At 43.7% G+C, this 60948-nt stretch overlaps 5 protein-coding genes, 1 long non-coding RNA gene and 1 pseudogene across 7 annotated transcripts; 3 read left to right on the top strand and 4 right to left on the bottom strand.

The window, feature by feature from the left end:
* Window positions 1–6333: 6333 nt before the first annotated feature.
* On the top strand, window positions 6334–10895 carry LOC127922542 (protein lyl-1-like; the record flags this gene model as incomplete). Its single annotated transcript, XM_052506391.1, has 3 exons — window positions 6334–6560; window positions 9334–9428; window positions 9827–10895. Coding segments are annotated over 3 exons (846 nt in total), but the record flags the coding sequence as incomplete, so codon positions are not given.
* An 87-nt stretch (window positions 10896–10982) lies between these two features.
* Window positions 10983–12023, top strand: LOC127922550 (circumsporozoite protein-like). Its single transcript, XM_052506395.1, has 2 exons — window positions 10983–11365; window positions 11402–12023. The coding sequence occupies exons 1-2, from the start codon at window positions 11336–11338 to the stop codon at window positions 11789–11791; spliced, it is 420 nt and encodes a 139-aa protein (XP_052362355.1). The 5' UTR covers window positions 10983–11335; the 3' UTR covers window positions 11792–12023.
* A 2096-nt stretch (window positions 12024–14119) lies between these two features.
* LOC127922555 (uncharacterized) lies at window positions 14120–16658 on the bottom strand. The gene is made up of 7 exons (XR_008111652.1): window positions 16630–16658; window positions 16456–16483; window positions 16315–16356; window positions 15488–15599; window positions 15311–15422; window positions 14960–15113; window positions 14120–14198 (listed from the first exon to the last, which is right to left on the bottom strand). It is a non-coding gene; the product is annotated as an uncharacterized LOC127922555 (long non-coding RNA).
* Window positions 16659–22003: 5345 nt separating this feature from the next.
* LOC127922541 (GTPase IMAP family member 8-like) lies at window positions 22004–28912 on the bottom strand. The gene is made up of 9 exons (XM_052506389.1): window positions 28555–28912; window positions 28094–28440; window positions 27665–27898; window positions 27232–27384; window positions 25883–26228; window positions 25640–25705; window positions 24797–25011; window positions 23948–24468; window positions 22004–22442 (listed from the first exon to the last, which is right to left on the bottom strand). The coding sequence occupies exons 2-9, from the start codon at window positions 28436–28438 to the stop codon at window positions 22004–22006; spliced, it is 2319 nt and encodes a 772-aa protein (XP_052362349.1). The 5' UTR covers window positions 28439–28440; window positions 28555–28912.
* Window positions 28913–33627: 4715 nt separating this feature from the next.
* LOC118375207 (HMG domain-containing protein 4-like) lies at window positions 33628–36753 on the bottom strand. 2 transcript variants are annotated; one of them, XM_052506398.1, is made up of 6 exons: window positions 36523–36753; window positions 35758–35941; window positions 35426–35562; window positions 34823–35047; window positions 34228–34356; window positions 33628–33939 (listed from the first exon to the last, which is right to left on the bottom strand). In XM_052506398.1, exons 2-6 carry the CDS (start codon window positions 35930–35932, stop codon window positions 33895–33897), a joined length of 711 nt encoding a protein of 236 aa, XP_052362358.1. In that variant the 5' UTR covers window positions 35933–35941; window positions 36523–36753; the 3' UTR covers window positions 33628–33894. The 2 variants fall into 2 exon arrangements, with proteins under 2 accessions (XP_052362358.1, XP_052362357.1); XM_052506397.1 differs by lacking the exon at window positions 36523–36753 and adding an exon at window positions 36118–36353.
* A 4063-nt stretch (window positions 36754–40816) lies between these two features.
* On the top strand, window positions 40817–42897 carry LOC127922540 (heme oxygenase-like; annotated as a pseudogene).
* A 13522-nt stretch (window positions 42898–56419) lies between these two features.
* On the bottom strand, window positions 56420–60496 carry LOC127922549 (RING finger protein 11-like). The gene is made up of 3 exons (XM_052506394.1): window positions 59999–60496; window positions 59461–59630; window positions 56420–59203 (listed from the first exon to the last, which is right to left on the bottom strand). The coding sequence occupies exons 1-3, from the start codon at window positions 60095–60097 to the stop codon at window positions 59032–59034; spliced, it is 441 nt and encodes a 146-aa protein (XP_052362354.1). The 5' UTR covers window positions 60098–60496; the 3' UTR covers window positions 56420–59031.
* Between the last annotated feature and the right edge of the window lie 452 nt (window positions 60497–60948).

Genomic DNA, 60948 nt, shown 5'->3' with positions numbered 1-60948 from the left:
ATGCAGTCTTTGAAGGCCCAATCTGCCTGGGGATGTTTTGTGTTCAACTGGACTGGGCTGCCGTGTAATCGTTTGATGTCAGCTTTTAGAACGGATGAAGGCTTTGCAGACAGAGCAATATAAAGATCATATGTACATGTATTTGTGATGAAGTTTGTTAAACACCTGCCTCTGCTCTGAAGGGTCTACCTTCAGCTCACGCTCTCTTACATGTATATTGCACTGTAAGTGTAATGTACATTTTGTTTAATACTTTTTCGAAGTATATTACTACCAATTTAATGCAGAAGCACAAGGTTAAGTTATTGCCTGTGGACTCACGGGTCATGGAACAGAATATATATCTGGTAGCAGGCAAAAAGCCTGACTCAGGGGAATTGTCTTCAGACCGCATGTTGCTTTTTATACGTTACACGCAAATCCACCCAGATAGATACAGCCTTGCTACAATATTAGATGTAGTTATATTTATTTGAGTGCTTTCAACTGAAACTGCAGGTGCTTAACTCATAGTAGCTATACCCATAGTAGATAAACTCATAGTAGCTATACCCATAGTAGCTAAACTCATAGTAGCTATACCCATAGTAGCTAAACTCATAGTAGCTATACCCATAGTAGCTAAACTCATAGTAGCTATACCCATAGTAGCTAAACTCATAGTAGCTATACCCATAGTAGCTAAACTCATAGTAGCTATACCCATAGTAGCTAAACTCATAGTAGCTATACCCATAGTAGCTAAACTCATAGTAGCTATACCCATAGTAGCTATACCCATAGTAGCGAAACTCATAGTAGCTATACCCATAGTAGCTAAACTCATAGTAGCTATACCCATAGTAGCTAAACTCATAGGAGCTATACCCATAGTAGCTATACCCATAGTAGCTAAACTCATAGGAGCTATACCCATAGTAGCTAAACTCATAGTAGCTATACCCATAGTAGCTAAACTCATAGGAGCTATACCCATAGTAGCTAAACTCATAGTAGCTATACCCATAGTAGCTAAACTCATAGGAGCTATACCCATAGTAGCTAAACTCATAGTAGCTATACCCATAGTAGCTAAACTCATAGGAGCTATACCCATAGTAGCTATACCCATAGTAGCTAAACTCATAGGAGCTATACTCATAGTAGCTATACCCATAGTAGCTAAACTCATAGTAGCTATACTCATAGTAGCTAAACTCATAGGAGCTAAACTCATAGTAGCTATACTCATAGTAGCTATACCCATAGTAGCAATACCCATAGTAGCTAAACTCATAGTAGCTAAACTCATAGGAGCTAACTGATAGTAGCTAAACTCATAGGAGCTAAACTCATAGTAGCTAAACTCATAGGAGCTAAACTCATAGTAGCTATTCTCATAGGAGCTAAACTCATAGTAGCTAAACTCATAGCTAAACTCATAGTAGCTATTCTCATAGGAGCTAAACTCATAGTAGCTAAACTCATAGGAGCTAAACTCATAGGAGCTAAACTCATAGTAGCTAAACTCATAGGAGCTAACTGATAGTAGCTAAACTCATAGGAGCTAAACTCATAGGAGCTAAACTCATAGTAGCTAAACTCATAGGAGCTCAAATCATAGTAGCTAAACTCATAGGAGCTAAACTCATAGTAGCTAAACTCATAGTAGCTATTCTCATAGGAGCTAAACTCATAGGAGCTAAACTCATAGTAGCTATTCTCATAGGAGCTAAACTCATAGGAGCTAAACTCATAGGAGCTAAACTCATGATGATTGGTTTAATATGTACACGAACATGCCATCACAGGTCCCGAATGGTCATCATTCTCTGGGGCCTTTGCAATGTTTGTCTTTCAGACTGTCTGGGTAGGAAATGACGGAGACAATAAAAAAGAGGAATTGACCTTGAGAGAGAGAAAGAGAGAGAGAGGAAGCAGAGTCTTGAGGAAAGTTACTGAGATGACAGTATTGGCCACCATGCAGTGCAGTGCCACAGGTGTGATGATGTAATCACAGAAACAACCAGGACTGTCTCCATTTCTATCTTTTTTCGCTCTATCCTTTTCTTTCTCTCTATCTGTCTACCTTTTCCCACCTCTGTTGATCTTATGGTAAACACTTGTCAGAGCCATGGTGCTGCAAGTGCTGCAGACAGGGAAGTAGTTTAAATAGGACATGGATATATTAGGTTTTCCCCAATAAGATATATTATCTGTAGGTGTCTGCATGGCTTCCTTTGTGGTGTTATTCTATTGTGATGCAAACACATTCCTCCATTATGGTTACTGTCCAAGTCCCTTCATATTGGCTGATAGGATTGGCTGCCCTGGTGGAATGATGCGTGCCTGTGTGTGTGTGTGAACCCATGAGTGTATGTCTATACAGAGGAGATTGTATGCGCATGCGTACGTGTGCATGCGCATGTATGCGCGAGCGTGTGTTGGTATTGGGGTTGGGGTGAGGGGGAGAGGAGAGGAGGGGGTACATTTCCTTATCTGCGGGCCACAGGCGGCTTTGAGAGCGTTATCAGTAGCCACCACATTGTACTAGCACATCCTCTGACCAGTGGGGAGCGGAAAACTCTCCCTGCAACGAAGTTCTCTCTCTCTCTCTCTCTTTTTCTTCTGTGTCTCTGTCTATCCCTTCGCTCTCGCTCCCTCTCTCTCTCGCTCCCCTCTCGCTCCCTCTCTCTCTTGCTCCCTCTCTCTCTTGCCCTCTCTCTTTGCTCCCTCTCTCTCTTGCCCCCTCTCTCTCTCTCTCTTCTTGCTCCCTCTCTCTCTTGCCCCTCTCTCTCTCTCTCTCTCTCTCTCTCTCTCTCTCTCTCTCTCTCTCTCTCTCTCTCTCTCTCTCTTTACTCTCTCTCACCTCTCTCTCTCTCGCCATCCAACTAGAGCTCTGTCTCTTCCTGGCATGGAGGGAGAGAAGGAAGAAAGTAAAGAAAGAGAGATTGGGAACTAGAGAATGACATAAGAACACGAGTACGACATGGTCAGCATCACCTTGTCAGCTTGTGCTCCTTCGTTCAACAGAATCACCACAAAGGATTCAAAAGGGCATTTTGTTTATTTTGTTATTCCTTGACCAATTTTTGACTTAATCTCTTGGTCTTTTGGATTTTTGATATTACATCTTTTTTTAAACATTACTGGAGTTCCCAATTTATTTAAGGAGGACGGAAAGTAGATGTGCCATGTGCTACCTTACCTATGGTACTGTAGGGTCCTGTGGGTAAACAACTGTACTGACAGAGCACGCTGGTTTTCATGCTGCGTAGGTGAGTAGGTCTGCACTGGTCAATTTAAATATTACTGTATAGGGTAAATGCTATTGAGTTCAAAGCCATTTCTCAATTTATCGTAAGTTATTGTTGTTAATTTATTGCATGAAGTTATAGTTCATTTTTCTTTGTGCAAAATATTTTTATGGAGGAAAACCTGTTATATGTTTTTGCCTGTACTTTGATCAAATAAATAACATAGAAAACATTACAATAAAATACATGTTTGTGTATTTACCACAGCTATAATAAACATAACATCATATACATAAAAATATATATATCTTTGCAGCCATACAGATATAAGACCACCAAATTATATTCATAATTTATGACTTGAAATTAACAACAAATGAGTGCATTGAGTTTACACAGAAATACAATATGATTTTGTCTCATGTCAAAGGAAACAAGGAATAACAAAAACAATTCTGAATCATTACGAACATGAATTAAACATTATCATTTGATTGCAAATAATAAAATATATTTAAAAAAAAAAAAAAAACATGTAACAAAAAGAAAGACTCCAACACATCTTTGGGAGAATTTGTTCCATTGTTGTTTTTTTTTATTAAACTTTTCTATTAATCAAATGTTTATATTGAAAAGCTCACCTTGCCTGTTCTCTCTCTCTCTCAAAATGTGTAGATTCATATGTCATTTCTTACCAATGATCTACACAAAATACTCTGGAATGTCAGTGGAAGAAAAATTCAAACATTTTTGTTCGATGAATGAAAAGTAAACAGTAATATTTCTTGATTAGATAAGTATTCACCTCCCTGAGTCACTGCATGCTAGTAACACCTTTAGCAGCGATTACAGCTGTGAGGCTTGGTACGTTTCTAAGAGCTTTACACACCTGTATTGTGTAATATTCGCCCATTATCATTTTTTAAATTCTTCAATCTCTGTCGAGGTGTTGGGGATTAAGGCTAGACAGCCATTTTCATGCAGATAAAAGTCTAAACTGTAGTTTCACATGAGCTGTCCTCGCTTCACCACTCAGGGACATTCACCGTCTTCCTGGTAATCAACTCCCGTGTAGATTTGGCCTTGTGTTTTAGGTTACTGTCCTGCAGAAAGGTGAATTTGTCTCCTAGTGTCTGTTGGAAAGCAGACTGAACCAGGTTTTCCTCTAGGATTCTGCCTGTGCTTAGCTCTATTTCGTTTCTTTTTATCCTAAAAAACTCCCCCAGCCTTTGCTGATGTCGAGCGTACCGTTGCCATGATGCAGCCACCACCTTGCTTGGTAATACAGAGGCAGGTACTCAGTGATGTGTTGGATTGGCCCCGAACATAAGGCTTTGTATAAGGAGAAGAGACCGTTGAAGTCCAGCCATGAATTAATGAATCATCCAAGTCTTGCAGAAGCAGAACCTATAAGAAAACTGTGAACTTCCTTGAAATGAGGAAAACACACACGCAGTATGATACCAAACAATGGACACCCATGACAACCATGTTGAGCCTGTCATCAGCTCGTGAGAGGGCCAGGGATACTAGATTTAGCTTTGATGTAGATTTATATATGGAAAAATGTATTATTTTAATTTCCTAATTAATTCAAAATTCTTAATCTAGATTTATTTTATATTCACCACTTCCAGAAGAATTATCACTAAATTACCAAAGTGAATTATTGTAATGTTTGTTTATGTGCCAATGAATCCATTAAGGGATGGCTTGCCAACTTCATTCCAGTATTTGACCCACTAAATCATGTAAAGCAAATATGTCTTATCTCTTTGTTCTACAGGTTTGAAAACCGTCCAACCTTTATGCACCTGGGACAATGTGGATTGTATGGACAGTTTGATTCATATCCGAAAAGACAGACAGACAGACTGGGGGACTAATCAACAGTGTCGGCCGATGGTGACTCATTCAAAGACAACGTACTTGGCTATTCTTCAGGATGTACTATGGGAAAAAGACGTCTAGACTACTAAACTTAAAACCAGACCAACCAGTCTGCTGTGGAGCTCCAAGAAGATCCAGAGACGCCTCGGTCACACCACTAGTAAACACTGGCACATGATTATTGATGTGAGCATCGTCTGCCCAGCCACTGTAGATTGGACACAGCCTCTTGAGTGGGGCCATGAATGCAAGATCACACTCACACGCTCTCTCCTTTTTTTCCTTCTCTCTCTCACACACACACACAAACTCACACACACACACACTCGCTCTCACACACGCACTCGCTCTCACACACGCAACAGGCCTCAGAATGAGAGGTGACAATAAGACTGGACTGAGCCAAACCCGAGGGCATCAGCCTTAGCTTCAACACAACCCACAGACTCCTGACCCCTGAAAACCCAGGACCCACACAGCCCATCACAGACATCTCTGGACTGATTAATAACAGCAGTAGACAACCCGTTGTTCAGGAGGACCAGGGGACTAACAGCATAATAAGGGGATATTATCTGGAGTAGGTTGAGGGGCTGGAGAGGCTCGGGGCTGAGAGAGGTCTGTGGAGGTCTATAGGTGTCTAGCAGCAGCAGCTAGTGGCCGAGACACTATGCTGGGTGAGAGAGACAGAACAGCGGAAGGGGTGAGGGGTGCAGTGGTGGGGTGCCTTCCCACAGGTACCATGATGGAGAAACTGAACCCCCCTCTGCCTCCCCACCTCTGACCCCCTATCGGAGTCTGAACGACTGAGCCCTCAGCAGGCCCCCTCACCGGCTTCACTTGACACTAGTAGCCCACCGCCGGTTAATGAATCAGGGAGTCCGGGAGACAGGTTTGTCCCACCTAGCCCCCCTGCCTCCCCTCCTCCACCTCCAGAGTCCCCTACCAAGTTGCTTGACCACCCTGCCGCCACCAACATCGCACCTGAACCACCGGTCTCCATGGAAACAAACAACACCAAGGGAGGAGGTTTAATTTGCTCCTCTCCGAAAGCCCCCTCCTCCTCTCCGCCTCCCCTTCTCCCAGCCCCAGTGTCTACATCCACTACCCCTGCCATCCTCCCCCCCATCCTCCTCCTCTTCTTCCTCCTTTTCCTCTATTGCCCCCTCCCTCCCCACATCCCTGTTATTAGTCTGGGACACAGTAAACCCCCCACCCTCTCTCCCTCCCCAGTAACACCCCTCTAACCACCCTGCACCCCATCCCCAACCACCCCCATCACCATGACCCTTACCATCACACCCACCACCACGGGGGCATCCGCCTCACCCAGCTCACCTCCCTGTCAGGGATCAGACCAGGGGCCCCACCGATCCCCTCCCAGGGCCCCCTGCTGACCCACCAGTACCTGCCACCACACCACTTCTTCAGCAGGTGATAGGGAAATGTTTCATATTCACATTATATTCCATTATCCAGTGGAGGCTGCTGAGGGGAGGACAGCTCATAATAATGGCTGGAATGGAGTCAATGGAATGACATCAAACACGTGGTTTCCATGTGGTTGATGTCATTCCAATGACTCAATTCCAGCCATTTTTATGAGCTGTCCTCCCCTCAGCAGCCTCCACTTGCATTATCATATTTCATGTTATGACTGGCTTTCTGATACTGTATGGCAAACTGTTTCACTATAACTGACAGTTTCACTACAACAACTGACTGTTTATAACGTAGATTTCTCTTTCTGCTTTTCCTAACCCTTAATCCTAACCAATTATTCAACTAGAACGACTACTTCCCCATGTCCTAGAATCACTATGATGAAATGTCCTTCTTCCTCTTCATTTTCAGCAGGAACGTTGTTCTATTTTAGCAGCATGTCTCTGCCGGTGTCAGCCCTAACGAGAGAGAGCCTGCTGACAGCATGCACACTCCATCAACATCCCAAACATAATCACCATACAGATCGCTTTGCTCGCTTTCTCTCCCTCAGTCAATCTGAAATGGGTTTTTTTCCATTTCAAATCCATTTAACAATTTGAAAACCATTTAAAATATGATTTACTCCCCTGAATAGCATCGTTTGTACTTCTACAGTTTATATTATTTTATTGCTTGGATACTTTTGTTTGTTATCTTTCATTTCCAATGAAAACTCTCTCACGTTCCTCCCTCTTTGGACGCCACTATAATAATGTTTCATAATGTTTACATACCGTTTTACCCACTTTCATATGGTTATACTGAAGTCTAGTCAAGGCCATTATATTTAACTATTGCTATACATATTTTTTATTTAATTTATTTATTTATTTTACCTTTATTTAACCAGGCAAGTCAGTTCAGAACAAATTGTTATTTTCAATGACGGAACAGTGGGTTAACAGTGGGTTAACAGTGAACAGTGGGTTAACAGTGGTTAACAGTCTCTATCCTACGTATTCTTCAGATATACTACATGTTCTATCCACATACTGTCCACAATGTCTACACGTCCCACCACAAATAAACACAGTTGAAGTCGGAAGTTTACATACACCTTAGCCAAATACATTTAAACTCAGTTTTCACAATTCCTGACATTTAATCCTAGTGCCTTAGGTCAGTTAGGATCACCACTTTATTTTAAGAATGTGAAATGTCACAAGAGAGAATGATTTATTTCAGCTTTTATTTCTTTCATCACATTCCCAGTGGGTCAGAAGTTTACATACATTCAATTAGTATTTGGGAGCATTGCCTTTAAATTGTTTAACTTGGGTCAAACATTTCGGTAGCCTTCCACAAGCTTCCCACAATAAGTTGGGTGAATTTTGGCCCATTCCTCCTGACAGAGCTGGTGTAACTGAGTCAGGTTTGTAGGCCTCCTTCTGCACACAAATTTTTCTGTGGAATTGAGGTCAGGGCTTTGTGATGGCCACTCCAATACCTTGACTTTGTTGTCCTTAAGCCATTTTTTGCCACAACTTTGGAAGTATGCTTGAGTCATTGTCCATTTGGAAGACCCATTTGCGACCAAGCTTTAACTTCCTGACTGATGTCTTGAGATGTTGCTTCAATATCTCCACATAATTTCCCTGCTTCATGATGACATCTATTTTGTGAAGTGCACCAGTCCCTCCTGCAGCAAAGCACCCCAACAACATGATGCTGCCACCCCGTGCTTCACGGTTGGGATGGTGTTCTTCGTCTTGCAAGCATCCCCTTTTTCCTCCAAACATAATGATGGTCATTATGGCCAAACAGTTCCATTTGTGTTCATCAGACCAGAGGACATTTCTCCAAAAAGTACGATCTTTGTCCCCATGTGCTGTTGCAAACCGTAGTCAGTTTTTTATAGCGGTTTTGGAGTAGTGGCTTCTTCCTTGCTGAGCGGCCTTTCAGGTTATGTCGATATAGAACTCGTTTTACTGTGGATATAGATACTTTTGTACCTTTTTCCTCCAGCATCTTCACAAGGTTCTTTGCTGTTTGCTGTTCAGGGATTGATTTGCAGTTTTCGCACCAAATTACGTTCATCTCTAGGAGACAGAACGCATCTCCTTCCTGAGCGGTATAACGGCTGTGTGTTTCCATGGTGTTTATACTTGCGTACTATTGTTTGTACAGAACGTGGTACCTTCAGGTGTTTGGAAATTGCTCCCAAGGGTGATCCAGACTTGTGGAGGTCTACCATTTTTTTTGAGGTCTTGGCTGATTTCTTTTGATTTTCCCATGATGTCAAGCAAAGAGGCACTGAGTTTGAAGGTAGGCCTTTGAAATACATCCACAGGTACACCTCCAATTGACTCAGATGATGTCAATGAGCCTATCAGAAGCTTCTAAAGCCATGACCCACTGGAATTGTGTCATGCACAAAGTAGATGTCCTAATCGACTTGCCAAACTATAGTTTGTTAACAAGACATTTGTGGAGTGATTGAAAAACTAGTTTTAATAACTCCAACCTAAGTGTATGTAAACTTCTGACTTCAACTGTATATATACGTTTGTACTCCGGACTCCAACATTGCTTGTCTTAATGTTTCTATATTTCTTAATTCCAAGATTCATGTGTATTGTTGTGTATGTTAGATATTACTGCACTGTTGGAGCTAGGAACACAAGCATTTAACTACACCTGGAATAACATCTATTAAATATTTGTAAGCGACCGTTAAAATGAGATTTGATTTGATTTGATTCTCTCCTTCTCTCTCTCTCAGTTCTCATCTTGGTCCCTCTGGTAACTATGGAATCTTTTCCAGTAGAAGCATCAAGAGACGGTCCTCCTCACACTATGAGTTGGATCTCAGTGATGGTAAATAGAAGATAAACTGGTGTGACTGTCCATGGACTACTGACCAATACCAGCATATGATAAATGAATGAGAAACAGTTTATGTAGTGTATGTATATACTCATACACCACAGGAGGCTGCTGAGGGGAGGACAGCTCATGATAATGGTCGGAACGGAGTAAATGGAATGGCGTCCTGGAAACTATGTATGTGATGGATTTGATACCAGTCCTCTGATTCCGCTCCAGTCATTACCACAAGCCGTCCTCCCCAATTAAGCTGCCACCAACCTCCTGTGATATACACTGAGTATACCAAATATTAGGAACACCTTCCTTATATTCAGTTGCGTGTATGTAAATGTGCATACTAGTACGTATGTGTATTTAATGCACTGTGCCTGTGTATCCTCATCCAGCGGGCCCTCCTCAGAAGCTGGCGAGGCGTGTGTTCACCAACAGCCGGGAGCGGTGGCGCCAGCAGAACGTCAACGGGGCCTTCTCAGACCTCCGTAGGCTCATCCCCACCCACCCTCCGGACAAGAAGCTCTCCAAGAATGAGATCCTCCGACTGGCCATGAAGTACATCGACTTCCTTGTCACCCTGCTCAACGACCAGTCCCAAGACAAAGCCAGGGGCTCACCTGAGGAGGAGACCCAGGATGAGAGGGCCCAAGTGGGGCTGAACAACAAGGATATGCACCCACTTTTCCAGGGTGACACTCCCTCTTCAACTATGGTCTACCACGACAGAGGAGACTCCACAGACTCATCGATCATCGCCATGGCAACCTCCCCGACCTCCAGTTGCTATAGCAACACAGACAGTGAGGAGAACCTGGGGGGCGGGGCTAAGAGCTCAATGGTGGTGCCGCGGGGCATTCCGGGAAAGGTCAAAGGACAGATTCGGACTGCGGTGACACTTGCCAACGACCAGCGGTGACATGACATGTGACGTCACAAAGAGGACAAAATTGAATACCTGATGGCAAGTAATATCTGACAAACTGACAGAAAGGACAAAAATGTACAGTATACTTACTACTCTACCAGCAATCTATGAGACTTTTGGAATCAATGTAGTTCTTTCAATAACATGGTATATCTGCAAGGTCAGTTCTGAGTTCTTGTAGCAGTTTGTGGTAGTGTTTGACTGCCCCTCTGTCTGGATTTTGTGTCCTGCAGTGTGGGACTGAGGCTTTCTGGGTAACGTAAGCTGTTTCATCAGAACTGAGGCTTCTATAGGGCTACCTGGGAAATGTAGGATTGACTGTTTGTACATCCAGTCAGCACAGTGTCAGTTGCCCTAAAACCTCTGAAGGAGCCATGTTGACCTCATGGCTTTTTGCTTCCTGAAGTTTGAGACATCAAAAAACATCAATGACGGTAACCTTCAGCCAGTAGTTTATGTGGCAATTTTTGAAGTTTCCTATTTTCTTTCTTTAGTCAGATGAAGAAGATGGTCCCACCCTCCCTCCCTTAGAGGACAACATTTGTGACACAGTTGTCCCAAATGGCACCCTATTTCTGTTTAGTGCACTACTGGTCAAAAGTAGTGCACTATGTAGGAATAGGGTGCCATACGGGACATTGACCGTGCTAGCTGACCGAAATAAAGAGTGTTTTAGTTCTCTTCTTCTTATTCAACATCCTCTTATTGCACTCCAGAATACATGCAGCCCTGTTATCAGCACAATTTCTCAACCCATACAATTGTTTTAGCTGCTGTGTCCAGTTTGAGAAACAGACAGTCTAGTCGCTGGCAAAGTTGTTGTGTGAAGGGGTGAAGATGTGTTTTTGTGTTCAGAAAATCAACCGTGCTTATTTTATGGCTGTAAGTTGGTTTGTGATCCTATAAAAAGTGTGTTGTGAGAAAGTGCACATAAGAACATTTTGTATTTTTATTTATCTAATATGAATGAATTAATATGAACCCTAACTTCCTGTCCACACCCCAGGTCAACCCTAACCCTAACTTCCTGTCCACATCCCAGTTCAACCATAACCCTAACTTCCTGTCCACATCCCAGTTCAACCCTAACCCTAACTTCCTGTCCACATCACAGTTCAATCCTAACCCTAACTTCCTGTCCACATCCCAGCTCAACCCTAACACCAACTTCATGTCCACATCCCAGCTCAACCCTAACACCAACTTCCTGTCCACATCCCAGCTCAACCCTAACACCAACTTCCTGTCCACATTCCAGCTCAACCCTAACACCAACTTCCTGTCCACATCCCAGCTCAACCCTAACACCAACTTCCTGTCCACATCCCAGCTCAACCCTAACACCAACTTCATGTCCACATCCCAGCTCAACCCTAACACCAACTTCCTGTCCACATCCCAGCTCAACCATAACCCAAGCTATAGCCCCTAACCCTACCCACTGTGCACAGATTCAAAGTCTATTCCAAGTTGGTTCAACATTTCATTTTAATGACGTGGAACCAACGCTGATTCAACCAGTGTGTGCCCAGTGTGTGCCCAGCTCAACTCTAACACTACCCCTATAATACCACTCTGAGAGAATGCCTTGTCTGCACTCAATCAGTCATCCATTACATTTAGGAAATGAGCTTCATTCAATACATGGTTTCAATCCTTCTGTTTATGGTTGTTTGTTTGTGTTGGTTAGTTACACGGCAGATTTATAACCATGAGAGAGAGAGAGAGAGAGAGCGGGAGAGACAGAGAGACAGAGACAGAGACAGACAGAGACAGAGACAGACAGACAGACAGACAGACAGACAGACAGACAGACAGACAGACAGACAGACAGACAGACAGACAGACAGACAGACAGAGAGACAGAGAGAGAGACAGAGAGAGAGAGAGAGAGAGAGCGGAGAGAGAGACAGAGAGAGAGCGGGAGAGAGAGCGGGAGAGAGAGACAGAGAGAGAAAGACAGAGACAGAGAGAGAGAGGAGAGAGAGAGACAGAGAGAGAGAGAGAGAGAGTACCAGTTCGGAATAAGAAAGGTGGAAAATGCTCCCTGCTGATGTCCCCAAACCGGACATAGCTGAGTGATGACAGTACCGTGAGAATCCCGGACGTGGAAAAACAGTTAAAGCGACCGGGTGGCGGTCACTTTAACCTCCAGTCCACGATGGACAACGTGTCCATTCTGTGCCTTCAGTGCAGCTGCAAACGGGTGTGGAAATGGAGGCGTGGGTGGAGGGTAAGGGGGTGGTGGTGGTGGTGGGGAGGTGGGGGGTGTTGGTGAGGGGGTGGAGGGTAAGGGGTGGTGGTGGTGGTGAGGTGGGGGTGTTGGTGAGGGGGGTGGAGGGTAAGGGGTGGTGGTGGGGAGGTGGTGGTGGTGGGGGTGGAGGGTAAGGGGTGGTGGTGGTGGTGGTGGTGGGGGGTAAGGGGTGGTGGTGGTGGGAGGTGGGGGGTGTTGTGAGGGGGGTGGAGGGTAAGGGGTGGTGGTGGTGTTGGTGGGGGGGGGTGGAGGGTAAGGGTAAGGGGTGGTGGTGGTGGGGAGGTGGGGGTGTTGGTGAGGGGGGGGTGGAGGGTAAGGGGTGGTGGTGGTGGGGGTGTTGGTGGTGGTGGTGGTGGTGGGGAGGTGGGGGGGTGTTGGTGAGGGGGGTGGAGGGTAAGGGTGGTGGTGGGGAGGTGGTGGTGGAAGGTAAGGTGTGGTGGTGGTGGGGAGGTGGTGGTGGAAGGTAAGGGGTGGTGGTGGTGGTGGGGGAGGTGGGGGTGTTGGTGAGGGGGGGTGGAGGGTAAGGGGTGGTGGTGGTGGTGGGGAGGTGGGGGTGTTGGTGAGGGGGGTGGAGGGTAAGGGGTGGTGGTGGTGGTGGGGAGGTGGGGTGTTGGTGAGGGGTGGAGGGTAAGGGGTGGTGGTGGTGGTGGGGAGGTGGGGGTGTTGGTGAGGGGGGTGGAGGGTAAGGGGTGGTGGTGGGGGAGGTGGTGGTGGAGGGTAAGGGGTGGTGGTGTGGGGGGTAAGGGTGGTAATATCATGACAGCTATGAAACAGTACGTTTAGGTACAATTTTGTAAATGCTGACAGATCATTTGTTATTTTGAAATGGTGGCATCTATTTGTGTCAGTAAAATGTATTATGCGTGAAATGGCGGTGGAAATGCCTTTATGCGCAAATAATAACCATCATATCGACATAAACTTGGAGTCACACGATGATATGATGTGTGGTCCTCTTGATACACCTTTCCAAAAATGTCTTATTCTGGTGACATGATGATTGATGCTTGACTGCTGTTGGACAAAATATTCTCTCTCTCTCCATAATAATCTCACCATGTAGACGAGCCTACCTGCACAGCCTGCATTACCTGCACTGTATAGCTGTTGTTGGCTGGCGCGCACGACCAGAGTCGGCACATATGCTATTTAATGCAACAGGTTTTGTGTCACAACTATCGGTAAAAAAGTGATGGAAACACGTTGAACTATCCATTTTTATTCAGTAAATGAAACCTTCACCGAAAAAGACATGTTTTTGTGCACTACGTCATCAACCACTGAACATATTGATTTTATCATCAACCAGTTATGGAAACAGTTTGGTGTTATAGAAACACACCACTGGTGGGAAAATGTGCATATTGGATGGAAACCTAGTTATAGAAACCTAGTTATGGAACCCCTAGTTATGGAAACCTAGTTATGGAAACCTAGTTATAGAAACCTAGTTATGGAACCTAGTTATGGAAACCTAATTATGGAAACCTAGTTATAGAACCTAGTTATGGAAACCTAGTTATAGAAACCTAGTTATGGAAACCTAGTTATGGAAACCTAGTTATGGAAACCTAGTTATAGAAACCTGAGTTATGGAAACCTAGTTATGGAAACCTAGTTATAGAAACCCACTATGGAAACCTAGTTATAGAACCCTAGTTATGGAAACCTGGTTATGGAAACCTATAGAAACCTAGTTATAGAACCCTTTATGGAAACCTAGTTATAGAAACCTAGTTATTATGGAAACCTAGTTATAGAAACCTAGTTAGTTTATGGAAACCTAGTTATGAAAAATAGAAACCTAGTTATAGAAACCTAGTTATAGAAAACCTAGTTATAGAAACCTAGTTATAGAAACCTAGTTATGGAAACCTAGTTATAGAAACCTAGTTATGAAAAAACCTAGTTATAGAAACCTAGTTATGGAAACCTAGTTATGGAAACCTAGTTATGGAAACCTAGTTATGGAAAAAAACCTAGTTATGGAAAACCTAGTTAAACCTAGTTATGGAAACCTAGTTATAGAAACCTGGTTATAGAAACCTAGTTATGGAAACCTAGTTATGGAAACCTAGTTATGGAAACCTAGTTATGGAAACCTAGTTATGGAAACCTAGTTATGGAAACCTGGTTATGGAAACCTAGTTATGGAAACCTAGTTATGGAAACCTAGTTATGGAAACCTAGTTATGGAAACCTAGTTATGGAAACCTAGTTATAGTTATAGAAACCTGGTTATAGAAACCTAGTTATGGAAACCTAGTTATAGAAACCTAGTTATGGAAACCTAGTTATGGAAACCTAGTTATGGAAACCTAGTTATAGAAACCTGGTTATAGAAACCTAGTTATGGAAACCTAGTTATGGAAACCTAGTTATGGAAACCTAGTTATGGAAACCTAGTTATAGAAACCTAGTTATGGAAACCTAGTTATGGAAACCTAGTTATGGAAACCTAGTTATGGAAACCTAGTTATGGAAACCTAGTTATGGAAACCTAATTATGGAAACCTAGTTATGGAAACCTAGTTATAGAAACCTAGTTATGGAAACCTAGTTATGGAAACCTATTATGGAAACCTAGTTATGGAAACCTAGTTATGGAAACCTAGTTATGGAAACCTAGTTTATAGAAACCTAGTTATGGAAAACCTAGTTATGGGAAACCTAGTTATGGAAACCTAGTTATGAAACCTAGTTATGGAAACCTAGTTATGGAAACCTAGTTATGGAAACCTAGTTATGGAAACCTAGTTATGGAAACCTAGTTATGGAAACCTAGTTATGGAACCCTAGTTATGGAAACCTAGTTATAGAAACCTAGTTATGGAAACCTAGTTATAGAAACCTGGTTATGGAAACCTAGAAAACCTAGTTATGGAAACCTAGTTATGGAAACCTAGTTATGGAAACCTAGTTATAGAAACCTAGTTATGGAAACCTAGTTATGGAAACCTAGTTATGGAAACCTAGTTATGGAAACCTAGTTATGGAAACCTAGTTATGGAAAACCTAGTTATGGAAACCCTAGTTATGGAACCCTAGTTATAGAAACCTAGTTATGGAAACCTAGTTATAGAAACCTAGTTATGGAACCTAGTTATGGAAACCTAGTTATGAAACCTAGAAAACCTAATTATGGAAACCTAGTTATGGAAACCTAGTTATGGAAACCTAGTTATAGAAACCTAGAAAACCTAGTTATGGAAACCTAGTTATGGAAACCTAGTTATAGAAACCTAGTTATGGGAAACCTAGTTATGGAAACCTAGTTATGGAAACCTAGTTATGGAAACCTAGTTATGGAAACCTAGTTATGGAAACCTAGTTATGAACCCTAGTTATGGAACCCTAGTTATGGAACCCAGTTATAGAAACCTAGTTATGGAAACCTAGTTATAGAAAACCAGTTATGGAAACCCAGTTATGGAAACCTAGTTATGGAAACCTAGTTATGGAAACCTAGTTATGGAAACCTAGTTATGGGAAACCTAGTTGTGAAACCTAGTTATGGAAAACCTAGTTATGGAAACCTAGTTATGGAAACCTAGTTATGGAAACCTAGTTATGGAAACCTAGTTAAGGAAACCTATTATGGAACCCTAGTTATGGAACCCTAGTTATAGAAACCTAGTTATGGAAACCCATATAGAAACCTAGTTATGGAAACCTAGTTATGGAAACCTAGTTATGGAAACCTAGTTATAGAAACCTAGTTATGGAAACCTAGTTATGGAAACCTAGTTATGGAAACTCATAGTTATGAAACCTAGTTATGGAAACCTAGTTATGGAACCCTAGTTATGGAACCCAGTTATGGAAACCTAGTTATGGAAAACCTAGTTATAGAAACCTAGTTATAGAAACCTAGTTATGGAACTCTCTAGTTATGGAAACCTAGTTATAGAAAACCTAGTTATGGAAACCTAGTTATGGAAACCTAGTTATGGAAACCTAGTTATGGAAACCTAGTTATAGAAAAACCTAGTTCATAAAAACCTAGTTATGGAAACCTAGTTATAGAAACCTAGTTATGGAAACCTAGTTATGGAAAACCTAGTTATGGAAACCTGGTTATGGAAACCTAGTAGAATTGTGATAAAGAAAAAGTAACTTTTTTCACAACATAGAGGCATACAAAGACAAAACACAGGTGGTACAGCGAGGAGAGATGATAATGGTACAGCGCAGGAACCCTGAGTAAAGTGGAAACCTAGGAGAGATAATTATTCAGCGCAAAGATGATAAAGTGGTACAGCGAGAGACATATAAAGACACAGCGCAGGAGAGATGATAAAGTGGTACAGCGAGGAGAGATGATAAGTGGCACAGCGAGGAGAGACGATAAAGTGGCACAGCCGAGGAGAGATGATAAAGTGGTACAGCGGAGAGATGATAAAGTGGTACAGCGAGGAGAGATGATAAAGTGATCTGAGGGGAGAAGATGATAAAATGGCAACACGAGGAGACGATAAAGGGCAGAGGAGATGATACAGTGGTACAGCGGGAGATGATGGAAGTGGCACAGCCTGAGGAGAGATGATACAGTGGGCTGAGGAGGATGATAAAGTGTTACACGGAGAGATGATAAAGTGGCACAGCGAGGAGAGATGATAAAGTGGTACAGCGAGGAGAGATGATACAGTGGTACAGCGAGGAGAATGATTGGTGCGGTACAGCGAGGAGAGACGATACAGTGGCACAGCGGGAGAGATGATAAAGTGGTGTACAGCGAGGAGAGATGATGCTGGTACAGCGAGAGAGATTGATTTACAGCGGAGATGATACATTACAGCGAGGAGATGATAAAGTGGTACAGCCGAGGAGATGATAAAGTGGCACAGCCGAGGAGAGATGATAAAGTGGTACAGCCGAGGAGATGATAAAGTGGCACAGCGAGGAGAGATGATAAAGTGGTACAGCGGAGAGATGATACAGTGGTACAGCGAGGAGATGATACAGTGGTACAGCGAGGAGAGATGATACAGTGGTACAGCGGGAAGATGATAAAGTGGTACAAGCGGAGAGATGATAAAGTGGCACAGCTTAGGAGATGATAAAGTGGTACAGCGAGGAGATGATAAAGTGGTACAGCGAGGAGATGATAAAGTGGTACAGCGAGGAGAGATGATACAGTGGCACAGCGAGGAGATGATACAGTGGTACAGCGAGGAGATGATAAAGTTACAGCCCCGAGGAGAGATGATACAAAGTGGTACAGCCGAGGAGAGATGATACAGTGGCAATAGCCGAGGAGAGATGATAAATTTACAGCGAGGAGAGATAATAAAGTGGTACAGCGAGGAGATGATAAAGTGGTACAGCGAGAGAGATGATAAAGTGAAGTAACAGGAGGAGAGATGATAAAGTGGTACATGAGGAGAGATGATACAGTGGTACAGCCGCAGGAGAGATGATAAAGTGGCACAGCGAGGAGGATGATAAAGTGGTACAGCCGAGGAGATGATAAAACGAGGAGAGATGACACATAGAAAGTGGCGGCTAATGACGAGGAGAGACGATTAACAGTGGAACAAACGAGAAGATGATGAAGTGGTACAGCGAGGAGAGATGATACAGTGGTACAGCGAGGAGACGATAAAGTGGTCCTTGGAGAGATGATAAAGTGGTACAGCGAGGAGGAGATGATAAGTGGTACAGCGAGGAGATGATACAGTGGCAGGAGGAGGAGATGATGTAGTGGTACAGCGAGGAAGATGATAATGGGCGCTGTTTAGATGATACAGTGGTACAGCGAGGAGAGATGATAAGTATGGCACAGCGGGAGAGATGATACAGTGGTACAGCGGGAGAGATGATAAAGTGGTACAGCGGAGGAGATGATAAAGGGTACAGCGGAGGAGAGATGATAAAGTGGTACAGCTGAGGAGAGATGATAAAGTGGTACGCGAGGAGAGATGATACAGTGGTACAGCGAGGAGATGATAAAGTGGTACAGCGGGAGAGATGATAAAGTGGTACAGCCGAGGGGAGAGATGATAAAGTGGTACAGCAGGAGAGATGATAAAGTGGTACAGCGAGGAGAGATGATAAAGTGGTACAGCGAGGAGAGATGATAAGACAGCGAGGAGAGATGATAGCGTACAGCGGAGATGATAAAGTGGTACAGCGGGAGAGATGATAAAGTGGCGTACAGCGGAGAGATGATAAAGTGGTACAGCGGGAGAGGATGATAAAGTGGGCAGGAGAGACGATTAGCGGAGGAGAGACGATACAGTGGCGTACAGGAGAGATGATAAAGTGGCACAGCGGAGAGACGATACAGTGGTACAGCGAGGAGAGATGATACAGTGGTACAGCGAGAGAGATGATACAGTGGCACAGCGGAGAGATGATAAAGTGGTACAGCGAGGAGAGATGATAAAGTGGTACAGAGAGAGATGATAAAGTGGTACAGCGAGAGAGATGATAAAGTGGTACAGCGAGAGAGATGATAAAGTGGTACAGCGAGGAGAGATGATAAAAAATGGAGAGATGATAAAGTGGTACAGCGAGGAGAGATGATAAAGTGGTTCAGCGAGAGAGATGATTGCGGGAGGAATAATAAAGTGGGAGGAGAGATACAGTGGCGTCAGCGAGGAGATGATTAATAAGAGATGATACAGTGGCACAGCCGAGGAGACGATAAGTGGTAGCGAGAGAGATGATACAGTGGGACAGCGGAGAGATGATACAGTGGTACAGCCGAGGGAGATGATACAGTGGTACAGCGGAGATGATAAAGTGGCACAGCGGAGGATGATAAAGTGGCAATAAGCGAGGAGATGATAAAGTGGTACAGCGGAGAGATGATAAAGTGGGTACAGCGAGGAGAGATGATAAAGTGGTACAGCGAGGAGAGATGATAAAGTGGTACAGCGGGAGATGATAAAGTGGTAACAGCGGAGAGATGATAAAGTGGTACAGCGAGGAGATGATAAAGTGGTACAGCGGAGAGATGATACAGTGGCACAGCGGAGAGACGATAAAGTGGCACAGCGGGAGAGATGATAAAGTGGTACAGCGGAGAGATGATAAAGTGGTACAGCGAGGAGAGATGATAAAGTGGTACAGCGAGGAGATGATAGTGGCACAGCGGAGGAGAGATGACAAGTGGCACAACGAGGAGAGATGATAAAGTGGTACAGCGAGGAGAGATGATAAAGTGGTACAGAGGAGAGATGATAAAGGTACGGAGGAGAGATGATAAAGTGGTACAGCGAGGAGAGATGATAAAGTGGTACAGCGCAGGAGAGATGATACAGGAAAACAGGTTGAGGAGAGATGATACAGTGGTACAGCGAGGAGAGATGATAAAGTGGTACGGCGAGGAGAGATGATAAAGTGGTACGGCGAGGAGAGATGATAAAGTGGTACGGCGAGGAGAGATGATAAAGTGGTACGGCGAGGAGAGATGATAAAGTGGTACGGCGAGGAGAGATGATAAAGTGGTACGGCGAGGAGAGATGATAAAGTGGTACGGCGAGGAGAGATGATAAAGTGGTACGGCGAGGAGAGATGATAAAGTGGTACAGCGAGGAGATGATAAAGTGGTACAGCGAGGAGAGATGATAAAGTGGTACAGCGAGGAGATGATAAAGTGGTAAGGCGAGGAGAGATGATAAAGTGGTACAGCGAGGAGAGATGATACAGTGGTACAGCGAGGAGAGATGATAAAGTGGTACAGCGAGGAGAGATGATAAAGTGGTACAGCGAGGAGAGATGATAAAGTGGTACAGCGAGGAGAGATGATAAAGTGGTACAGCGAGGAGAGATGATAAGTGGTAACAGCGGAAGAGATGATAAAGTGGTACAGCGGAGAGATGATAAAGTGGTACAGCGAGGAGAGACGATAGTGGTACAGCGAGGAGATTGATAAAGTGGTACAGCGAGGAGAGATGATAAAGTGGTACGGCGGAGAGATGATAAGTGGTACAGCGGAGAGATGATAAAGTGGTACAGCGAGGAGATGATAAAGTGGTACAGCGAGGAGAGATGATAAAGTGGTACAGCGAGGAGAGATGATAAAGTGGTACAGCGAGGAGAGATGATAAAGTGGTAACAGCGAGGAGAGATGATAAAGTGGTACAGCGAGGAGAGATGATAAAGTGGTAAGGCGAGGAGAGATGATAAAGTGGTACAGCGAGGAGAGATGATAAAGTGGTACAGCGAGGAGAGATGATAAAGTGGTACAGCGAGAGAGATGATAAAGTGGTACAGCGAGGAGAGATGATAAAGTGGTACAGCGGAGAGATGATAAAGTGGTACAGCGAGGAGAGATGATAAAGTGGTACAGCGAGGAGAGATGATAAGTGGTACAGCGAGGAGAGAGATAAGTGGCACAGCGAGGAGAGATGATAAGTGGTACAGCGAGGAGAGATGATAAAGTGGTACAGCGAGGAGATGATAAAGTGGTACAGCGAGGAGAGATGATAAAGTGGTACAGCGAGGGAGAGATGATAAAGTGGCACGAGCGAGGAGAGATGATAAAGTGGTACAGCGAGGAGAGATGATAAGTGGTACAGCGAGGAGAGATGATAAAGTGGTACAGCGAGGAGAGATGATAAGTGGTACAGCGAGGAAGATGATAAAGTGGTATGATAAGTGGTACAGCGAGGAGAGATGATAAAGTGGTACAGCGAGGAGGATGATAAAGGGTACAGCGGAGAGATGATAAAGTGAAGTACTCTGAGGAGAGATGATAAAGTGGTACAGCGAGGAGAGATGATAAAGTGGTACAGCGAGGAGAGATGATAAAGTGGTACAGCGAGGAGATGATAAAGTGGTACAGCGAGGAGAGATGATAAAGTGGTACAGCGAGGAGAGATGATAAAGTGGTACAGCGAGGAGAGATGATAAAGTGGTACAGCCGCAGGAGAGATGATAAGTGGTACAGCGAGGAGAGATGATAAAGTGGTACACGAGTGAAGAAAACGCAGAAATGGATGAAAATGCTGAAAATAATGTTAGGATGAAGTTTGATTGAACAGTATAAAGCAATCAGAAGAAAAGCCCCGTTGAAACCACCTAGAATGTATTTGTTACACCCTCCTACGTATCTGCACTACTCATGAAGTATATTTAGAACTTTTATTAAAAAAAATATATACTGTCAAATACCATCGTACCGTCAAAATGTCCCTAGTTGGTGTCCCCTTCAACCCTTTCCCCCAGGTTGGCTGCGTGTCTCCAGCTATCAGGTGGCCAGGGAAATGGCTCTACAGTTAGTGCTGTCTCATCTACAGCCATTAAGTTGCCTGATGGGGATACTGTGGTGCAATCAACCGCTACATGCATGGAAGAGGGAGAGAGGGAAGGGCAAAAAAAAGAGGCGGAAATAACAGAAAATCAGCCACAAAGGCCCTCGTTCCCTCTCCCCTTTCTCTCTCAGACCCCACCACACCCGTCGTTCTGACACAACAGGAAGGACTGGTTACATAACCTTATTGCCTCTGCCTCTAGCCTCCATCTCTGACTGCCAACCTGGCCCTGGCTTCCTCCGTGCAGGCCAACAGTGGTGCGCACCACGGCCGGCTCCTCCGTGCAGGCTAACTGAGCATGCACCAACAGTGGTGCGCACCACGGCCGGCACCTCCGTGCAGGCCAACAGTGGTGCGCACCACGGCCGGCACTGCGCAGGCCAACAGTGGTGCGCACCACTGCCGGCTCCACCACGGCCGGCTCTCGGTGCAGGCCAACAGTGGTGCGCTCCATGGCTGGCTCCACCCACGGCCGGCTCCCTCCTCCGCAGGCCAACAGTGGTGCGCTCCATGGCCGCCAAGTTTGGGGCTTTTCTAGGGCATTGTAGATGAGCATAAGCATCTGTCTGTGGTTCCAAAGGGTCAAAGGTTGCATGTTCGAATCCAGTGATATAAAGTTGTTTTGTTTTAAGCCTATGCCAAACCTTAATCGTTACATGAACCATTCATGTTAACGCTAAACTCAACCTCAAACACATTGAAATTTGACGTTTGAGAAACATGGATGAACGTCTAATTCTGACGTGAGACTGTGAGAGCTTGTAGGGTGAACTACGGAGGCCCCTGAGGATCAGATCACACAGGGGAGAGGTGGTTGGTGTGGTAGGGGTGGTGTCCTAGACCTGCTCTATCCAGTCCTATTGATACAAAGAGGCCTGGAGGGGTGAAACAGTCTGGGACATGGAGATAATAATTTCTGCCTCTGCCTCTCCTCTGGGTTTTGCTACATATTGTAGGCCTTCAAACACAACTGAATGATATTATCATGCAATGTGTTTTATTAGTATTATAAACCCATTAACTATATGCACAATAGTAGTTTAACATTTAAAGAAACCATGTTGAATGTAATTTGAATAATCAAGTCATAATTGTAATAGCTGGAAAAGAAATACAACAAAACATTGAAGTAGTCAATGAGAACCGTATTTGCTGCAAAACAACTTAAACATCAGTATATGTTGTACAATGTTACCAACATTATATTCACAGATATACAATATTACCAACATTATGTTTAAACAATAAGGCCTGAGGTGTGGTATATGGAAAATATACCACTGCTATATTAATTCTAGGCTTACGACGCAACGTGGTATATAGCCATGGTATATTGGCAATATATCACAAACCCCCGAGGGTGCCTTATTGCTATCAACTGGTTACCAATGTAATTAGAGCAGTAAAATAAATGTTTGTCATACCCGCGGGTATACTGTCTGATATACCATGGCTGTCAGCCAATCATCATTCAGGGCTCGACCAACCCAGTTTATAATCACAGATATATACAACGTCTGCACGGTCACAGGTGGATATATATCATAGGTAGAAACCTATCAAATAATCTCTCATAACATGCTGTACTGTACATCCATATCAACGTGTGCGGATCTGACTCTCTCACTCTGTTTTCAACACCTTGTCCAAGATTTCTCCTTCTATTCTCCCTGTGGCATCTGTCTCTTCTGCTGAGTTCTTTGTCTGGCTAAACCTCCTTCTCCCCACCTCAGTGACCACAGATCCAGCAGTGGCCCCTATAGCTCCCCTATGGGCCCTCCAAAGAACACGCCCACCACCCCACCCAGCAGCGCACCTCCAGCCGTCAGCTTGGGGACCTTACTCGCTCCCGCCCCCACCTTCTCCCACACCGAGCGAAGGAGCGACGAATACCATGCAGGAGAGGACGAGAGCGAGGGAAGATTTTCCAATTCCAGGGCGCTCACACTCTTCTCCGCCTCCTCTCTCGTTCTCTCATTCTCCTCCTCATCTTCCTCTGTCTCTCTCAAGGGCTGCATGGAGTAGGAATGAAGCGCTTGTCTCTTCACCTCCTCTCCTCTTCCCCTCCTCTCCCCTCACTATCTCCTCCTGTCTCTGTCTCACCCTATCCTCCGCCTCCTGGAAGAGCGGACAGGAGAAACACTCTCCTCCTCCCTCTCTCACCGTCTGCTCCACCTTATCCAATAACTCCCCCACACTCCTCCTCTTCCTCTCCTCCTCGCCTTCTCCTCCGCTCCCTCTCTCCATCACATGATACCGATCCCCACATCGTTTAACCAACTCTAACAAATCTCTCCTCTGGCTGGAGATATACTTCTCCACTCCTTCCACTCCCACTTTCCCGCTCTCCTTCAACCGATCGGAGTGAGTGAAGAGGACCAGGGTGTGGGTCCGGACCGCCCCGGGACCAAAGACTTTCTCTAGGGCCCCTAGAGCCTGCAGCTCTGCCTGGGCTGGTTGGTCTACGGGGACACAGAGGATGAAGGCGTGGGGGCCAGGGGCCGAGAGGGCCACACAGGACGACAGCTGGGAACGGACCACATCGGGAGGGTGCTCGGAGCGGAACCAGTCTGGAGTGTCCACCACTGCCACCTGGAGGTTAGAGGGAGGATAAAGAGGAGGAGAAGAGGATTTGTTGAGGTCTGAAATTACTGGCATGTAGCTCGTCATTTGAGGTCACTACTATATTGATTTTACTGACGCAAAAGTTCAACTTGACCCCCCCCATTTACTGTGAAAGTGTTTACAGTCATTAACACTATAACATTCTTAGCCATAATACTTGATGGGTTTCAGTTTGAAACAAGTCAAACTGCAGACCTCAATAGAAGTCAATAGACCTCAATAGACCTCATATTATTCAATGATTAAGAAAATAGAAACCCAATAAAGCTGTAATAACGATTAAACAATCACTAACCCGTCTCCCGGCAACGAGGGCCCTGCTCTTCTGACAGTCCTGAGTGACGGCTGTGGTAATGTCTGGTCGAGACACAAACTCCTCCCGCCCCAGTATGATATTACCTGCTGCACTCTTCCCTGACCCTGACCTACCCAGCAGAACCACACGCAACTCTGACTGGGAGGAGGAGGAGGTGGTTGTCTTCTCTCCAATGCTGTTGATTCTGTGGCAGACTGACAAGGACAGACAGTATGTTTAGATCACTCCAAATCTGTTGATTCTGTGGCAGACTGACAAGGACAGGCAGTATGTTTAGATCACTCCAATGCTGTTGATTCTGTGGCAGACTGACAAGGACAGACAGTATGTTTAGATCACTCCAAAGCTGTTGATTCTGTGGCAGACTGACAAGGACAGACAGTATGTTTAGATCACTCCAAAGCTGTTGATTCTGTGGCAGACTGACAAGGACAGACAGTATGTTTAGATCACTCCAAAGCTGTTGATTCTGTGGCAGACTGACAAGGACAGACAGTATGTTTAGATCACTTCAATGCTGTTGATTCTGTGGCAGACTGACAAGGACAGACAGTATGTTTAGATCACTCCAAAGCTGTTGATTCTGTAGCAGACTGACAAGGACAGACAGTATGTTTAGATCACTCCAAAGCTGTTGATTCTGTGGCAGACTGACAATGACAGACAGTATGTTTAGATCACTCCAAAGCTGTTGATTCTGTGGCAGACTGACAAGGACAGACAGTATTTTTAGATCTTTCTCACATTCAGATGAAATGGGGGAAAAGTTAAAGAACACCATAATTGACATTGTTGTGTTACACTGAGAAGTATGTGACTTACAGGTATTAACAACTTTCTGGGCTGGTTTTGCTTCGATTTCGGACAGCTGTGAGAGTATATCGCCCTCTAGAGACAAAAAGATAGAATTACAACAGAGGAACACAGTCTAGTGAACAACCCTTCATTGCCACACATTACTTTCAGTGTCAAAGTAGTTTGTTTGAGCTTGGTTTGAGTAATGGACATATATATCCATACCGAAGTGTGACTAGTGGACAGTTTCCATACAAAATGGGTCTTTACCTTCAGTCAGATGGAAACTAGGGATCCTTGTGAACAGTGCTGGACCACCATTCTGGGGCTTTTTTGACTGCTGCTGTTGTGCTGGTGTTGATTGAAGACAGTTCACAGTCACTTTCTCTTCCATATCTTCCCCCTCTTCCCTTCTCCTCTCAATCTCTTCTTCTCTTTTCCTCTCCATCTCTTCCCTTTTCCTCTTGATCACTTCCCTCTCTTCCTCTCTTCTCCTCTCTATAACAGAGTTAGGTGTAACCTCTCTTTTCCTGTTTCCCCAATATCTGCGTGTCTCTGTGTTGGTGACGTGTCTAGATTCCAGTTCCCTCTCTCTCCCCCTCGCTTGTTCTTCCACCTTCTCCTTCAGTTCTCTCTCTCTCCCCCTCGCTTGTTCTTCCACCTTCTCCTTCAGTTCTCTCTCTCTCCCCCTCGCTTGTTCTTCCACCTTCTCCTTCAGTTCCCTCTCTCTCCCCCTCGCTTGTTCTTCCACCTTCTCCTTCAGTTCTCTCTCTCTCCCCCTCGCTTGTTCTTCCACCTTCTCCTTCAGTTCCCTCTCTCTCCCCCTCGCTTGTTCTTCCACCTTCTCCTTCAGTTCCCTCTCTCTCCCCCTCGCTTGTTCTTCCACCTTCTCCTTCAGTTCTCTCTCTCTCCCCCTCGCTTGTTCTTCCACCTTCTCCTTCAGTTCCCTCTCTCTCCCCTCGCTTGTTCTTCCACCTTCTCCTTCAGTTCTCTCTCTCTCCCCTCGCTTGTTCTTCCACCTTCTCCTTCAGTTCTCTCTCTCTCCCCCTCGCTTGTTCTTCCACCTTCTCCTTCAGTTCTCTCTCTCTCTCCCTCGCTTGTTCTTCCACCTTCTCCTTCAGTTCCCTCTCTCTCTTCCTTCTCTTCTCCATCTCATCTTTTCTTCTCTTCTCCCACTCTTCCTCTATTTTTCTCTCCATCTCTTCCTTCTCTTTCCTGCTCTTCCTTCTCTCATCCCTCTTTATCTTCTCCATCTCTTCCTTCCAGTTTTCCATCTCCTCACTCTCTTCCCCTCTCTTGATCTCTTCCCTCTCTTCCTCTCTTCTCCTCTCTATAGCAGAGTTAGGTGTAACCTCTCTTCTCTGGCTTCCACAATATCTGCGTGTCTCTGTGTTTGTGACGTGTCTAGATTCCAGCACAGTCTCTTTCTCCTCCACTTTGTACCTCTTCAGTTCCCTCTCTTTCTCCCTCCCTTGTTCTTCCACCTTCTCCTTCAGTTCCCTCTCTCTCCCCCTCCCTTGTTCTTCCACCTTCTCCTTCAGTTCCCTCTCTCTCCCCCTCGCTTGTTCTTCCACCTTCTCCTTCAGTTCCCTCTCTCTCCCCCTCCCTTGTTCTTCCACCTTCTCCTTCAGTTCCCTCTCTCTCTCCCTCCCTTGTTCTTCCACCTTCTCCTTCAGTTCCCTCTCTCTCTCCCTCCCTTGTTCTTCCATCTCTCTCTGCAGGGTGTTTTGTCGTATGTAGCATCCTCTGTTATTTTGTACCATGTCCTCCACCTGAAATAAAGCACAGTGCCTCAAATATACAATACCAACAGGGTGGTTATACGTATTTGCAACATTCCGTGGACATAGTAATAAAGTATTTGAAAGTGATGTGTCAATAAAGTGATTTGTCAATAAAGTGATGTGTCAATAAAGTGATGTGTCAATAAAGTGATGTGTCAATAAAGTGGGTGGGTCCTACAAGTTGACAGAAGAAGCACATACAGGCACTACATCAATTGGATCCACTGTCATCACTATCATTATAAGATGGAAGGGTTGTCATGGTTACCTTCTCCAGCAGCTCCCTGACCTGCTCCCTGTCCTGCGGTCGGCGGTTGTTGAGGACGTGGTATTGGCCCCCACACCTGTCAATCACCTCCCTGAGCCCAGGGTCCTCTCCCTCCAGGTACTGCCCCGCCCCCTGGCCCATCAGGTAGTCTCCACAGGTGAACAGCACCAGGGTGTGTTTCAACACCCCCTCCCCAAACACCTCTTCCAGCTCAGCGGGCACTCTGTGCTCCACCTGGATCAATTAAAACGATGCAAATACATGGTATTCATAAGCACAATGTGCATCATGAAGTCAAACAAAAGGAAATAACACAGAGACTGTTCAGGACTCACAACACCGTAGTAAAACTACATGACAAAACACCAGAGACGCAATAACAAAGAAACATAGAACTTCTCTGAACGATTAGAGAATTATTAGACCCACCTCTGTGAACTGGCCGACAGGAACCAGCAGCAGGAAGGCGTGTGGCCCCGGGGCAGCCAGCTCAAGTACCCTCTCTGTCTCCTTCCTCACCCCAGCCTCCATGTGGCCCCCGCTCCAGTACCAGCGAGGGGCCTCCACCACGGTCAACCTCCGGCCCTCGGAGGCCCCAGGCCTCAGCTGGCAAAGCCTGGGGGAAGAACCAGAGGAGGAAGGAGAGCCGGAGGAGGACTGGCCCAGGAGGGTGTCTCCTGACAGGGTCTTGCCACAGCCGATGGTCCCGAGGAGGACCAGGCGGAGCTCTGGCTCTGGAGTTCTGGCATGGCTGCCGGGGAGGACGTCAGTCATAGCTGAAAGAGAGAGAGATTAGTTACAGATACTGAAGAGGTATTACTTACAGTACTTACAGCTCAATGGTCAAGATGATGTTCATTCGTGTGAATAAATGACTTTGTTCTCCATACCACTAGTTATCAGCGTGGGAATAACAAGGGCGTGTGTCTTTGTGTGTAGCCGCAGGCTTCTCTCTCACACCCAGTCTGTCTAACTGCCATGATTAACACACCTGAAAGTTCAACTGGAAATGTGGGCTGGGTTGCCTCTTGTCTTATCATCTAACCTGGGTCAGTCATCCTGTGGCAATTATCATTCAAAAGATAACCCAGAAGAGGTGTTACAAATAAATGCTTACTGTCAGTGAATACCTTTGAAGCAGTGTGTCTGGTGTGTGTGTATCTATCTTTCAATTGGAATGTGTGTATCAGAGATGCAAAGATTCAAGTTACAGGTGAGGTATTGTCTGTGTTCACTGATCTGCCTGTGTAGTGTCAAACCAAATGTTCTCCCCATCTCTCTTTCATTGTGTGTGCATGCATCATGTGCACAGGTGACCAATTTCCAGCCACATTCCCCACACGCCTGCCAGGCCTGTCCCAACGACATACCCCTGCCAGGCCATCCAACTACATTCTGTTCAGAACAGCGTGTGGGTAATACTCAAACACACACATGTACACTGCAAGCTCACAGCACCAGAACATAAAAACCGCACAAACAGTACGACATATACAGCATATGTAGATCTACTTCAGTTAGACACGCCCTGACAACCTGTTGTTTATGTCCCGTGTTCCTAACCACAGACGACCATGTCCTGTGAACTCTTAACACTCCTGTTCTCCTATAGCAGGGAAACTGGACCAGACCTGATGCTGTGCATTATGATCCAGTTTAAACAACCATATCGTTTTTACTGCCTAAGCACATGGCAGGGTGGCATTGCATCAGGGGTTGAGGTCAAATGAAGACCTCCCGCGAGGTGTGGAGAAACAGTACTTGTAGCAACAGCTTCCTTTCACAGGCGTCTTCGATTTAGATTAGATCATGTGAAATATGAAGAAATTCAAGGCTTTTAAATACCTTACAGTCTATGATATGTTCCGTTTTAAGAACCCTCCTGGCTGGACATACACGGTACACACATCAACCACCTAAATCTACTGAGGTATCCCCCCTTACCCAGGTAGGAGTTTGTTGGAACGGGTTGCTGGGTTTTCTGTCTGTATCCCTGTGTCTTCTCCTTCCTTCTCTCAGATGAACCCCGTCGCTCTGAACCGGCTTGTCTCCTGTGTGCAACCCTCCTCACCTCTATCAGTCTGTTATGGCAACACCTATCCTTCCTCATCAACCTCTAAATACAGCCAAACTATATGGATTAAGGAGTGTCGGTATTAGGGAGTCACCGGTCTACCTAGTACACCCTCCCTTTCTCGCGCACGCTGAAACACACCAACATTCTGGCTCTATTGTTTAGAGGCCACCAGGTATTTCTCCGTGGAGAGGCTGAGTGGTAAACAGACACTCACGCCAAACGTTCACCACAGCCAATGAGGGGTACATGGGTGGCGATGGCCTACGCTGAAGAGAGTGGGTACCAATCTAGAGTACCAGTCAAAAGTTTGGACACCTTCTCATTTAAGAGTTTTCTTTATTTTTACTATTTTCTACAATGTAGAATAATAGTGGACATCAAAACCACCAAATAACACATACAGAATCATGTAGTAACCAAAAAAATGTTTAACAGATCAAAACATATAGCCACCCTTTGCCTTGATGACAGCTTTGCACTCTTGGCATTCTCAACCGGCTTCATGAGGAATTCCAACAGTCTTGAAGGAGTTCCCACATATGCTGAGCATTTGTTGTCTGCTTTTTCTTCACTCTGCATTCCAAACCATCTCAGTTGGTTTGAGGTTGGGGTGTTTGTGGAGGTCAGGTCATCTGATGCAGCACTCCATCACTCACCTTCTAGGTCAAATAGCCCTTAAACAGCCTGGAGATGTGTTCACGGTCATTGTCCTGTTGCTTCACGGTGGGAACCACACATGCAGAGATCATCCGTTCACTAACCCTGCGTCTCACAAAGATACATGGAGGTTGGAACCAAAAATCTCAAAGTTGGACTCATCAGACCAAAGGAAACATTTCCACCGGTCTAATGTCCATTGGTCGTGTTTCTTGGTCCAAGCAAGTCTCCTCTTCTTATTGGTGTCCTTTAGTAGTGGTTTCTTTGCAGCAATTCAACCATGAAGGCCTGATTAACAGTCTACTCTAAACAGTTGATGTTATGCTGTGTCTGTTACTTGAACTCTGAAATATTTATTTGCACTGCAGTTTCTGAGGCTGGTAATCTAATGAACTTATCCTCTGCAGCAGAGGTAACTCTGGGTCTTCCTTTCCCTGTGGCGGTCCTCGAGAGCCAGTTTCATCACAGCACTTGGTTTTTGCAACTTGCACTTGAAGAAACTTTTCAAAGTTGTTGAAATGTTCCCGATTGACTGACCTTGTCTTAAAGTAGTGGCGGACTGTCGTTCTCTATGCTTATATAGGGCTGTTCTTGCCATAATATGGACTTGGTCTGTCTTCCAGTACCATCCCTAACTTGTCACAACACAAACGGATTGCCTCAAAGGCATTAAGTAAAGAACTTCCAGAAATGACTTTTAACAGGGCAGGTAAGGGTGCGGCTGGAGGTTCTTTACAAGTCCACCATCAGATTTGTCACCAATGCTCCTTATAGGACACATCACTCTCTATACTCCTCTGTAAACTGGCATTCATCTCTGTATACCCGTCGCAAGACCCACTGGCTGATGCTTATTTATAAAACCCTCTTAGGCCTCACTCCCCCCATCTGAGATATCTACTGCAGCCCTCATCCTCCATACAACATCCGTTCTGCCAGTCACATTCTGTTAATCAAGGCAAAGGTGGATACCTTTTGAAGAATCTCAAATATAAAATATATTTTGACTTAAACTTTTTTTAGTTACGACATGTTTCCATGTGTTATTTCAGTTTAGTGTTCACTATTATTCCAGTGTAGAAAATAGTAAAAGTAAAGAAAAGGCCAGGAATGAGTCCAAACGTTTGACTGGTACTGTATATGTGATGGGACATTACGAGCTAGATTAGTTCTACGGGTGTGGTTGAATATCTGTACAGCAGGACGCACCGTTTTGGAATGTTAACAGAAATAGGCTACGTAGAACAAACATGCCTCTTTGACATGTAGAACCAGGAATCACATTGGCTCTATTCATGGCACTTCTAGTCGATCTGCAACGTTCAACAACTTCTGGCAAATGAACGTGGCCCTGGAAAATTATACCCAAGTAGCAAGATACCCACTGCAGTGTTTTACAGTTCTAGAACCAAACCCACTGCAGTGTTTTTACAGTTCTAGAACCAAACCCACTGCAGTGTTTTACAGTTCTAGAACCAAACCCACTGCAGTGTTTTACAGTTCTAGAACCAAACCCCTGCAGTGTTTTACAGTTCTAGAACCAAACCCACTGCAGTGTTTTTTTTTTACAGTTGTAGAACCAACCCACTGCAGTGTTTTACAGTTGTAACCCCCACTGCAGTGTTTTACAGTTCTAGAACCAAACCACTGCAGTGTTTTTCAGTTCTAGAACCAACCCACTGCAGTGTTTTACAGTTGTAGAACCAAACCCACTGCAGTGTTTTTCAGTTCTAGAACCAAAACCCACTTGCAGTGTTTTACAGTTCTAGAACCAAAACCCACTGCAGTGTTTTTCAGTTGTAGAACAAAATCACTGTTCTAGAACCAAACCCACTGCAGTGTTTTACAGTTCTAGAACCAAACCACTGCAGTGTTTTCAGTTGTAGAACCAAACCCTGCAGTGTTTTACAGTTCTAGAACAAACCCACTGCAGTGTTTTACAGTTCTAGAACCAAACCCACTGCAGTGTTTTCAGTTTTAGAACCAAAACCCACTGCAGTTCTAGAACCAAACTCACTGCAGTGTGTTTACAGTTCTAAACCAAACCCACTGCAGTGTTTTTACAGTTCTAGAACCAAACCCACTGCAGTGTTTCAGTTCTAGAACCAAACCCACTGCAGTGTTTTACAGTTCTAGAACCAAACCCACTGCAGTGTTTTACAGTTCTAGAACCAAACCCACTGCAGTGTTTTACAGTTCTAGAACCAAACCCACTGCAGTGTTTTACAGTTCTAGAACCAAACCCACTGCAGTGTTTTACAGTTCTAGTGTTTTACAGTTCTAGAACCAAACCCACTGCAGTGTTTTACAGTTCTAGAACCAAACCCACAGTGTTTTTCAGTTCTAGAACCAAAACCCACTGCAGTGTTTTACCAAACCAAACCCACTGCAGTGTTTTACAGTTCTAGAACCAAACCCACTGCAGTGTTTTACAGTTCTAGAACCAAACCCACTGCAGTGTTTTACAGTTCTAGAACCAAAAAACCACTGCAGTGTTTTTCGGTTCTAGAACCAAACCCACTGCAGTGTTTTTCAGTTCTAGAACCAAACCCACTGCAGTGTTTTACAGTTCTAGAACCAAACCCACTGCAGTGTTTTACAGTTCTAGAACCAAACCCACTGCAGTGTTTTCAGTTCTAGAAACCAAACCCACTGCAGTGTTTTCAATTCTAGAACCAAACCCCTGCAGTGTTTTTCAGTTCTAGAACCAAACCCCTGCAGTGTTTTACAGTTCTAGAACCAAACCCACTGCAGTGTTTTAAAGTTCTAGAACCAGAAGAAGCACTCTGGCGCCTCCGGTATTGTCTGACATCCTGTCAGTCTAAAAACATGTGGCTGTTGTGAGAACAGACACTGACAGTCTAAACATGTGGCTGTTGTGAGAACAGACACTGACAGTCTAAAAACATGTGGCTGTTGTGAGAACAGACACTGACAGTCTAAAAACATGTGGCTGTTGTGAGAACAGACACTGACAGTCTAAAAACATGTGGCTGTTGTGAGAACAGACACTGACAGTCTAAAAACATGTGGCTGTTGTGAGAACAGACACTGACAGTCTAAAAACATGTGGCTGTTGTGAGAACAGACACTGACAGTCTTACGTGATGAGTCAGAGCTCAACAAGTGGAAATGATTATCTTAAATAGTCAAAGTATTTCATCTGGAACAATAATCCATGAACCATTGATTAGAAGCTCTTGCCAAGTTGGATAAATATCAAAACGAGTGCATGAACAAAACACGTTTTAATTGAACAAATGAAACTAAACAAATGGTTTATCTTTCAAATTCAATATGAACCCAGATAACTTTGGAGGTAAAGTAGAGCGGGACGTGCAGATTGGGACGTTCGCTTAAAAGCCCCTCTTAAAACAAACGGCTTACTTATCCCCCATCCCTTCAAAAGGCCCCAAACAGACAGGAAGGAACATCTTCAAAGTATGACAACGTCCTGTTTGCCCTGGTTAAGGCTCTTCTCCTCATCAGACAGACTTCACAAACCAGGCATCACATAGGCAATGTTGTCCAGAGTCTCTGCCTAGAAGAAAGATGGGGATAATAGAAGTTGGTGGTGAGGGTCCTAATCATTTGACAGCTACTGAATGTGTGTATGTGTGTGTGTGTGTGTGTGTGTGTGTGTGTGTGTGTGTGTAAGCCTCACCAGTGTGTGTGAGTGAGTGTGTGTGTGTGTGTGTGTGTGTGTGTGTGTGTGTGTGTGTGTGTGTGTGTGTGTGTGTGTGTGTGTGTGTGTGTGTTTCCTCACCAGTGTGTGTGTGTGTGTGTGTGTGTGTGTGTGTGTGTGTGTGTGTGTGTGTGTAAGCCTCACCAGTGTGTGTGAGTGTGAAGGGCAGCTGCGTAGCTCGGGGACCAGAGAGGTGAGACAGGCCAGGGGAGCCAGGGCACACAGTAGAGAGTCCAGTAACACAGACAGACTACCTGACACTGCCATCATCTCCTAGAGAGATACAGAAAGAGACACCGACAGGGAAAGAGACAGAAATAAAGGGAGGGTCAGGGCCAAAGAGAGCGAGATTCATCAAACTATCAGCAACTTCAATCAAACAATGTTATCATGACATGTCTGTATTCAGTAGCCTTTCAGTGTTATGACAATCAAACAATGTTATCATGACATGTCCGTATTCAGTAGCCTTTCAGTGTTATGACAATCAAACAATGTTGTCATGACATGTCCGTATTCAGTAGCCTTTCAGTGTGAGGACAATGAAACAATGTTATCATGACATGTCCGTATTCAGTAGCCTTTCAGTGTGAGGACAATGAAACAATGTTATCATGACATGTCCGTATTCAGTAGCCTTTCAGTGTGAGGACAATGAAACAATGTTATCATGACATGTCCGTATTCAGTAGCCTTTCAGTGTGAGGACAATGAAACCAACAGTGTTCAACCAGCCCACCTTAGTTCCCTGAAGCCGGTGGCCAATGTGAGACAGCGATTCCCCCAGCAGCTGTAGGTGGGCCGCTGCGTTCACTGGGTCTACCTCAGGCCCTGTCAACATGGGTGAGTCTGTGGTATCAGGGGTCATGAGACTGCAACTAGCTGTAGAGGCCTCCGCTCTTATCTCGTTCTGCTGGTCGTCCATGTACATCCAGAACGAAGGCATGGTAGACTCCTCCCTACTCTGGGAGAGGGGGGATGAGTAAGAAGCAGAAAAGAAGATCAGTGGAAGGAAACTTACCAAGCACTGCCCTCTGCTGTCCATTTTACACAATAACACCTGGAAGCTGTTCTTTTAGACACAGATCTAGGATCAGTACACCCTCCCTATATCCTTAACATTAATCACTAGTGGGGAAATGCTAGACATAATTTAGATCAGTGTCTAGAGGGCAACTTGGTCTTCCTCTTACTAACCATCTCCAGAAAGAGGCCTTAGTCCCCAGGTGAATCTCAATTCCTCTCTCCTTGACTCCTTCTTAAACCTCATTAGAGGAGAATGTCTGAGGCTGCAAGGAATCAAGGACATAAAATGGAGACTCACCCCCACCTATTCACTCACTTCCTCAAATCTCTCCCCTTCTGTCAACCATTCGTCTGGTGATTCACAGGTCTGGTGGTCGTACTGGTGATGGGAGAGAACATACAACTCCGGTCCTGCACTGCCATTGGTCCAACTGTGGGGGTGGGTGTGGTCACCTGTAAAGAGTACGGAACAGATGCAGCACCTATGAGATTGAGACAAAATTACAGGAGATGTGCGTCCCAATGGTACCCTATTCCTTACATAGTGCACTAGTTCTGACCATGGTCAAAAGTAGTGCACTATGTAGGAACAGGGTGCCATTGCTCCAAATTTCATAGTCACGCTCACGATGTATTCGCGTTCCAAACCTGAATGTCTCCTCTTCTTCTTGTATGACTTCTTGCATTTGCGTTCTTTGACAACAAGTTGTTCCTCATCCGCCACTAGGTCATCATCCTCATCCTCATCTCTCAGGAAATCTTTGTAGGATCTTTTCTTCTCTCTCTGACTGCGACTGGTCACAAGGCCCACCTCTCCCTCCATTTTCTACACCTGGGAAAGAGAGGCAGTAATATAGACATTAAAATCGATGCACATAACATGATACAATGTATAGGTTCAAATATACTGAATAGGCTAAAGAAGCTGCTTGGGCACACTGGCAAGAATATGCATTTGAACCTGCTAACAGGTGCATTCTACCACCTCTAAACAAACACTCTGCCTACCTGCTCCGCACAAATGTAAACGCAGTACGGAGGTGGCTCTGTTGCTCAACCACTCGCGGTAATTTCGATTATGAAATAGCTATGTGTTTTTCAACAACGAATTGGTAGCTGAACAGGAGAGCTCCGTTTTGGCTTTCCGATGTGTCGACAAAGAACTGACGGACCATCTCCAAACTTCACCCACCGCTTGTCGCCATCTTTGAAGAGTTCAAAGTTTGCTGCGCTCACAAGCGCAGGATAACGCACCCCGTGGGTGAAGGCGCATGGTTTACGTAACATGAGACATTGGCCTACACTTTTCAAAGAGTAACAAAATCAGTATTATTTGTGAAAGTATTATTTTCAAAACATTGCAATGTATGTTACAATTTTGCCGTGTGATTAAATGCATATGTTTTTACTCACAGACTGTCAGGCTAGCTTATTCTACTCAATTTATCGTTAAATCGTTGCTCCATAATTTCCTGAATTTGAAGTCTCCTTCGCTGGTGGGATGATTTCAACACCATTGGAATGCGAGTCCCTGCTGATACAAATTCCGCGGACTCATGTTTAGGAAATGGTCGAATCGTTCTCACACCATTTGCTCCCCCTTCCCTCACGTCCACATAGTCGCTGAATCACGGTAAGCGTTCAAAGCAATATTCTTATCGCTGACTGCTTCCGCATGAAAATCACGTCCTAAACCTTTATGACTAATTATTTTATTGCTACAATTTAGCACACCAGTTAAACGCAATCTATATATTTGGCTGCATTGTTGCAGACCTGCAGGTTGCAACAAAGTTACAGTTATGGATTATTCTCCATTAAATAAATTAATCTTTAAATCAAATATTATAGCATCAAAATCGAATAATTATACCCATAATGCATAACAATATCATATATGAATCATCAACTGATATTAGACCCAAGAGGGAATTAAATAGTAATAGTTGTTTACTTCTCAGTGTGATACATCATTGCCAAAATTGCCACTGCCATTTCCAGGCATGATTGAGAGCTTTGTTGTGACAGAGAGGGAGGTTGACTTGGCAGTCAGAGATTAAGTCAAACAGCATTGCAGCACACTGTGTGTACAGAATTTAGGTTACACTGTTAACAATTAAACCAACAGGTGTCTTTTTTTATTTATTTATTTGACCTTTATTTAACCAGGCAAGTCAGTTAAGAACACATCCTTATTTTCAATGACGGCCTAGGAACAGTGAGTTAACTGCCTGTTCAGGGGCAGAACGACAGATTTGTACTTTGGCAGCTCGGGGGGTTTGAACTCGCAACCTTCCGGTTACTAGTCCAACGCTCTAACCACTAGGCTACCCTGCCGTCTATTCATCTTTCTTTACCCATGCTAATTGAATGTACTGTACAGTACATCCACAGAGACTAACATTAGTCTAGTGGACGGAGGGTGAGGAGTTCAACAAAATAATACTCAACTATAAAGTACAGTACATCCACAGAGACTAAAGTTAGTCTAATGGAAGGAGGGTGAGGAGTTCAACAAAATAATACTCAACTATAAAGTACAGTACATCCAAGAGACTAAAGTTAGTCTAATGGAAGGGGTGAGGAGTTCAACAAAATAATACTCAACTATAAAGTACAGTACATCCACAGAGACTAAAGTTAGTCTAATGGAAGGAGGGTGAGGAGTTCAACAAAATAATACTCAACTATAAAGTACGGTACATCCACAGAGACTAACGTTAGTCTAATGGAAGGAGGGTGAGGAGTTCAACAAAATAATACTCAACTATAAAGTACAGTACATCCACAGAGACTAAAGTTAGTCTAATGGAAGGAGGGTGAGAGTTCAACAAAATAATACTCAACTATAAAGTACAGTACATCCACAGAGACTAAAGTTAGTCTAATGGAAGGAGGGTGAGGAGTTCAACAAATAATACTTAACTAATACAGTACATCCACAGAGACTCAAATGGAAGGAGGGTGAGGAGTTCAACAAAATAATACTCAACTATAAGTACAGTACATCCACAGAGACTAAAGTTAGTCTAATGGAAGGAGGGTGAGGAGTTCAACAAAATAATACTCAACTATAAAATACAGTACATCCACAGAGACTAAGTTAGTCTAATGGAAGGAGGGTACAACAAAATAATACTCAACTATAAAGTACAGCACAAGGTGCTATAACCTTAAAGGGTTCTTCAGCTGTCCCCATAGGAGAACACTTTGATTAACCTTTTTTTGGTTGCAGGTAGATTCTTTGGTTCCAAGTAGGCTAGAACCCTTTTGGGTTCCATGGTAGATCCTTTCGCATAGGGTTCGATTCCCGGGACCACCCATGGAATGTATGCACACATGACTGTAAGTGCTTTGGATACGTCAGCTAAATGGATATATTATTATTATTACCTGGAAAAAGCGGGTTCTACCTGGAACCAAAAAGGGTTCTACCTGCAACCAAAAAAAAGGTCAATGGGGACAGCTGAAGAACCCTTTTGGAACCCTTTGTTCTAAGTGTGTATTTGAACAGTGGACTTCGAGTTCACTGTGTCTGTGACTCTGTCTTATTTGAGCTAGACATTACACTTGAACATCAGGAGAGTGCAATGTCAGCGAGTCCATTATGAAATGTTGCTATGTATCAGAAAAATAATGACACATAAACCACAATGTGACTTGTACATTGGGTAATTGTTCTTACCTCTTCTGCATTTAGTGTTAGGGAATTTACAGTATTTCACGAGTTTATGGAAAATGTATTCAATCACATGTATTTCATTACCTTTTTTAATATGTATGTATATATATTTTTATTTTTTTACCTTTATTTAACTAGGCAAGTCAGTTAAGAACAAATTCTTATTTTCAATGACGGCTAGGAACAGTGGGTTAACTGCCTGTTCAGGGGGCAGAACGACAGATTTGTAACTTATTAGCTCGGGATATGAACCTTTCGGTTACTAGTCTAACCACTAGGCTACCCTGCCACCCCATATATATATATATATAATGGACAGTAAACCTAACACAAAGAGCCAACTAGCGAACTTCAAGTAGCAAACTTGAATCATCAAACATGAGATTACTACCACTTCTTGACAAAACACACCATAGTCATGTGATTGTGCAGTGTCGTTTACACAGAGTCTGGATTTCAACACTCCTCCCTCTGCTCCCCAGAGTGCTGAAGTTACACTGTCATGTTTAGTTAGTGCTGACTTCTGATCCCTCCTCCTAGCCCTACATTCCTGTCACCATTCCATGTTGTTCCTAAGTTGCTCTGTCATGATTAGTCTAGTCCCCTCCATACTCCCCGTTGTCCATTGCTATTCCTCTTACTCCTCCCTCTTGTTTCCAGGGTGGTAAAAAGTGAGTCATGTTTACTCTTGGTCCCCCCTCCCTCCAGTTTTCATTTATATTCTTAAAGTTGCCCTGTCATGTTAAGCGCTGGTCCCTCCTCCAGTTTTCGATTTATGTTCCTAAAGTTGCCCTGTCATGTTAAGCATTGGGCCCTCCTCCCTCCAGTTTTCCATTTCTATTCCTAAAGTTGCCTTGTCATGTTAGCGCTTGTCCCTCCTCCCCCAGTTTTTCCATTACTAGTATTCCTAAGTTGCCCTGTCATGTTTGGTCTAGTCCCTCCTCCACAATGTTCCCATAGCTGTTTCTAGCAGAGCTGTTGTTGAGTCAGGTTTACTGCTTCCTGTTTCTCTCAGCTCAGCTAACCCGTGAAAGAGAAGAAGGGAGGGAGGAGGGGAGGACAGTATAAAGAGGTAGACCGGAGAGGAGGCACACAAAGTAAGGATTGTACACTTAGGAAAAAGAAAGAAAGAAAGAAAGAAAGAAAGAAAGAGAGAGAAAGAGAAGGAAGACAGTCTCTCATTGTGGGAATATAACAACAAAGAAAGGACCAACTATTGGAATAACTTGTGAACTGGTGAGTGAAAAACTGATTTACAATTTGACTTTTTGTGCCATTTCTGGGTCATAGCTTTCAGTCATAACTTTCTATAGCAACTGACATTGCAATTCCTGTTTGAGTCATATAGCAACATGCAAGTATCTGATGTGTGATCATTTTTAAAGGCTTATTGTCAACATGTCATGTTTATACGGTTTATACTGTGTTATAGCTCAGACAGTATGGCAGCGTATTATCTCAGTCATATTGATGCTTTTCTCTGTTGTGTACACAGATATGGAGACAGACAAGAAGATGCAGACACAAGTGGAGCTCTGGACAGGTAAAGGCTGCAGTATACATACTACTGATTTCTGTGTTTGATTGAACTTAGCAGACAGTTAACATCGCTGTCTCTGTGCTGGTCTCTACCAAGCATATGAAGATCTCAGACAAACTAAACTGTTTCTTGTGTTATTAAGTGGCTTAGAAACATGCTGCTTTTTGCAAGAGGCAGCGTTTCATGGGGTGTTCTTCTGGTAGGTGTCTATTGCTCTGATCTGCTTGCCGTCCCACCTGCAGTATCTTATCCCCATTAGCAGTTAGCCTCCATTGATAGACCCGTGTTGGTTTTCCACCTCTAAGTGATATGTCACCCAGCTGTCCTCATATGTCAGTGGGCATTCCCCCTCTCATCCTTCTGTCAATCATCACTCAGTGTGTAAGACAGTCTTTATCGTTGAAAACAGAAGTTAACATGACCCCCCATCTCTCTCTCTCTGTGTGAACAGAATGCTGTAACTTTACAGGTTGAATACAGGGTTAATGTGTTTTCCTCTCTCCCACAGTGATCTGTCTGAGCAGATTAAGGCTGTGACCAAGGACAGCCATGTCAGAGCAGAGAACACTGAGCTGATGCTGGCCTACCAGAGAGGAAACGTCAGTCTGACACAGTACAAGGTAATCAATCATTAACATATCATTAACAGAGGCAAGATTCATCTCTGTTTAAACCTCTTCTGCATGTTAGTAAATGGAGATACTAGCAAGTACAACGCAATTAGTCTTATGATTCCTTATCTACACTGTTCCCATCAGTTGATCCGAATGTTCCATGTGGACATGCAACATTTTAAGAGCTGGAGCGCCATGCATCATCATGCTCCATCATTCTATCATGCTGCTATCAACTGTTGTGGGTCAAGGTACTGTGTTTTGTGTATAATCGATATTGAGACTAACCCTAGTTTATATCCTTTCCTTGTCTCCTTTCCTCAGCTTCTCCTGTGCTCCCTCTATGAGATCTATCAAGCACTAGAGGAAGCTCTGGACAACAACTCCAACCACCACGAGTGTCGCGCCTATATACTTCCCCCTGGAACTGGCACGGCTGGAGTCAGTGGAAGGGACCTGGAGCATTTCTATGGGCAGGACTGGAGAGAATTGTTGTACCGGCTGCCACTAAAATATATGCCCATAGACTCAGACAGGTGTGTATTAAACTGGATTGGTCTGTGGAAGTTGAATCGTACCATAATGCTTTATAACAGGGTTTCCCCAACTCGGTCCAGGGGGCCTCCCCTGGTGCACATTTTAGTTTTTTCCCCAGCACCACACAGCTGATTCAAATAATTACCTCATCATCAGCACTTTGATTATTTGAATCATCTGTTTAGTGCTAGGGGAAACTAAACGTGCACCCAGAGGAGGCCCCCTGAACCAGTTTAAAAACCCTGCCTTATGTAACCATGAAGGGGCAAATGAGGTTTCAAAATCCAATGTAAATTCAACCAAATGTTAGTTGAGATAATAAAAATTGTAAAAAATTGGTTACTTGGAATGGGTTTATAGTGCATTCACACCAGTGACTGTACTGACTCTCTCTCTCCTTCTCTCCTTCCCTCCACAGATCGGCGAAGACAGCCTGAGTATCTAGTGGCCCACGCGTACACCCGCTACCTCGGCGACCTATCTGGCGGACAAGTCCTTGGCCGTATTACTCAGAAGTCTCTGGGGCTGAAGGGTGGCGAGGGTCTGTCGTTCTTTTCCTTCCCGGGCGTGAGCAGCCCCCAACCTGTTCAAACAGCTGTGGGAGTAGAATGAACAGCATAGAGCTGGAGGAGGAGGAGAGGAAAGGAATGCTGGAGGAGGCTGTCAGAGCCTTCGAGTTGAACATCCAGGTGAGGAGGAGGAGGAGGAGAGGAGAGGGAGTGGAGGAGGAGAGGATGGAGGAGAGGAGTGGAGGATGAGGGGGTGACGAGGAATAGGGAAACAGGACAGTCATGGTTTAGGGGGGATAAGGTTAGATATTAGGGTTGGTGTTCAGCTATAAGCTAAGTGAAGTGCCATTTTTTTTTTTTTTATGACCTTCTTGGCTCTTCGTACATATGATGACTGACTTTTGACTGATGTCTTGCCTCTGTCTGTGATGCAGGTCTTTGACGATCTTCAGAAGATGGTGTCTGTGACAGAGAGGAAAAGTGAGGTCATGCATACGACAACCAGAAATAGATGCACAAGACACACGTCGACACATTCCAAACTGGCTGATGGTAAGTTACGCACACACAGACTATACACACACACACACAGGCATAGACACACACACATGCATAGGCACATGCATGTGCGACATATGCACGCACACAGACACCACACGCACGGACACACACACGACTTAATATGATGACAGTGATATTTAGTACTTCTGCAGTTAGTGTGTTAGATAATACTAATAATTCCTCCTTTTCTCAGGAGAGAAACTGACTGCTAGATCCTTCAGATCCAGACCAGTCTGGTCTGCATCACCCCTCTTCAGAATGGTGCTGGGGATCTGTGTCGCCCTGGCAACGGTTGGCATGGGAATGTATGCTTTTAAAGTTGTAAAGTGTTTTCAGCAAAGTTGAATCAAATCCATAACAGAATTACCCTAGACCTAGATGATGTTTGGGAGTATTTTTGTACTTTAAAGACTTTAAAGAGAATGAAGGACCCCATATTGTATAATGTTGTTAATCCTAAATAGTTTTAAAAAGTTGTTAAAAAAGGAAATACTGTACAGAAGTAAGTAATAACTTAGTAATATAAATTCTTATAGTTCCTGTGTTGTATGTAGCCACATTAAACTATGAGTTAGGATGTGTATGGTATTGATACATGTCCGTGTGTCTGACTGGCAGTACTGACTCAATGTCCACCAGTATAAAATCACTAGTACACTAGAAATAGACTAGTACTCACTGAACATTTAGTGACATTTCTGAATCATTTATCAATGTCACTGTGAAAATGAAGAGCAAAAATGAAATCTATCTTTTTCATTTACAATCTCAAGATGTAGCCATTACTACTGTAATATTTCTACCTGTCAAATCCATTTTTGTAAAGTCAGTTATACTGTTTGTGAAATTTGTTCAACAAAAATATTTGTATATATTGTATATATTTGTACATTTTTAATAAAAAGTATACCATGTGGGGTATAAAATGCACAGATCATTTCTTCATCGTCTACATGATTTCAAATCCTTTCCTCTATCAACATCCAACCACAGAGTAACAATATAGATTGAACATGTAATTTTATCTCAATCAGTGTGCATAAAAAAGTTAAATTAATATACTTCAAAATGAAGAAAACAAGAATAAAATAGGAACAAAAAATATCCAGGCTGTTCCAGTTCTGTGGAACAGAGTCTTGTCTTGTGGGGTTTCTAATCAGAAATGCTAAGGCTCAAATCCCATCCTTCTATTTCCCAAATAATAACAGACAAATTAGATAACAATGTCAGGCTGTTAGAATTCTCTTCTAGTATACGGTATTGTGGTGATAATAGGCTTTAGAAGCCCCTTCATTACATTTCCTTCTGAGGAAATGTTGCGAATCCTCCTCATCAGCTTTGGTTTGTCATGCTCCACTTCCTGTCCAGCAGCAGTCTCGAAGACAGAAGGCTGGTCATCTTCTTTGATGGTCTGGAATGTGGTGCTGGTGGTGGCATCAGGGTCAGAGCGAGGTGCTTCTCTAGCCTCAGCCTCCTGTACCAGCTGTAGATAGTTCTGTGGTAGGATGGGCTCAGGTCTAAATGTTTTTTTCGAAGTCGGAAACAAGAACTTAGGATGGTTCTCCATCATACTCTGAGAATAAGTCCTAACCTTCCTCATTCTGCAGTGTTTCTGCTCTAATGTCTCCCTGGTTAGCAATCCACAGAGCTACAGGCAAACACGTGGCGTTGAGATCTTTGACACAGTCCAAGTGCTTCTTTAGCCGGCACTTCTGGGGCATAATAATATTTGAATAAGCGCTGTCTTCTTTGAACAAGAACTTAGAACATAATAATAATATAATAATATATGCCATTTAGCTGGCGGCTTTTATCCAAAGCGACTTACAGTCATGTGTGCATACATTCTCGTATACGTGGTCCCGGAATCGAACCCACTACCCTGGCGTTACAAGCGCCATGCTCTACCAACTGAGCCACAGAAGGACCACAACATGGTTCTCCATCATAACTCTATATGATAAGTCCCTCCCCCTTGTTAGCAGCAAACCGATCAGGTACACTCTTGCAATCCACACAGAGCTACAAGGCAAACCACGTAGAGTTTCCCTGAAGATCTTTGATCCCAGTCCAAGTCTCTCGCCGGCACCATTCTGGGGCCTAGTATCTCCTCAGGTTCGCCATGATGTTCTGGCCACTGTTGGTCAATTTCTTCAACATGATCAGGTCTATAATTATCAAACATACATTAGTAATAGAAGCATCTTCCTGACTCGTTGTTTCAGCATTGAAAAATACTCCTTTAAGTAATAACCATTTCTAGACAGAAGGAGTCTGAATATAACATCTTCTGATAGTTTCTCCCCAGGTTCACCTTGGTTGTCGGACATCCTGTAACTCAGGAGCCTCTCCCAGTCCTCATGCGTGAGTTTCCCTGGCAACAACATTTAAAAATCTAACCTCCCTGACAGGTGGCCATCTTCATCAGCAATTAAAAGCTCAGTGGGTTGGACAAACAGATTTCATCACGGTGGGTCATGACAAGAGTGAGTCTGAACGTAAACATCTTCTGACAGGTGACTGGTTTCATCAGGTCTGTGGCAGCCTTGTGTTGTCGGACAACCAGATAACCACGGTGGGATCCAGACAGGAGGAGTCTGAGCGTAAACACCTTCTGATAGTGTCTGAAGGTCACAACCCTCAAAACAGGTTAACACACACAGAGGTCCTGAAGGAGACCTTACAGTTTATCATAACATAATGTATTAACCCTTTAAAGGGTATTAGGCCTTGGTTTAACCCTCTTCACCACCTCTAAGTGATCTGTGGACTGCTGAAGAGTGTTGACCAGCTGCCCCCCGTGGCCTGGCCCATAACAAGGATCATAGGAGAGCTTCTGCATCCTTCAAAGAGGGTGACCTTCAGAAAGTCAGTTCCGAAAGAGTTTGTAAGTCACTTGAAGAATTACCTGGGAGATAATGTCCTGATGGTTTAACTGAGCACCACGACCTGCTTCGAGAAGGTCTTGGGGCAGCTCGTCACCTTGGTCCCGATTTCAGTGAGGGCTCTTTGGACGATGTCCCTTGTGCTGTCTCTTCCTGCTGCCATGTCCACCAGGCTCTCCCGACCTCCCTGACTTCCTGTGGAATGTATTTCTCTCTTTTCCATGTGATCTCTAAATGCTCCTCTTATGACTATTGATAGAGGTTAAAACAGCAGTCTATAATAAGATATTTAAATATTCAATTTTCAATAAATTTGCAAAAATGTCTACAATCCTGTTTTGACTTCATCATTATGGAGTATTGTGTGTAGATGGGTGAAAAAAGCAAATATTTAATCAATTTAGAATTTCGGGCTTTAACACAACAAAATGTGGAATAAGTCAAGGGGTATGAATACTTTCTGAATGCACTGCATGTATTTCTTATGAAACACACAGCATGCCGACAGTATTACACTGAACATGGGGCGGCAGGGTAGCCTAGTGGTTAGAGCGTTGGACTAGTAACCGGAAGGTTGCAAGTTAAAATCCCCAAGCTGACAAGGTACAAATCTGTCATTCTGCCCCTGAACAGGCAGTTAACCCACTGTTCCTAGGCCGTCATTGAAAATAAGAATTTGTTCTTAACTGACTTGCACCAGTTAAATAAAGGTAAAATAAAATTTAAATAATAATTAAATAGTCACACACAGGGATAAGAGAAGCTGGTCATTCCTTTCCAGTAGACCGGAAAGATGGGCATCGTTCCACATTGAGCTCTTTCCAAACATCCTGCTTGATGTTAACGAGCCTGTGCCGACTCCTCACCTTCAATGCCTGCCTGTGAGTTTGAATTTAGTGGAATATTGAGTTGCATATTAGCAGTGGCAAATGTTTATACGAATGAAAGCATTTACAACTCATTTTGAACACCTGACACACCTGACAATGTCATTTGATCAGGCTATTATGAATCTTTCACATCTCGCTGGTTATAAAGTGAAGTATATTTCTTACCAGCTCAATGAGGCAGGGTTTTCTCCCCTCTCTCTTCCTGAAATCTACAAATGAAACACAGAACATATATTCAGCAAAGAGACTTATCGTATTTTGGCCATGTATTTAGCTTCATTATTAGCTAAACAGGAAAGTGTTGGACAGGTTGACTTCCTGTGGACCTTGAGGTCGCTCTCACTTTCAGGAAGGCTTTCTGAACATTGAAGATGATCCATCCCCTCATGTGATTGACATGGATGTCGGTTGACAGTGTTGCCTGCCCCTGAAGGGTCAGGAACTCTCTGATGAGCTTCTCTGTAAGACAGGCCATCATTCGCTCTGGAACCAGTGAGCAGAGCGCGAACTGGCCATTCATTTGAACTCATACAAACTTATAAGGAATATGACGGGCTGCGTTTGACCTGTTATTTATCACTTCCTATGTAGTCAAACAAACAAAATGGAGAGGTGTGTATGCCACAGCGCCAGGTATAGGTTATGAAGTGATTTGTCTTCATAAACTAATATTGAGGTGTTTTACACAGTGACGTCACTTGATGGCGCTCAATATCAAGCGACGTTTTGTCATCATACAATTGAATTTGCCATGTGTCCTGCGGGCCGGTGTAAACCCATAGAGAGCCTATTGAATTACTAGAGGGGCATTGTCAAATGTTAAGCGGAGCAGCACAGGAGAACCCAGAGCAGACTCAGACCAGGAAACAGGGATGAATGAACCAAGATATTTATTGCAACAAAGGGAGAGATGAAGTGCAGATCCAGGGAAGCTTGGATGAGTTGTAGGAAACCCGATGTGGAGGCTGAGGTTGGAGTGAGCTGGGTTGGGACAGGGTAAACAGGTCTGGAGGGAATCAAGGGAGTGATGATGAGTTGAATTCAGAACAGGGTAGCGAAATGTGGAACAGGAGACAGGAACCAGTCAGAGCAGCAAAATGAGATTATGATCTGGCAGAGTGGAAGTGGCAGGATTGAGTATTTGTAGAGATCTTGATTATGGAACGGGTTGCAGCTGGTGGGGAACTGTTCTGACTCCAGCACACCTGTCTCCAACCACACAATCACAGAGAGAGAGAGAAGAAGAAGAGAGGGGAGAGAACTGGGGAAATGGCTGCAGGTCAAGGAGACACCGAATGTCCACTAGGGGTGTAGCAGGAGAAGATGTGACAATAAACCCTCACATTTCCATAATTGGGCAAACATGGCAGCCATCTTGGTCAGGGATGAATCCCATACCAGTATAATTACAATGAATGGCAGGATAGGCAGAGGTAATATACAGCTCTGGAAAATATTAAGAAACCACTGCAAATGATCAGTTTCTCTGGTTTTTACTATTTATAGGTATGTGTTTGGGTAAAATTTACATTTTGTTTAATTATATAAACTACTGACAACAGTTCTCCCAAATTCCAAATAAAAATGTAATTTAGAGCATTTATTTGCAGAAAATGACAATTGGTCAAAATAGCAAAAAATATGCAGTGTTGTCAGACCTCGAAAAATGCTAAGAAAATCAGTTCATATTCATTTTTTAAACAACACAATACTAATGTTTTAACTTAGGAAGAGTTCAGAAATCAACTATTTGGTGGAATTTGATCTTCAATCAGCAGGACAATGTTCATGTGTTTTCTCCAGCCAATGTTCCCCAACCACCAGTCTGTTCACCAACTCTGAATTGGTTTTCTCCAGCAGGACAATTTGCCCAACTCCTTCTCCAGCAGGAAATGTTCCCCAACCAAATGTTTTCTCAGTGGGACAATGTTCCCCAACTCTGGAGGTTTTTCCAGACCTACAAGCCACAGTGTTTTTACCAGTCACCCCAACTTGAGTGGAGGATCAGTGACATGTTCCCCAACTCTGGGGTGTTTCAGCAAGGCTGGAACTCTGGGCAGAGGACAATGTTGTCTTTGTGAAGGGCCGCATTCAAGCCAATATTGTCCTGGAAGAAAACCTGCTTCCTTCTGCGAAGACAATGTTCCCCAACTGAGGATTGGTTTTCCAGGGTGCCAGACTCTGAGGATTTGGTTTTTCCAGCAGGACAATGTTCCCAAACTCTGAATTGGTTTTCCAGTAGGACAATGTTCCCCAACTCTGAGGATTGGTTTTCCAGCAGGACAATGTTCCCCAACTCTGAGGATTGGTTTTCCAGGGACAATGTTCCCCAACTCTGAGGATTGGTTTTTCAGCAGGACAATGTTCCCCAACTCTGAGGGGTTTTCAGCAAATGTTCCCCAACTCTGAGGATTGGTTTTCCAGCAGGACAATGTTCCCCAACTCTGAGGATTGGTTTCTCCAGCAGGACAATGTTCCCCAACTCTGAGGATTGGTTTCTCCAGTAGGACAATGTTCCCCAACTCTGAGGATTGGTTTCTCCAGTAGGACAATGTTCCCCAACTCTGAGGATTGGCTTCTCCAGTAGGACAATGTTCCCCAACTCTGAGGATTGGTTTTCCAGCAGGACAATGTTCCCCAACTCTGAGGATTGGTTTTTCAGCAGCCAGGATTGGTTTCTCCAGCAACAATGTTCCCCAACTCTGTTGGTTTCTCCAGCAGGACAATGTTCCCCAACTCTGAGGACCAGCAGACAATGTTCCCCAACTGAGGATTGGTTTTTCTGTTCCCCAACTCTGAGGATTGGTTTTTCCAGCAGGACAATGTTCCCCAACTCTGAGGATTGGTTTTTCCAGCAGGACAATGTTCCCCAACTCCGAATTGGTTTTTCCCCAATGTTCCCCAACTCTGAGGATTGGTTTTCCAGCAGGACAATGTTCCCAAACTCTGAGGATTGGTTTTCCAGTCAATGTTCCCCAACTCTGAGGATTGGTTTTCCAGCAGGACAATGTTCCCCAACTCTGAGGATTGGTTTCTCCAGCAGGACAATGTTCCCCAACTCTGAGGATTGAGCAGGACAATGTTCCCCAACTCTGAGGATTGGTTTTTCCAGCAGGACAATGTTCCCCAACTCTGAGGATTGGTTTTCCAGCAGGACAATGTTCCCCCAACTCTGAGGATTGGTTTCTCCAGCAGGACAATGTTCCCCAACTCTGAGGATCTCCAGTAGGACAATGTTCCCCAACTCTGAGGATTGGTTTCTCCAGTAGGACAATGTTCAACTCTGAGGATTGGCTTCTCCAGTAGGACAATGTTCCCCAACTCTGAGGATTGGTTTCTCCAGCAGGACAATGTTCCCCAACTCTGAGGATTGGTTTCTCCAGCAGGACAATGTTCCCCAACTCTGAGGATTGGTTTCTCCCAGTAACAATGTTCCCCAACTCTGAGGATTGGTTTTTCCAGTAGGACAATGTTCCCCAACTCTGAGGATTGGTTTCTCCAGCAGGACAATGTTCCCCAACTCTGAGGATTGGTTTCTCCAGCAGGACAATGTTCCCCAACTCTGAGGATTGGTTTCTCCAGCAGGACAATGTTCCCCAACTCTGAGGATTGGTTTCTCAGCAGGACAATGTTCCCCAACTCTGAGGATTGGTTTTCCAGCAGGACAATGTTCCCCAACTCTGAGGATTGGTTTTCCAGCAGGACAATGTTCCCCAACTCTGAGGATTGGTTTTCCAGCATGCTTCATGCCACACAGTCAGGTCAATCAAGGTGTGGATGGAGGACCACCAGATCAAGACCCTGTCATGGCCAGCCCAATCTCCAGACCTGAACCCTGACTCCAGACCTGACCCCATGACCTGTCCATTTTCTGCAAATAAATGCACTAAATGACAATATTTTTATTTGGAAGTTGTCAGTAGTTTATAGAATAAACCAAAAATGTAAATTTTACCCAAACACATACCTATAAATAGTACAACCAGAGTAACTGATCGTTTGCAGTGGTCTCTTCATTTCTTCCAGAGCTGTATATGAAATTTGGCAGATGCTTTTATCTTAAGTTAACCAACTCCCTGACCAACTTGACTGACCTTTGGCTCATCATAAGGTTCAATACCATTCGTTACCACCGTTACCAAGAAGACTGTTCTGAATGCTTAAATAATGTCATGTCTACAGGATAGTTTCACTCAAAATGACAACTTATTTATGAAGAGCTTTTCAAACATTTTGCTCAAATGCAACATGTGTGTATACAATTGAACCTAAAAGTATTTTATTCTGCTATAAGCATACTTTTGGTTTGTTCGTTTATTAGCTGAGCACGTGAAAACGATGTTAAGACAGTCTTTTCGTAGTCTTGATTTATTCTAATACATTTGCATATGTCATATAGAAGGACACAACACATTCGTTTGGATTCCATGGATTTACATGTCCTGGTTTTTCATTTCAGACAGACGATTCATTATCAACACAAAATATAAGACATTCACGTATTTAATGATTCTAATATTTGTGTATCTAGAATTATGAGCCTTTAGGAATAAAGATGCCTGCTGTTAAGCAGAGAATACATGTAATGAAATAGTCAGTATCAAACTATTAGGTAACTGAAATAATGAAATAGTCAGTATCAAACTATTAGGTAACTGAAATAATGAAATAGTCAGTATCAAACTATTAGGTAACTGAAATAATGAAATAGTCAGTATCAAACTATTAGGTAACTGAAATAATGAAATAGTCAGTATCAAACTATTAGGTAAATGAAATAATGAAATAGGCAGTATCAAACTATTAGGTAACTGAAATAATGAAATAGGCAGTATCAAACTATTAGGTAACTGAAATAATGAAATAGTCAGTATCAAACTATTAGGTAACTGAAATAATGAAATAGTCAGTATCAACCTATTAGGTAACTGAAATAATGAAATAGGCAGTATCAACCTATTAGGTAACTGAAATAATGAAATAGTCAGTATCAAACTATTAGGTAACTGAAATAATGAAATAGGCAGTATCAACCTATTAGGTAACTGAAATAATGAAATAGGCAGTATCAACCTATTAGGTAAATGAAATAATGAAATAGTCAGTATCAACCTATTAGGCAACTGAAAAAATAAAATAGACAGTATCAACCTATTAGGTAACTGAAATAAAGAAATAGGCAGTATGAACCTATTAGGCAACTGAAAAAATAAAATAGACAGTATCAACCTATTAGGTAACTGAAAAAATAAAATAGACAGTATCAACCTATTAGGCAACTGAAATAATAAAATAGACAGTATCAACCTATTAGGCAACTGAAATAATAAAATAGACAGTATCAACCTATTAGGCAACTGAAATAATAAAATAGACAGTATGAACCTATTAGGCAACTGAAATAATAAAATAGACAGTATCAACCTATTAGGCAACTGAAATAATAAAATAGGCAGTATCAACCTATTAGGCAACTGAAATAATAAAATAGACAGTATCAACCTATTAGGTAACTGAAATAATAAAATAGACAGTATCAACCTATTAGGTAACTGAAATAATGAAATAGGCAGTATGAACCTACTAGGCAACTGAAATATTAAAATAGGCAGTATCAACCTATTACATTTAAATTTAAGTCATAGGCATTATCCAGCCTTACAAGGTGCATTCACCTTATGTCAAATAATAAAATGCCGGCAGGATGGACCTATTTCAGGGCCCTAAACAGATCTCTGTAATAATAAAATAGGCATTATGTCAACCTATTACAGGCAAGTACTGAAATAATAAAATAGGCAACCGTATCAACCTACAGTATGTCAACCGGTCTACAGCTGTCTACAGAAACCGTATGTCTAAGTAAAACCGTTCATGTCTACAGTATGTCAACCTATTAGGCAACTGTAACCGTATGTCTACCTACAGTACATCTACAGTACGCACTATGTCTAAATAATAAAATAGGTACATTACAGTACACTATTACAGTGTAAACAGTACGGCTACAATACAACCATAAACAACCGTATGTCTACAGCATGTCTGTATGTCAACCGTATGTCTACAGTAAACCGTATGTCAAATATGCTACAAATCTACAGTGTCAACTTTCTACAGTTACGTCTGTATAAACAGGTCTACAGTTGTCTAAATGTCAACCGTAAAGTATGTCTACAGTATGTCAACAGTATGCCTGCAGTCATGTCAACAGTATTAAACAGTGCCTTAACCGTATGCTGTCTCAGAGGATGTCAACATAGGTCAACCGTATGTCTAGACAGTGGCTACAGTACATCAACAGTATGTGCTATGTCTCTGGTGACTACAATGTCTACAGTATGCAAGACGTCAACAGTATGTCACAGTATGTCAACCGTATGTCTACAGTTTTCTAGAGGCACTGACATTCCTGTAGATGTGCCACTCAATCACACTGCTAGCATTCATTCATTTTGGTGAGACGGTGGTCAATACTAACATTTTCAATCTGCACAGGATGGACATCTGATTTCAGTAAGACACTAAACAGATCTCTGTAGCCTACTGGACAGGTACATATAATGTCAACATTATGTCAACAGGATGTCTACAGTATGTCAACCGTATATCTACAGCATGTACAGTCGTCTAGTACGTCTACAGTATGTCAACCGTATGTCTACAGTATGTCTACAGTGTCTACAGATGTCAAACATATGTCTACAGTATGTCTACAGTACTGCGTCTACAGTATGTCAACCGTATGTCTACAGTATGTCTACAGTATGTCTACAGAATGTCAACCATATGTCTACAGTATGTCTACAGTATGTCAACAGTATGTCTACAGTATGTCTCAGTATGTCAAACCGTATGTCTACAGTACGTCTACAGTATGTCAACAGTACGTCTACAGAACGTCTAGTGTCTACAGTATGTCAAAGTTATTATATATTATTAACCTATTAGGCAACTGAAATAATAAAATAGGCATTATCAACCTATTAGGCAACTGAAATAATAAAATAGGCAGTATGAACCTATTAGGCAACTGAAATAATAAAATAGGCATTATCAACCTATTACTGGCCAGTCTGGCCTGCATATAAACCCAGCAAAAAAGAAACCTCCCTTTTCAGGACCAGTTTTTCAAAGGAATTCGAAAAATCCAAATAACTTTCACAAATCTTCATTGTAAAGGGTTTAAACACTGTTTACCATGCTTGTTCAATGAACCATAAACAATTAATGAACATGCACCTGTGGAATGGTCGTTAAACTAACAGCTAACAAATGGTAGGCAACTAAGGTCACAGTTATGAAAACTTAGGACATTAAAGAAAGATGCCCAGGGTCCTGCTCATCTGGGTGAACGTGCCTTTGCTGCAAGGAGGTGAGACTGCAGATGTCCAGGGCAATAAATTGGTCTGTACTGTGGACGTGACAGCGCTACAGGAGACATAACAGAGGTGATCGTGCTCGCGGTGGCAGACCACGTGTAACAACACCTGTGCAGGATCAGTACATCCGAACATCACACCTCCCTGCGGGACAGGTACAGGATGGCAACAACAACTGCCCGAGTTACACCAGAACGCACAATCCCTCCATCAGTGCTCAGACTGCCTGCAATAGGCTGAGAGAGGCTGGACTGAGGGCTTGTAGGCCTGTTGTAGGCAGGTCCTCACCAGACATCACCGACAACAGTGTCGCCTATGGGCACAAAACCCACTGTCGCTGGACCAGACAGGACTGGAAAATAGTGCTCTTCACTGATGAGTCACGGTTTTGTCTCACCAGGGATGATGGTCGGTTTCGCGTTTATTGTCAAAGGAATAATAACCATGTACTCTGGAGCGGGATCGATTTGGAGGTGGAGGGTCCACAATGGTCTGGGGTGGTGTGTCACAGCATCATAGGTCATTCCCGTCTCAACGTTAGTGCATACAGGGAAGACATCGTCCTCCCTCATGTGGTACCCTTCCTGCAGGCTCATCCTGACATGACCCTCCAGCATGACAATGCCACCAGCCATACTGATCGTTCATGCGCGATTTCCTGCAAGACAGGAATGTCAGTGTTCTGCCATGGCTAGCGAAGAGCCCGGATAATATAATCCCATTTAGCAGACGTCTTATCCAAAGGACCTGTTGGATTGGAGGGTGGTCCCGGGCTGAGCTACAGAAGGACCATTGAGCACGGGCCATTCCCCTAGAAATGTCCAGGAACTTGCAGGTGCCTTGGTGGAAGAGTGGGGTAACATCTCACAGCAAGAACTGGCAAATATGGTGCAGTCCATGAGGAGGAGGTGTACTGCAGTACTTAATGCAGCTGGTGGCCACACCAGATACTGACCATTACGTTTGACCCCCCTTTGTTCAGGGACACATTATTCCATTTCTGTTAGTCACATGTCTGTGGAACTTGTTCAGTTTGTCTCAGTTGTTGAATCTTATGTTCATACAAATATTTACACATGTTAAGTTTGCTGAAAATAAATGCAGTTGACAGAGGATGTTTCCTTTTTGCTGAGTATATTAGGAGATAGGACTCTTGAGATGACATAAAGAAACCCTCCTTATTTGCTCCCTGAACATGGCCAGGGCCCTTGTCTACAGGGGACAGAAGACCTCTGTGTCATCATTGAGGTGGTCCTTGTCTACAGGGGACAGAAGACCTCTGTGTCATCATTGAGGTGGTCCTTGTCTAGCAGGGGACAGAAGACCTCTGTGTCATCATTGAGGTGGTCCTTGTCTAGCAGGGGACAGAAGACATCTGTGTCATCATTGAGGTGGTCCTTGTCTAGCAGGGGACAGAAGACCTCTGTGTCATCATTGAGGTGGTCCTTGTCTAGCAGGGGACAGAAGACCTCTGTGTCATCATTGAGGTGGTCCTTGTCTAGCAGGGGACAGAAGACATCTGTGTCATCATTGAGGTGGTCCTTGTCTAGCAGGGGACAGAAGACCTCTGTGTCATCATTGAGGTGGTCCTTGTCTAGCAGGGGACAGAAGACCTCTGTGTCATCATTGAGGTGGTCCTTGTCTAGCAGGGGACAGAAGACATCTGTGTCATCATTGAGGTGGTCCTTGTCTAGCAGGGGACAGAAGACCTCTGTGTCATCATTGAGGTGGTCCTTGTCTAGCAGGGGACAGAAGACATCTGTGTCATCATTGTGGTCCTTGTCTAGCAGGGGACAGAAGACCTCTGTGTCATCATTGAGGTGGTCCTTGTCTAGCAGGGGACAGAAGACATCTGTGTCATCATTGAGGTGGTCCTAGTCTAGCAGGGGACAGAATACCTCTGTGTCATCATTGAGGTGGTCCAGGGGACAGAAGACCTCTGTCATCATTGAGGTGGTCCTAGGGGACAGAAGACCTCTGTGTCATCATTGAGGTGGTCCTAGTCTAGCAGGGATTCAGAAGACATCTGTGTCATCATTGAGGTGGTCCTAGTCTAGCAGGGGACAGAAGACCTCTGTGTCATCATTGAGGTGGTCCTAGTCTAGCAGGGGACAGAAGACCTCTGTGTCATCATTGAGGTGGTCCTTGTCTAGCAGGGGACAGAAGACCTCTGTGTCATCATTGAGGTGGTCCTTGTCTAGCAGGGGACAGAAGACCTCTGTGTCATCATTGAGGTGGTCCTTGTCTAGCAGGGGACAGAAGACCTCTGTGTCATCATTGAGGTGGTCCTTGTCTAGCAGGGGACAGAAGACCTCTGTGTCATCATTGAGGTGGTCCTTGTCTAGCAGGGGACAGAAGACCTCTGTGTCATCATTGAGGTGGTTCTTGTCTAGCAGGGGACAGAAGACCTCTGTGTCATCATTGAGGTCATCTCTCTTCCATTCTTAGCAGGCAAAAAAAAACATGTAAATAGGGTTTTCTTTCTTGATGACCTCACTGTAGCGGACGATAGATGGGTGAACTATGATGGTGAAAGCATCCTGTGGGTGGGATACACTGGAATCACCAGACACCTCAATCTAGCTAACCTGTTATGCCAAAGATGGTGCACTTGCAATTCATTATTACAAATTGCTAAAACAATGTAACAACTATGACGAAACACATACAAAATTAGAATATGGTAATAAGAAGCCATATATGAAGAAGCTTAGATTTGGTATTCACTTTTTATTGTAGTTTTTCCTAAAAGCTGAGCCCTCATTGCACACACATTACAAAACCCAGAAACAGCAGCCAGGAAGAGTCTGACTAATCATATTCTTCTTTCAGTAGACACACTCTCCATCTCCGGCTTCAAGGAGACTAAAACAATGACACGAGTATCAGAAATGATTGTACTTCACAGGAGTTGGCTCACGTTCACCTAAAAGGGCATAGGTCTAGGACTGAACTGAATAGCAGCCATACTTTCCCCACTTTCACCTGAAGAGAGTTGGTGATGAGGTTACATTTCAAATACGCTCCTGGTTTTGACTTCACCACAGTAATGTCCACCATCAAGAGTTACATTCAGAATGGTTTCAAGTCACAATCCATTCTATTCTCCTCAGTTTGAGTCTGTAACCTCTCTCACATGTCCTTACTTTGTTAGTATCAAACCACAGTCAATCAATAAGAGTTTCCTATTCATTTTAGTCCAATAATCGATCGACAAAACAGTTTAAAAAGCCTCTGGAATTCAATCATGTAGAATAGATCATCACTACAATACAAAAAAAACAGATCTATATTCACAAACACATTTTCTGACAACATTGGAAAACACTCCAGATACAACCTTTACACACAGTATCCAAAACAGTGTAAAATATTATCTTTCTCTCTTGTCAAACACTTCTACAATAAAGTTATTCAAAGAGACAATAGAGTGAGTAGTAGGAGAAATAGAAGAAGGAAGAGGGAAAAGAAGAACAAAAGAGATTTCCTCTGTCCTGATTCAAGGCCTGTCGTCACAAAGACTAGGAGTACATATAACTATGATCCAAAAGGCAAAACGGTCTCCTACTCTAAGACTCTTTGTGAATACAGTCCCAGACCTACACGGTACCAGAGGAGATCCCAAGGTGCATAGAATTCAGGGATAGATAATGGCACAGCATTTTGGGCCACGTCCAAAATGGCACCCTAATCCTACATAGTGCACTACTCTTGACCAGTTCCTGCATCGTGCTTTGCTCAAAAGTAGTGCATTATATAGGGATTAGTTTGCCATGTTGGACGCAAAGTCACTCACTAACAGTAAACATAAGAATGAACAACAACAACAAACCATGATCTCATAAGAGGAAGACAGCACACAGTCAAGGCAAAGCTTTGTAAGGAAAAAGATCCAAGGTGAAAATGCAGTTTAAGGTACTAAGAGCTAGCCCAGTAAGGCTGGCCACCTTGGCAAGACAGCACAAATAGATCTGGAACCAGACTAACTAACAGCTACAACAACCCACCCTGTAAAACAACATACATACAAATCCAACATCTCCAATAAAGGTATGAGGCCAGTAGTAAGTCATGAGGTAACCTACTAGACCGGCATGGGATGGAGACCTCATAGCTTATTCTCATATCTCATTATTTTGTGAACTTTTTTCTCTCTCTACGATTGCCATTTAATGAGAAAAATGTTTGCATTCTAGTCAAGAGCCCTGTGCTTTTTGAGAGACATTCAAGGCCATACCCGTCTTAAAGCTAATTGGCCGAGACAGCAGTGTTAAGGTCGGGGTCACCTTCTTTTGACCAATCAGAACGGTGCAATTCTAGCACTTCCTCACATCATATTGCACATTTTAGTCTGGAGGATGATAGAAAAGGGAATTAAAATAAACCAACCACATAAACAAAGAAATAGATCTGTTTGTGCCGTCTTATCAGCTGTTGTCAAGAAGACAGCACTAACAGATCCAAGACCAGCCTACATAAACTAAACTAATGGGCCAATCTCTAGTCTACCACCCTCAGATCATCCAAAGGTGAAATCAGTTGTCAATAATATCTCTCATCATGACTTCTAAAGATCTCCATCTATATCCTTCACTTCACTTAAGATGTATTTGGCAACAAGTCTGAAAAGGCGAAAGAGACAGATGTTCCTAATTCCAAAAGCCCCAATACAGAGTAGAACACCCCACTTTCAACACACTCAGTGTGGTACACCCTACATATGGAGCTTCCAAGTGGTGCAGTGGTCTAAGACACTGCATCTCAGTGCTAGAGGCGTCACTACAGACCACTTGGTTCAAATCCATACTGTATCACAACCGGCAGTCTCATAGGGCGGCACACAATTGGCCCAGCGCCGTCTGAGTTTGGCCCGGTGTAGGCCGCCATTGTAAATAAGAATTTGTTCTTAACAGACTCCACTAGTTAAATAAAGGTTACATTTAAAAAATATATATATATTTTGACACAACCCATCACTCCTCCCAGGGCTGTGTGACTAGGACAGAACATCCAGGTTAAAGAGGTGATGTGTCATAAGGGCGTTTGGCACCTCTGTTAAGGGGGAAGTTTCTAGGATTGTGTGCACCCTATTCCCTATTTAATGCACTACTTTGGATCAGGGCCTATAAGGCTCTGGTGAAAAGTAGTACATTAAATACGGAATAGTTTTGCAACTGAAAAAAAATTTAACAAGCACTTCTTATTGGACAAGTCCAGGTCAAGTCCCTCCCTGCTTTAATCAATTTTCTTCTGTTTGGCCTAATGAACAGGACCCAGCCAGAGACTGCTCAGATGAGTGAACTGGTCTCCTATGAGACCAGTTCAGTTGGTCTCATAGGAGGAGAGCAGGGCGGCATCCACAGGCTCCATACAGGAAGGACATGTGAAGGACCTCATCAGCCAGGTGTCGATGCAGTCCACGTGGTAGATGTGCAGGCAGGGAAGGAACCGGATGGGGTCGCCATACTCAAAGTCATTCATGCAGATCGCGCACCTGGAGAGAGTGAGGCGCACGACATGATAGATAGCATTTAGTCAAAATGTGGTACAGGTTTCAAATAATAAGAGGCCTACAGCTAACTTACATACACTTGGTAATGGATGAGGTGAGAACCCACTAATATCCTTCTGGGCCATGCATGGCTCAAGATAATGTGACTAGAAATAGGACATTGCTAGTAAATTAGTGTCTAAATTGGTTGAGCTACAAGAAAAATTATATGGTTGGTCACAGGGCAGAAAAAAACATACTCTTTGACTTTCTTGTCAGAGGGCTCAGAGCCGGGGTCGAAGATGCCTCTGGGGAGGTGGTGGATGAGGCCAATCCGCTGGGCGATACGGACCTGCTCCTCCTCTGTTAGCTGGCTGGCCAGGCACGTCTGACTGGGGGTGGGGTGGTACACTGGCGCGTGGACACGCTCCTGTATGGAATGTGGAGATGGGTACAGGGTAACCCATGATATAGTCATTGGGAGTCTCTGGACCCCCCAAAACTACATGTGGATCCTCTACTCTCTCAGTCAGATTTTTATACCATTGACTTGATGGGGAAATGGACAGAAAGCCTTTATAGGTGTTTGTAAGCTAAACCATGCCAGAATTTCTCACATGACAGTTATAGCTTACTAGTGAACCCTAAACTTCTGACAGAATACGAAATGAGCAGAAAATATACAAAACACAGCCCATGCAACATACGACTAGGCTAATTTAACAACGTGGACAGTTAGTTGACATTGTTATCAATGAATCCCCGGTATAGATGTGATCCATCTCCTCCTGAATTTACCTGGTAAGGCGGTGGAGGGTCTCCTGGAACACTGGCTTCCTGGGACTCGTTGAGGAGAGACAAGTCGTCGGCGCCTTGCGAAGACAAACAGTTCCCCATTGAACTGGACCAGCACACACAACCCCCAATACGAACAGGACAGCTAGCTAACAGGACAGCAAGATAAGCAACAAAAACAAATATTTTTACGTGTCTTGCTAAATAAGTTGTCTTTTTAGCTCGCCTGCGGGGTAGCTAGCAAATAGGAATGAACAACAGCCCTCCAACGTCGATGCAGAAAAACTATTCTAATCGCTGTGTAACTTCGAAATAAAAGTCAATATCGCTCGAAACAACGACATGTAAATGCTGTCTCTAATTTTCCAATACCTAAGTCAGCGAACTGTAAATGACACCGATTTCAATGTGTTATTCGATCTGACTATATTTTTAGATTAAACCTCTTGATGAATCCATCTTTGTTTTGGCTTTGTTTACAAACTGTATACACAGAAGTGACGTAGCTAGTTAATAGGAAGTTGGGAGATCCGGAAGTTGCCTTTCGAAAAAATGGCGGGTAGGTGGACGAGAAAATATGCCGAATAAGCAGTAGTGTAAAGTAATTAAGTAAAAATACTTTAAATTACTACTTAAGTCGTTTTTTGGGGTTATCTGTACTTTACTATATATATTTTTGACACATTTTACTCCGCTACATTCCTAAAGAAAATAATGTAATTTTTACTCCATACATTTTCCCCGTACTCGTTACATTTCGAATGCTTAGCAGGACAGAAAAATTGTCCAATTCAAGTACTTACCAAGAGAACATCCATGGTCATCCCTACTGCCTCTGATCTGGCAGACTCACTAAACACAAATGCTTTGTTTGTAAACAATGTCAGTGTGTTGGAGTGTGTCTCTGGTTATCCATAAAACAAAAGAAAATCATGCCGTCTGGTTTGCTTAAT

Source organism: Oncorhynchus keta, unplaced genomic scaffold, assembly GCF_023373465.1.
Source record: "Oncorhynchus keta strain PuntledgeMale-10-30-2019 unplaced genomic scaffold, Oket_V2 Un_contig_26212_pilon_pilon, whole genome shotgun sequence".
Classification (NCBI taxonomy): Eukaryota; Metazoa; Chordata; class Actinopteri; order Salmoniformes; family Salmonidae; genus Oncorhynchus; species Oncorhynchus keta.
This window is presented reverse-complemented; position numbering and strand designations above follow the sequence as displayed.

Coding starts and splice junctions, on each gene's coding strand:
- LOC127922550 (XM_052506395.1), top strand. CDS start 11,336: ATGAACCCTAACTTCCTGTCCACACCCCAG. Junction 11,366..11,401: donor ACTTCCTGTCCACACCCCAG/GTCAACCCTAAC, acceptor TCCACATCCCAG/TTCAACCATAACCCTAACTT.
- LOC127922541 (XM_052506389.1), bottom strand. CDS start 28,438: ATGACTGACGTCCTCCCCGGCAGCCATGCCAGAACTCCAGAGCCAGAG. Junction 27,899..28,093: donor CTGTCGGCCAGTTCACAGAG/GTGGGTCTAATA, acceptor TAATTGATCCAG/GTGGAGCACAGAGTGCCCGC. Junction 25,012..25,639: donor CCAGAAAGTTGTTAATACCT/GTAAGTCACATA, acceptor TGTCCTTGTCAG/TCTGCCACAGAATCAACAGC.
- LOC127922549 (XM_052506394.1), bottom strand. CDS start 60,097: ATGGGGAACTGTTTGTCTTCGCAAGGCGCCGACGACTTGTCTCTCCTC. Junction 59,631..59,998: donor ACCCTCCACCGCCTTACCAG/GTAAATTCAGGA, acceptor CATTCCATACAG/GAGCGTGTCCACGCGCCAGT. Junction 59,204..59,460: donor TCTGACAAGAAAGTCAAAGA/GTATGTTTTTTT, acceptor CACTCTCTCCAG/GTGCGCGATCTGCATGAATG.
- LOC118375207 (XM_052506398.1), bottom strand. CDS start 35,932: ATGGAGGGAGAGGTGGGCCTTGTGACCAGTCGCAGTCAGAGAGAGAAG. Junction 35,563..35,757: donor GAAGAAGAGGAGACATTCAG/GTTTGGAACGCG, acceptor TACTCTTTACAG/GTGACCACACCCACCCCCAC. Junction 35,048..35,425: donor AAGGGGAGAGATTTGAGGAA/GTGAGTGAATAG, acceptor CCCCTCTCCCAG/AGTAGGGAGGAGTCTACCAT.